Consider the following 72089-nt stretch of genomic DNA (forward strand, 5'->3'; position numbering starts at 1 on the left):
CTAGTTTATCCAACGACTAGTTTATTTAATGGTTCTTAACCAATCCTTATATATATATATAGGGATTGGTTAAATTATGTATATACATTTATCCACATTTCAAAATTACAATTTCTATACCAAACTTTTCAATGTATAAATATATATATATATTCTCACTATAATCTCCAAAATATGGCTGATTTTAGCTTTATTATAGACAAGTTTTTGTCACTTTGCAGAAACTATATGTCGGGAAATTAAGGTTACGTTAATCTCGAATCATTATTTTTTTATGGAAGTAAATTCCATGAAACATCCTACTTTAGATAACTTATCCTGAATCCTTTAATCATGATGGGTCGGTAGACCAACTTTGTTTTACCGCAAGTGCACGGTGTCAAAAATGCACACAATAGCAAGCACGGTTCACTCCCTCAAGGAGTACGAAAACTACTACTAATTAATATCAAGACCTAACTAACCAAACTTCAATATTTCAGAGATTGATGTACTAATAAAATAAGATAACAAGCAAATTTATAAAGATTGTAAATCAAGGATATGGAAGTATTAGGGCTACGGAACCCGGTGTAAGCTATGCTTTGCTTATGTTCTATCACAAAGGTCTCAAGTTTACTCGTGTGAAGTGAAAAACCTAACTACTCACACATGGAAGATATTTCGTTAAGGATTTACAGACAAGAGTTATCATAAAAGATTGTTTGTTCTCAACCTAAGGTAAAAACCCCTAGTACTAAGCATACTTGGCATACATAGTCTCGGGATGTTCATAAATCAATCAATAACAAAGAACTATACATGGCATGGATGTTCATAAATCAATAGTCTTGAGTATTCATATCAACCTAACAAAGAACTATACATGGCATAGAACATGGGAAGTTGAATAGAAAATAAAACACCAAGAGAAACTCAAACAATGACATTAAGCTTTAGTTGTCAAAACCCTTGTTTCAAAACACAAGTAAATCAAACCTACAGGTTCATCTTTCACCCTAATAAGTAGGTTAGTTAGACATGGTTATGTTCAAAGCCATTGAAAATGATAAAGAGAATATTAAACTAAGCATATGAATTAAAAGAAAAGTCAAATCGCTAAACCTAGTTCTTTCCCTGTATATGGTGTATCCCTCTTCTCCTTACTTCCAAGGTATAAGTATTCCTCCTTCTGCTCCCCTTGTGGTGGACTCCGAAAAATACCCAAAGCCCAATCGTGCTTCAGACCACTACCAAATTGTCTATGTTTTGAACTCCTACCCACCAACCGCATAGCCTGGCAACTACTAATCCCACCATCTCTGCTCCTCGTCCATTTAAACACCGGCCACAACACTTCTTACATTCTTCACCTTGGCTAATTCATCAACTGCTAACAATTGGTACAACCCATAACTACAACACCCAAGTTCTACAACACACTCATCTTATTCCCTTGCTTAACCAATAATACCTCTCTTCATCTTCTCTGCATCCATTCATTGTAAACACCAGACAGAATTCAATTGTTGTTAATCAGACATTCGTCGCTCAAACAGTCAGTACAAACCGTAGATCGAACACATAACACCAGTATCTCAGCACCACATGCCATGACAATTTCAGACCCACTAAACCGATGCATCCAACACCAGCATCTCCATCTTACAAATCACCATCATTAACTTGCAAGAATCTTCTTCGAAAACCCTTCATAATCTCTCTTACACAACCCCATCAGTCGCACCACTATCTTCATCTCCTTGTTTATAGTCATGACCATTGAAACAACACAATATTCCTTTCATGTTCATAACCAAAACCCCTAAATTCCATCTCCATTTACATATGCGGATTTGCATACAGCCACCGTGACCAACACACTAAAACCCCCAAAGACCACCAATCAATCTCGTGGAGAACAAATTCCCAAATCTATTGATGTTGTTGTTGTAGAAGTCCTCAAATCCATTGACTGCAATTGACATTAAAGCACCAGAAAATCCTACCACAAAACCCAATTTCATTATATACCAGAAACACCCAAATTCAATTGTTGTTGTTGAGGAGATTTGAAGCAACTGGCTTGATTCTCAATCCCACGACACCATAGATCCATTTTTGCTGTTGTGGAACATCACCTTAATTCCCATGATTCTCCATCTTGTTGATAGCACAACGTGAATAAGAAATAAAGTGTAGATCCCATTGTTGATGGTGGATTATCGACAAAGGCTAAAATCGTAAAATCATGATCCTGCATGTTTCTGGCACGGCTTCATAAATGTATGTGTAACTCATATTTTATGTTTCGTGAAAGCTCATTTCACAATCTCTGACTGAGCGAACATCCTCTCAGAGCTTTGTATGAATATGTTATTCATAAAGCCTCTCAGCTGAGCTTTTCGACACTTCGCATAATTCATCAGCACCTCTTCGTAGGATAGAAATGATTGGACGGCTCCTAGACATATTGAATGCTAGTATAGAGCGTTAACGTCTTCAGGATGCCATACTGTTCCTAGACTACGTAGAGCGATGTATAAAATCTCGATAATTGGACGGCTCCTAGACATATTGCATGCTAGTATAAAGCGCTAACGTCTTCAGGATTCCATATTGTTCCCTGACTATACATAACCAATATTCAGAACAAGTATGATGCTTTCATCATCTCATACCTCGATTCTTGAATAAACTCGCTCCTAGCCATATTCCATGCTACTATAGATTAATTCTAGCGCGTCATTCATCAATCGAATTCCTAGAAAATAATCTATTGTATGTCATTACTCTGTTTCATGCCTTATCCTCAGCTGGATTTCCATGGATTATTATTACATAATCATTTCATATTATTACCCCGTTTCATGAGTTATTCTCAGCTGAATTTCATGGATTAGTAAGAACTATCTGTTGATCGGGCATCTGGGCCACCACCGAGTAAGCCCCGAGAAAATGGTGTAAGCGTGCTTAGTAATAACGCACGAATGAGCATTCAAAAAATATGTACAAAGGAGGAAACCTATGCAAAATAGGGAAGAAAATAATATTAATAAAATAATAAAGAGGAGCCTAGGGGACCGGGCCCACCGTTCAGCAAGCCATGCCGTTGTGGCTGGTCCCACGCCTCTTTCTTTTATTTTTTATTATTTTTTTATTTTTTTCTAATCTCATGAAAACTCCTGCATTCGAGCAAACTTCCTCGTTTGAGCAAAACTCTTAGACCTTAGTGTCTCCATATTTCGCTCACACAATGAAAAATAATAAAAAATAGGAAAGGATGTCACTGGACCGGTCCTACTAGCCGTCCGGCCATGCCTTAGCCTGACCGGTCCCACACCCTATAATCCCTTATTTTTTATTATTATTATTTCCTTCATCTCATGAAACTCCTTCGTTTGAGCAAAAACCCTGGTTTTCCATATTTTCTCAAATATTGCTCAAACCGTCAAAAGCCAAATGGTCACATGACCGACTAGGTTTCTCACGGGAAATATTAAAATATTATCATAATATTGATCGCACGAGCAAAGTTCTACTTGCTCATTCGAGCAAAATCGAGAGTTTCAGTCAAGATCAGACTCTTTTGAAAATCCAAAATATTGCTAGAACGCGAGTCAGAAAATATCAAAATTCTCAGAATTGAGATACGGACAATATGGTGACACGGGCATGCCACCTTGACCGGCCAAGGTTGTCCCCTAAGCTTTCAGAATCCGGTCCCACATCATATTAATGATTTTGACCTAATTAATCTTCTACAATTCATATTGGGTTCAAACTTTTCCCAACCAACTGGAACTTGTTCAATCGACCACCAAGGGACGGTTTGATACCCCTTGGTCAGCCCATCATCCCATGTAGCCATTCCTTCTCTCACTCGGTGATTGATTTTGAGTAAATCATCAATTGATCAACAATCGATCAAAATTAGGGTTTCAAACCAAATGCTCTGCAAATCATAATTCTGAGCAAGTTCAAGCACTAATAATTTTATGTTGATCCATCAATCAACATTTTGATTAATCATATAATATTCGGTCTGGCTACCAATATTTTAATTATTATTTTATTTGATCTGGTTACCAATAATTCATGAATCAAACAATATTGCTCAAACGAGCAATATTTGCTCAAACGAGCAATATTTGCTCAAACGAGCAATATTCACTTAAACTATCAATATTTATTTTGCTTATCTATCAACTATCAACATTCGAGAATCATATTGATCTAGCAATCAATATTCTAATTTATATTTAATGTTTGGTCCTGCTACAAACATTTTTCCCGACTGAGCAACATGGTTCGAACGAACGACCATCCAGTATTCCTGATCCAATTTGTCATTCGATCATGATATACTAGATCAGGGATGAGCAATCCGTACAATTCAACAATATCTTTGATTTCCTGTCTAATACTCGACATATCAAGATAAGTCCTTCATCGAGCAAACTCATTGGACGCCCAATCCAAATCATCAAAATATCATTATTATCTCAACTAGTAAAATGATATATCACAATTTATCGAGACTCAACGTCTCTCCATCATTGTGTCTCAGCAGACACCTTATGCTCAATCCAGGAGTCCCAGAGCATACCACATTCGTCATTATGCTCGACTCATCAATGCTAAGACTCATCGTCTAGTCAAATCAACAAGTGACTAATTAAATACACGTTTGCCTTACAGATTCCACATTCATGATACATCAATTACGTCACATGGGAGGATATTCATTAGGGTTTTGGTCTGACGGAGTACGACACGTGTGTTCATCCATGATGAGAAATATGATTAAGTAGTGCAAACGGTTGAGGAAATTAGCAAAGTAGTGGGTGGACAATCAACCAAGTCTCTGCACGACCTGGAATTGGTTTAACCACGATTTCTCACTTTCCCACTATTCCACTCGAGCAACCGTCACAATTACTAGAGATCAATGTGTCTACATTATAGCGATATAAATAAGTCTCCGAACTCATGATTGGGGACAATCTCAGATAGACAGTTTTTATCACAAGAATTCTCATCTGAACAATTACTCTCAACTGAGCAGAATTCAAACTTATTTGAATCCAGCGGTTCATTTGCAGAAACCTACAACACATTCACGGTCCTTGATCACCATTAATCTCACACACTTCTTAGGTTCCCTCATACAGATCAACCCTTTTCCCTCTTTGTGACCGAATTGACTCTGAAACGACCATTGTCTTGGTTTAGGCCGGAGTCCTACAGATTGACCTCTCTAACTCAAAGCACTCCCGTGCAGTGCATCTATTTGATTTTAAGAAATTTGCTTGATCGAGGAGTCCCTATCCGCACGGTCGTCTCTTCACATTCCTAAAAAATCAGAAAATCGTTTTTCCCCATCAACACCCATGTTCATTGATAAAAGTAGCACTTGTTGATGTTGTTGCAGTTGGCGCCATCTTCTCATTGCTCTTCTTGATGATTTTGGCTGAATCCAATCCTAGACTTCAGTAAATCGAACCTCTACATATTTGTTGACTCGATCTCTCGCAATTGAAAATGATTGTAACAACACCTAGGAAAAACGAGAAATAAAATTTCATTTTTACACAGAACAATTGATGTTGTTTCGATGACCACAAAGAAATGTGGCATAGAACTAGCCACGTCACCCATTTACTCTCTTGTGCAGCTCACATGCTTGGCAAAGAGATGATTTCTTTGCTCAACCTCCTGGCCATCGCATGATTTAAGTGGTGCGGCCCTTGAGTTGTTGCCTTCCCAGCTCTGGCTCCTTTGGCACACAAGTTGCAAGCGCCAATTTAGCTTCTAAGCCATTTGTTCTCAGGGTGAGAGGATTTTACTTGTAATTCCTGTAAAAGCTCTAAAATATAATTATTAGCGAAATATCGAGGTCTAGCCAGTATAAATGTGGGTATAAAAGTGTCGCACTTACGTTCTTATCAAATCACATCTTTAGATTAGCATGATTGATAATACTAGTATGAATATGTAATCAATACGACAATACACAATCATGCATGACACAAATATTACGTGGTTCACCTACCTTTTGTAGGCTACATCCAAGGCCAAAACTACCCTGGAATCTTTAATAAACTAGTTATATAAACAGGTAGCGACAAACGACTTAGAAACAACAAGACATATTAGGAATAACTTACCTTTTCCTTTGTTCTTCTTCTTTCCTAAACCTTCATCACAATGGATGCTTCCACTTTAGACAAGAACATGAAGAACATCATGAATTTTAGCTTATAATATTTGAACCCTAAAACTCTAGATTTCTTCCATACCCGTTCTTTCTACTAGTCTCCCTTCTCACGTAGTTTTTGCCTCATCACCAACCATTATAGGACACAATAGTTGTGACCCTCGATCACTCTCGTTATCGAGAGAATTCTCAAGAAAATAATTCTCTTCACCATCTAAGCCCTCTTATATAGTTTTTATATACTTGCTCCTCGAATCTTAGAGAACTTCTAAGAATAATCTCATACCTTTATTAGGAAACTCTAAACTTGGAATCCACATAACTCAGGAAACACCCCGACTTACGCTCCGGAGAATTCTAGAACCACTTTTACGTAAAAAAATCCAAACAATATAATATATCATCCAAATAGGGTAGATTATTTAGTCAGAGTTATTGGGTTAAAATTCATGAAACCATTTGTACTAAACCAGGTAATCCTCATAACTGGGATCATGCAACATTGTTTTGTCGATTTGTAACCATAAGAAAACAAGAAGAATTTGTATCTTTAGTTCGGGTTGTTAATCAATATCTACTTAAATGTGAAACCAATGCTGAAGTTGTAATGCGATCCCAAGATAAATAGCAACCCTCATGAATCACATTTATCGAGGTTCATTGTTTCTTCGTAAAATTTCTGAAATATGTTATCTCAAAGGGTAAAATAAACATAATACTTATGTATCCATTTTTGCGTACTTTGTATTGGAATACGAATTTTGTTGCTACCTTGTGGAGGCTGGGAACCAGAAGTCATGTTGCAGAAAATTAAAAGAGTTTTGTTTGGGATTAGAAGAAATATGGGAGAGGTGCAGAGAAGGTTGAAATGATGAGGGTACCAAGTACACCACAATCTTTTCGATATCAACCTATATGAATGATACCTTGCATGATATAATATAGACATAATTGTCAAGAAGATAGCAACCACAAGGTATACACTTACTATATTGTAAAAATCCATAACTGAACCTAACTATAACGATCAACCCAAGTATTTGGATTAACGTACAAGTGCAATTACTTTAATTATAATTAAACCTTAATTATAATATGGGAAGTAAAGTAAAATCAAACAACAAGATTTTGTTAACGAGGAAACCGCAAATGCAGAAAAACCCAGGGGCCGAGTCTAGTTTTGAATACTCTCGTAATTAAGTATATATACAAAGACCACTACCAACTTCGTATAGTTGCGACCAGGTAATTTTTCCATAGTTACCAAGTTTCCTCAGTATCCATGCGCCTACAACCAATCTGGCCAACGCACGGGAAGACTGAACCATTCTATTTTCTCATTATCTCACCATTCTATCTTATGATACTATGTCGTATGATTTATGGTAGGTTTATTGTAGAGAAGAAGTTTCAATTCAAGTTTGTCTTGTTAAACATCTCTAAATATGATTCAAGCATTGGATGTTCAAAGGTCCTCAACAATATTAGTTCAAAATAATTTATCGTTCAAGAATTAATTTGTCGATCAATTGAAAATTGCTCAAGAAAATGATTTTATCATTTAGGAGTGTTTCAAACATCAAAAGAGATAAACTCAGAACTTCTGATATTTCGACTCATGGTAGGTTGTCGAAATAGTTCCCAAACCATGGATATATGAGTTTTTGAAATATAGGGAAGGTTGGCGAACCAATTCGCAAACTGTAAGTTCAGTTGGGGACGGTTCATGAACCGCAGTGATCTGAAATTTTCTAGTTGGTATAAAAAGGCTAGCAGTTGGCAAACACGGTTCACGAACCGTGTCCATATGAGTTCACGAGCCGAGTAGGGTTGGAGAACCCAGTTCATGAACCTAACACCCAGTCTCGTGAACTATTTTCCTTACGATTCACAAACCATTTCACAAAGGTCCCAGTAAAATTTAGCAGATGATCAAAGACTTATTTTTGAAATATGTTTAGCATTGCTATGACTCTTGTAACACCTCTAAGACATCATTGATCACCAAAAAAATTGTGTATGTGTATCATGATTAAATTCTTAAGTGTTTAAATGAACATCAAATTTCTTATAGCTCATAAGGCATATTTGCCAAAGAATGGTCATTATACAAGTTTCCTTGATCGGACCATCGTGTATATTCTTTTGTGTGATTTCGAGACTAACTCTTACATGCTTACATGAAACCCAAGTTAGAGTTTCATATAAACATAAAAAGTGTTTTCTTGAATCTCAAGTTATCTGAGCTTGAATTCTAAACAACCCTTAGTATTAAAAAACTATAAATAAAGATGTTCTTTCAATTGGGAAATTCAATCCATGACTCTTTGTATCCTAGCTGATAGCTAGAGTCGTCCTCGATAAACCTTTTTAGGTTAACGACTAAAAATCTTCGCTTTGGGATTCGTGAAGCCAGGTCCAACTATTTTTATCCTAATAGTTCGTATATCCTAATTTTGTTGTTCTTTTATCGAGGTTCTCGTAATCTCTTTCAGGCAAGATAAATAGTAATAATAACGTTCTCTTTGTCTCAGACTTTGTGATTCTTCAAGATAGATATCTTAAAAGTATTCTTAATTAATAAATTAAAGATTATCCTTAAGAGGTGGTAAATAATCCAGGATTCTCATCTAAGTGAGTGTAAGTTTTCCAGATTTGTGAGGTATGCTAGTGTTGCAGCAAAAATGTTTTTGCAACAATCCTCGAGGTTCGTATACGAAGATAAGATTTAAGCCGTCAGATGACTCAGAAGTATTCTTCGTGATACACTTTTGGTAGATGAAGAAATTCAGCTACTTGTTGAATCAGCTCCTTATCTTCAATAATTTTTGGTAGATGGGGGGGGGGGGGGGGGGGGGGGGGGGGAGGGGCACCTGCAAAAGATACTACGATGTCTCAATGAGTAAGAGCTCTAAGCAGGTTTTTATGGAGAGATAAGGATTATAAATGTATACCTTTCTAGCAGAAATTCCTCATATATTTATAGGTTGTAGAGGGTATGCATCCAGTCAATTACTTGTCTGCATTTATTTTGATAATGTACCTAGACCAAATGCTCTCCAGGTTCATCTTTATTTGAAATCGGAATTATGTATCTAGACATTAAAAATGTACTTAGTCCAATAAATAATCTATATTCATCCCCTCTTTTTAGGATGACCAGATTAATTAATGTATTTGGACTAAATACACAATTAGATTAATTCTAACTTTCTGGTTTGAATTTCTGCCTGGTCTTACCATCAACAAATTCATCCACTTTTTAGGATACAATGAATTTAGTCATCTTTAATAAAGGCCGACTGATTAGGTTTTTAACCCTTAATGGATTTAGGCTTCAACCCATGATCTAATTAAATGTTTTTGTTTAAGGCTAATGTGATGAAGATCTTATTAAGCCCATTCCATATCAATGTGGTCCAAACATCGGCCCCTCTTAATTCCCAACTTGTTGGTGGATTAAGAAGAGTGTCATGGATCAGTTGCTTCATAGTTGTACTCTGGCGCCCCCAATCTACGTGTTGAAATGATATGGTAGTCTGCTTGGAACAAGGTTGCACTTGGTGATGCTAGACGAGAGTTTTCCATAGTCGAATATGAATGATGCTTGATGATTATATCACGAGTTTGAAGTTATGTGTTTTCTGCTGTAACAGGTCTTATTGCTTGCAGCACAACAACTTTTTTTTTCTTTCGTTGTGTCAGCTATTGCACTGACTGCTATAAATATTGGCATGTCTCTTGGATAATGTATCTCGTTTTTGAGACAAGAGTTCGTAGTTGCACTGTCGCAAAACTTGGTGAGAATTTTTGCTTGTGATGAGTGCAATACTTAAGTCTTCACTTATGATTTGAGGTCGTAGTACAACTTCACAGTTCGGAAAAAAACTGGTGTATTCCTTCTGCGAAGTATAGACCATTGTGCTTAGATATGTATGATGATGTATAAATATACTCCAATTGATGTTCCAATAATGATGATGATGCTGAATCGTGATCTATACCCTTTAGATGGTTGTAAAATATCACTACTACTCATGCATTGAGAGCTTGATAAGTGGTGTTCTTCGAGTGATGCTTCATTATATCTCATACCTAACCGGGGAGCATGAGGTAAAATATGAAACTCATTCCTTTGATATCTTCATATTATATAGATGCTTTTTTTTTCTCCTTCTGTTTTTTTTCACACCATCCGTCCTTGCTATTTTTTTTCCTTCTCCTCGCTCTTTTCCTCCATGTCCAACAAAGCCTCTTCATCCAAATATTTTTTATTTTATTTTTCCTCTTTTACTCTAGTTCCAAGTATACTTCTTCATGCAAATGACTTTTTACTTTTTTTTTCTCTCCTCGTTTTAGCTCCAAGAAAGCTTCTTCATGCATATAATAATTTTTACTCCATCAAAGATAGTTCGCAAATCAATTTTATTTTTTATATCCTTTCGATCCCGCTCCAGTAAAGCTTCTTTTTGCAAACATATATATACATATATATATTCCATTTTCGCTCCCGTTCCAACAAAGTTTCTTCATGCATTTTTTATTTAACTCCATCTAAGTTTCTTCGTTAATTGTTTTTTTTCTCTCGCTTTAACTCCTTCTCCAACAAAGCTTCCTCGTGTAATTTTTTATAATTTTCTCGGAAAAAGCTTCTTCGCAAAATAACTTTTGTTCATTCCAGCTCCGTTAAAGTTTATATATGCGATTTTATAATCTTTATTATTTTTTTCTTTAACTTTAGCTCCAGATCGACCAACAAAAATTTATATTTCTTTTCCCTATATAATGAACTCTCATTGCCCTGAGAATGGAGCTTCATTGCCCATGGAACAAGGTCCTTCCTATTCTTGAGCCTACGCTAACCGGTTTAGGTTTAACTTGCTCGCAAATTTGCGCAAGTATTGGCTAAGACCGTACAAGGAATTTTTTTTTTAAATATTTCCTCTAATTAAAGCCAAGTTGGTTTGGTTCTCACTGTCCTGAGATGGGGATCCATTTCCCATGGAACAAGGTCCTTGCTATTCTTGAGCCTGCGCTAAACCGGTTTAGCTTGTTCGAAAATTTGCGCAAGTATTGACTAAGACCGTGCAAGGAATATTTTTTGAAACATTCCTATAATCAAAGCCAAGTTATGATCGGTGCTAGCTAAGCGAGAGTTATTGTTTAACTGTTCTGGCTAGTATGCCCGAAGTTTGTGTCCGATATTAGCTATGCGAGTGTTATTGCTAAATGACTTTGGCTAGTATCAAAGTGTGTGGATCATGCATTTGTTTATGAGTTGTGCATTTGTATGTGAATCGTGCATTTTTTGTATGACTAGAAAATGCGAACAACGTAAGCAAATTGAGCAATCGTTTAGGCTTACCTTATGAGGCGCGAATGGGTCCAACATCAGAAATATGCATTTCGAAGTCAATTGTCACTATTTAATCAAGTTGTTGGAGTTCCAAGTTTTTGGATTCATTTTGCTGTTGCTCGCTTAATATAACTTCCCTCCTGCTAGCTTATCTATCAGGCATAATGCCTCCCCAGGCGCCCATAGTTGTTCGACTATTGTGAGTAAAATTTGCAATGGTTTGTAAGTCAAACTGTTTTAAACTCGTACAAGTTTGAACTTGGAACGATGCAAAAGAACAGATCGTTGATTCGATTGTGAGCTGGATCACTAGTTGGATCAACAAGGAATGCTGGTTCCATGGGTTGCATCGTTGGGGAAGTCTTGAGTTTGATTGATTGACCAAGGGCGTGTCTATAAAAGCTCGGTTATGGGGCGACCAAGTAACTAGAAAATTGGCCTAGTGATATGTTAGTGTTGCTTTTCGCTTATTTTGTACGAGTATACAACTTGAGAGATGAATGTTTGCGATGCTAAGTTAAGAGAGCATGAATATGTTGATTGTATTGCAACTTACGCCAATAGTTGATGTTCATGTCGCTAAGCAAAAATTGTTGACAATCATCCTCACACGTGTATTCTGCATGCGTGTCTTTTTTTATATGTAACAACAAGATTGCACATGGTGGAATACATCGAAGATTATTCCCATGTAAGCCATCTGAGGTGATTGGATCCTATTTGCAGGCGACACGGAGGAATAACAATCTTTGTTTTGTGTTTCTTTTGCTTTCTATAGTTTGCACTTGTTTGAGCGTTGGTTTTCGACGTAATACTCCTTTCGCTTTCGTTCGTCGAGGTATCCACTTTGCTTCTTCTCGCCGAGGTATTCCTACTGCTCGCGCCTGTTTTTTATCCATTGGGTAGGTCCCGACCGTCGTTCTGATTCCTCGGCGATGCGATGGCTTTCGTAGTGGTCATTCGGTTGTTGATATTCCCTTGTGATATTATCTGCTTCAATTTCTTACCTCTCATATGATCTGTGTCTCCTATCGTTACCACTCCGTACATATTGTGCCCGCCAACCCTCATGTGAAAGTCGTGCATGCCGACGTGGAACGACACTTTCAGAGTATTGGGTATTAGCCATTTGCAATCTCTTATCCACTAAGGTCTCCATCAGTCTATTTGACTATTTTCCTTTTCTAACTGTTGTAATATTTCGAGTATACCCGAATCTCTGGGTGTTACTCTGGTCCTCTCTACTTGCACAATACGCGAGGCTATATAAAAGCCTCTATTGTCAAGGGAATTTGGACGCGATTTTAACATGTTCTTTTGATGCTGATCTAAATCTATTTCTTTCAGATTAGCACCTTCACTTAAAAGAGGGGTTTCAATACGTACTCGCGATTTCTATTACTTATCCCGTGGGTATAAGTTCTTGAAGAAAGACGTCATAATATCGTCATTGCTGGTGATGTTTCAACTTCTTCTTGGAGTGGGTGATCAACAGTGTTCCGAATTCTTCCTACTCTTGCATCTGCATAAATGTTTCATCACTCTGAATTGCTTGTGATGTAGCTCTATCTTGATTATTTTTTTTTATGATTCCTTCTCTGCCCCACGGTGGGCGCCAAAAGATGTTGTAGCAAAAATATTTTTGCAACAATCCTCGCGATTCGTATATGAAGATCAAATTTAAGTTGTTAGATGACTCAACAGTATTCTTCGTGATACACTCCTGGTGGATGAAGAAATTCAGCTACTTGTTGAATCAACTCCTTATCTTCAATAATTGTTAGTAGATGAAATTCTGTGTGTGGGGGGTAGGGGGTACCTGAAAAAGTGGGGGTCTAACAACCACACCCAATATTTCGCTTAGCAATCTGTATGGACAAACTCCAATATACTTTTAAGAGAATCAACTAGACAGTCAGACTCAATCTTAATAAAAATATATCAAAAAGTTATATCTCACTTTCTCGATTCAATACTTACTCAAGAGAATAGAAATCTGCGAGTCTAATTGAATACAAGAGAAACTACTTGAACGGTACCAAAGACCAATGTTCGATGATAAATCAATTTCAATCAACAACCAAAGGTTGGATTTACCAATTGATCGATTCAATGCACAACCAGTGATATTTCAATTATAGAACAAAATATAATGCGGAAAAGAAATAACACAGACACCAGAAGTTTTGTTAACGAGGAAACCGCAAATACAAAAAAAACCCGGGACCTAGTCCAGATTAAACACCACACTGTATTAAGCCGCTACAGATACTAGCCTACTACAAACTAACTTCGGTTTGGACTGTAGTTGAAACCTAATCAATCTAACATTAATTCAAGGTATGGTTGTGTTCCTTACGTCTCTGATCCCAGCAGGATACAACGCACTTGATTCCCTTAGTTGATCCCACCCACAACTAAGAGTTGCTACGACCCAAAGTCGAAGACTTGATAAACAAATCTGTCTCACACAGAAAAGTCTATAGGAATAGATAAATCTGTCTCTCACAAAAATACCTACGGGTTTTGTTCCGTTTTTTTGATAAATCAAGGTGAACATGAACCAATTGATATACAAAACTTATATTCCCGAAGAAAAACCTAGAAATATCAATCACCTCACAATAATCTTAATCGACTAGCGAAACAAGATATTATGGAATCACAAACGATGAGTTGAAGGTGTTTGTGACTACTTTTCTATCTTGCATATCGGAGATATAAGTCTTAAGCCAATCTTACGATTGTACTCAATCACGATAGAAACAACAAGATCAGATCACGCAACTACAGAGAAAATAATTGGGTCTGGCTTCACAATCCCAATGAAGTCTTTAAGTCGTTAACCCACTGGGTTTCGTGAAAAACCTAAGGTTAAAGGAGAATCGACTCTTATACAACTAGTATAACACATGAGGTGCGGGGATTAGGTTTCCCATTTGTTAGAGTTCTCCTTTATATAGTCTCCAAATCAGGGTTAGCAATCTAAGTTACCTTGGTAACAAACCATTAAATATTCACCGTTAGATGAAAACCTGATTAGATTCAAGCTAATATCTTTCAATCGTTAGATCGAACTTAACTTGTTATACACAAATGAAATGTAACTTCATTTAGGTTTGACGAACCGTACTTAAACGTGTACACTTAGTTGGTTCAACAGTAGTTAACCAATGGTTAGTCATATGAGAACTTTCATATCAACCTTATTCATCTTCACCATAACTAGTTCAAATGACTCAAATGAAATAGTTAGAGAGTTGTTCAATTGCTTAGATCTCATAGAAGTATACAAGACACAATCAAACCAAAATCGGTTTTGATTCACTCGAATCGATTCATGAACATTATAGCCACGGTTTGGAAAGATTGCATTTCTTATTATATAAATGTTTTAGTTCATGAATAAACCGATTTTAGAAAGTAACCTACCTAAGTATGCGAACAGGTATGCGTACTTAAGTAATCGGATTGAGTTTGTTTTTACTTTGAAACTCCCGCACAAATTCACGGACGTGAACTTTCCGCCAGTATACTTACCCGGATTTCCAACAACCGCCAGTACGCGTACGAGCACGCATACTTTGGGTTCCCAGTTTTGGACTTTTACAAAAAATGTGAGAACACAATATGTTTATATTCAAAGATGGTTACATGTTCTAAACTCTCATTTCAATCATTGAAACTTTCTTAAAGGATGTTATATAGTTGTTATTCATAAACTATTTTTCATCAAAGTGATTTTCAATTTATTGAAATAATCAACATGACTTTCGTCACGAGTAAAAATGAACTTGGCTAAAGCGAAAGCTTACCAACACGTATTTCTAGAAATAGATAAACGAGATAAACTCGGCTCGAAATAACAAATGTGTATAATCGAAGTATATATAGCGATACGACTTTTGTCTCAATATAGGAGATGGAATAGATAGACTTTTGAGTGATAGATAAGTTCAAGTCTACACATACCTTTTTGTTGACAAAGTTCCACAAGTTCCTTGAGGAGTTCTTCGTCTTCGCATGATGAACGCCGTGGAGTCTAGAGCTCAACTACACTTACTATCCTAGTCCGAGACTTAGCTATAAGTAGACTAGAAATCAAGACTTATAGTTTTTACAACTAAACTTGACAAACAAGTTTGAGATAGCAACGCTTGCGAGTTCGACTGAGCAGTGCTGTAACATCAGCTCCTTATCTTCAATAATTGTTGGTAGATGAAAGCGGGGGGTACCTGCAAAAGACACTCCGATGCCTCGATGAGTAAGAGCTCTAAGCAGGTTTTTATGGAGACGGAAGGATTAGAAATGTGTACCTTTCTAGTAGAAATTCCTCCTGTATTTATAGGTTGTAGAGGGTATACATCCAGTCAATTACCTGTCTGCATTCATTTTGATAATGTACCCAGACCGAATACTCTCTATGTTCATCTTTATTTGAAATCATAATTATGTTTCTAGACATTAAAAAGGTACTTAGTCCAATAAATAATCTATATTCATCCCCTCCTTTCAGGATGACCAGATTAATTAAAGTATTTGGACTAAATACACAACTATATTACTTCCAACTTCCTGGTTTGAATTTCTGCCTGGTCTTACCATCAACAAATTCATCCACTTTTTAGGATACAATGAATTTAGTCACCTTTAATAAAGGCCAACTGATTAGTTTTTTAACCCTTAATGGATTTAGGCTTCAACCCATGATCCAATTAAATGTTTTCGTTTAAGGCTAATGGGCTGGAGATCTTATTAAGCGCATTCCATATTATATGGTCCAAACAACTAGCTTTGTCTATTGAAAATACATTTCTAAGCCTTGGTCTGTGATCAGAAAGGAAATCAAATAAGCTTATCTGTTAGAGGAAGATTGGTATAAAAAATCTTCACTTAGGTTGAAGCAACTCTTAGGATGTAAAGAATGTCAACTAAGGGAATCAACTGTGTAGAGCCTTGTGGGGCTCAAGAGACGTAAGGAGCGCGAGTGTAACTGAATCGCTTGAAGGGTGGATTCGGTATTAAATACATTTCAGTACGAAGTATGATAGTAGGCTAGGGTTTGTAGAGGCTTAATACAATTTGGTATTCAAATATGGACGAGGTCCCTGGGTTTTTATGCAATTGCGATTTCCGCGTTAGCAAAACTTCTGGTGTCTTGTGTTTTTACCTTTCTGTATTATATTGTTTATCTTTAAAATGAGATTTACACAAGTAGTGCATATTCAACTTTAAGGGTGGATTCGGTCTCAAATACATTTCAGTCCGAAGTCTGATAGCAGACTAGGGTTTGTAGCAGCTTAATACAATTTGATGTTCAAATATGGACGAGGTCCCTGGGTTTTTATGCAATTGCGGTTTCCGCGTTAGCAAAACTTCTGGTGTCTTGTGTTTTTACCTTTCCGTATTATATTGTTTATCTTTAGAATAGGATTTACACAAGTAGTGCGTATTCGATTTTAGTAGATATGTCCATATAACTACGATCGACTACGAGACGTTTTTCTTGTAGAATTCGTATTTTGAAAGATATATAATAAGCTTAATACTTGGCAGAATTCCGATTGTATTATTTGGATACGACTAGATCGATCTTGGATATATATTTTTGAGATCGTCCAAGTACTCTTCTTAACAATCAGGTTCACAAACTTCATAGTCTATACATTTCGATTGAGAAGAGATAGAGATATAAACTCTACATCCACATTGTCAAGGATCATTAAATAGATTTACTTGCAATTGTGTTAGGTTTTGTCCATATAGGTGGCCGAACGAAAAAGTTGGTGGTGTACTTGATACTCTCTCCTTTTCAAGTTGGATCCCGACCGATCAAGTGTGTGCACGAAGTAAATCACAAACATCATAAAACAATAAGAAATCTTCTTGTCTTCAAGTCTTTGATATCAAAGTACCTAAACAAGCAAACCTGATTCCCTTGTGATCGGTCAAGCACGGAATGGAGTCCTTTAACAATGAATGATCACAAGCCTATCGTCAGATCTAAAAACATATATGAACTCCGTTAATTCTTGATCTAGTTTGAGTGACCTTATATCAGAAGAGAATGTTCTCAAAATAAACTAACTAGGTGCAATCAAGATTTATAACAACCGTTAGTCAATCAAATCAATAATTTTTGACCGAGTACTATTTTGGTTTTTACACTATTTTCTTCTCATTATTTACATACTATAAAAAATTTCACATAAAATTTAGATACATTTTCTTTTCCATTTTCTTTTTTTCACTCTTTATTCATTTTCTTCTCCTCTGAGTTTTTGACCGATTTTAATATTGAAATTATATAAATTATCTATATTGTTAAATGAAAATGAAAATTATATTTTGGCTCAGCGATGGAGTAATTTAGAACCATGGAGGACATCTGCCATTGTCATACGTTCATTATACGCAGATTTGGATGCCGATGGCAAAACTAAAATCCGCTATGTTTTGGATTGGATGCAGTCATGCGGAAGGGGGTAAAACTGGAATCATTTTTTGGGCACTACTCAAAAATGCAAGGGACTACTCTTCATTTTTTTTAGTGGATATTAGAAGTAATTTTGGGTCACCCCTTATCTAAGTTTTTTTAATACCAAATTTGCCCTTGGTAATAAATTTAGTTAGTGTAGTGATTAGTGAGTTAATTAATGTTTAGTGAGATAAAATCAATAAGTTGATTTTTTTCAAAAGAAGAATTATTGAGTGGGAGAAGAAGAAGATGATAATGAAGATGAGGGTTTTGGAAGGAAAAAAGTTAGATATTTTTCTTTAAGAGCCACAACAAGAGTACGATGTTTTGGGTACTCATGGATACTTCAAATTTAGTTAATGGTGCTTGAATTGGCCAAAACATTTCTGAAATGAACAATTTACAAATTGATTTCGATTTGGTTAAAAAAGTTCGGCTACGACATTTGAAGAACAGGTAACCGAACTCAGCTTTGATGGAGTTTTTTCTTTCAGAGAAAAGTTCGGTTGGGAGATTTTTTTTTTGCGACATAACCGAACTTTTTGCGACGAAACTGTTTTTTTTTGCGACGTAACCGAACTTTTTGCGACGTAGCCGAAATTTTCTCTGAAAAAAGAAAAAACCTCCATTAAAGTTGAGTTCGGCTAGTTCGACAAAGTTTTTCACATAATTCATAACCGAACTTCTCTCTGCAACTTCCATTTTCAACTCATTTTGATGATTAATTCTCATTTTTCAACCAAAAATGAATGAAAAATAATGGGTTTGTTATAATTTTGGCTTTGATTTTGTTTTGTTAATGATTCAAATTAAGCTATATATAGAGGTGGCGGTGGTGGTGGTTTGAGGTGGTCGGTGGTGGTGGTGAGCAGCGATGGTGGTGGTGATGGGAGGAGGTGGTTATATATACATATATGGTAAGGGTAGGTTAGTCATTTCCACACTTTGGGACACCCCTTATAACTATAGGGTAGATATTCTTATCACTTAGTAGTCCCCCACCATTTTAGAGTAGTCCCCAAAATATCGTTCTAAAATTGCACCAATTAGACCATGCTCCCCCGCTTAATACCCACATTATGTTGGGCCGTTCATTCGTGCGATCTCATCAAACTGAAACATTGACCCATTAGGGTTTGGGAAAGTGTTAACCTAAACCTATATAAAAAGAGGCGCCTCTCCTCTCTCAAACCATTGTGTTCTGGATCTGGATTGCTTTCCTACTTTTCCATGGTTAGGGTTTCCGATTCAGCATCTTCTTCATCACATCTCTTTGATTTTTGTTAAATATTTTTTGTTTTGTTTTTAGTTAGATATGTCTGAATTTAAGATCTGCACGTCGCACCCCGGGCTTCTCTGAAAATATTTCAATGACGAAGAAAGCCCCAATGCTCGTGCTAAAGCTGCGCCATTTAGTGTTGCAGGTTTGCTTTGATTCAACAGCTTATTTGTGTCAAAATAATGGCTAAATCTCATTGTTTTTGTTGTAACTTCTTGATTATTGTTGCCTCTCCACACCTTTGAGCTTACTAATCAAATAATCTACTTAGATTTGCTCAGTCATAGAGGCAAATATGAAAATCGGTCTGGTTACACGTGGGGGTTTACTTATTTCGATGGTTTTACCTCTAAAAACTCTGGCTACATCTATTGAATATGAATTTGTGTTAGATTTTGAGTAAATGTTTTATGTCTTAGTCTTCAATCATAAAATTGGCTATGATTACAAAATACCCGCGCTTCTGAGAGTGATCTATGAAGCTAAAAAGGTAAAATGGTTGAATTTCTTGATATGAGCCATTATTGATAGACTAAACGATTTAGGGTTAGATATTTTATTCGGTTATGTAATTGAATTCATTTGGAAATTCGGCAGTGATGATTATTACACGGCTTTATGCCAGTTCTGCTTCAGAAAATTCTTGATAGAGAAGCTGAAATATCTGAGCCTAGTTTTGTTTATCTTTTTATAGATTCTAGATGTGTGTATGAAATTTTTATAAAGATTAATGAGTTGAATCAGTGTGTTAATTGAAAAGCCTGTGATGATGTTATCCAATTAGTCGAGATGTAGTGGAACTGAGACCCTGTTTACAGGGAGAACCCCTTGGGGAAACTATATTCATATGACAGTAATGGATCTAACTGAGGCATTATGGCATTTTTTATACTGATTTGGCATGCATTATTATTATTATTATTATTTTTGTTGTTGTTGTTGCTACTTGTGGTAAATGTGCAGTTTTTGTGGTATCATATTTTGAGTGTGGACAGTAAGCCAACTTATGTCCTGTTAGCTGGTGTGTGCGGATATCTTGTGGAGACTGAAACAACTCATAGTGTGTGTTGTAAGACTTGTTTCTTCTCTCAATGTTTAATGAGATTGGAGCTTTTACAGCAGCACTACATTTTCTAAGTAAAAAATCCGACTTGAAAGTTGAAACTTTAATTCAATTTTGTCTTTTCACCAAGGATGTATCATTGTTGTTTGCACATCGGAGTTTTCTTGCTGCAAAATACTGAGTTTTAACTATTCTTCATGTACTGTTAACTGGTGGACATGAAGACTGAAAAAACTCATAGAGCGTGTGTTGTCTATCAGCTTCTTCTTTCGTAATCAACGAGATGGGAGTTAAATAACAGCACTACATTTTCTAAAGCAACAGCGTTACTTGAATTTTGGTGTTTCACTTGGGAATTTTGGTGTTTCACTAGTTTAGGTTGTTTAATAAGTATGCAGGTCAAAGGTCTTGGCTCTTGAGGCACCTCTGGAAGCGTCTGCTAGTAAAGAAATAACAATTACACAGGAGTTATGCCAATTGTATTTTTTGAGTTATTAGTTCCGTTTGAATCTATGAAATTGAAGTTCTTATTTTATTGTAACACGAGATCTATTTTACAACAGTCCATCACAGCAAAGTAGAGAGCCTCAAGGCAATGTCTAACTTTGGATTCTAGTGGACTCAGATTAGATTTCTCTTTTTACTAGTATATGCTTCACTATTCCATGGAAGATCTATTCAGTTAAAGGAGAGAATATAAAATATTGTTCTAGTATTTCATTTCTTGTAATATGACAAGTTATACTAAGCTGTTCTATTTTGCATAAATGTGAATCAATCCTTCAGAATTTAGATTATGAATCACCTAAAATATCAACTAGTCAAATCATCATAATTTTCATATGAATTAAGATTGAAATAACATAAATCATAAAATGTGAAATTACATTTGAAACCACATGAGGCAGCAGGAGCATCAGCATCCTCGAAAAGAATTGTTTCAAGCTCCTCCACAAAGTTAATAGGTCTTATGATCTCCTTAATCTCCTGCAGTCTTCATCTCTTTGAAAGCTGTTTTGCCTGCCTTAATCTCCTGCAGTCTTCATCTCTTTAAAATTTGTCCTTCCATCAAAAAAAAAAAAAAAAACTGTTTTGCTGGATGATATGCAGCTTGATTAACACCTGTGCTCTCATAATTAACAAAAATAAATAAATAACGAGATTTGGACATTATCTTAGTGCGCGTCTATTATTATCTCCTTGAGAAGGGGAAACAAAATCTCTAATCTCTTGCCATCGAGAGGGATGGCCCAACTCAAACACGTGTTGCAAGCACCACACTGCCAAGGAGCCGGTCGTATGTCTAGTCTTACTCAAACCATCATCAGCTTGCTGAAAAATATGGCAAAGGCAGCCAGCAAGTGTTCTGGAGTTGCACAGCAGTTCAAAATCATATTTCTTATGTTGCAAAGCAAGTGCAAGGCCGTCCTTGACCCCATCCAACATACGATAGAAATAAAATTTTCCATTTTGTTGCACGAAGCAGAGGCAACTACTGGCTTTCCACATGGATCACGCAAAATAACACCGTATCCCCCCACTCCTGTTTCCAGGTTCCGAAGACCAAGAAATGATCCAACTCCCCTTTCCTAGGGTGTCATTCTCTCAACCGGATGACTTGCTCGACCATGGTACATACCCATATAAATATAACAAATTAGACTTGGGTCGGAATGTAGAAGGCTCCTCAGCTTCACAGTCTTTATTACCCTCCTCCTGCAATCGTATTTGGTGATACAGAGACACAGTTAGAATGAGAAAAAAATAACAAACGTTTTCATGGGTTAGTACGAAAGAAATTGAAAGGAAATTATGATTCATTTGTACTACTCACTGAACGGGTATTTGTTTCACCCTTCATCCTCTTGTTTGGAAACAAGACTGACTGGGTTGTTGTTCTGTCAACGCCTTCTTCAATGTCTTCAGATTCAGAGTCACTATCTTCAGATTCAGTGGCAGCAATAGGATACTCCTCTCGGTGAGCATCAGATAAAGAGCTACCAGAGAAGTCATCTTCTTCTTCTTCTTCTTCAATTTGTTGTTCAGATTTGGGCGGACACATAGAGAAATTGGCAGTTGCAGCAGGGACATGGGTGTGGGAATCATGAATTTTCAAATCCTTGTTTGCTCTGGTTACACGACTGCAATGCATAACAACCCATAATTATAGTATCCAAGACACGCTGATATGTAAATCAATCTGTGAGATCGGACTTAGTCAGACGAGTCAGCACCAGCTAGGTGATTTTTTCTTTTCTTTTTAATAAATTACTGAGTAAGCACCAGCTAGCTGGCAAGTGGCAATGTATAGTGGCATCAAACAAAACTACCTTAAGTAAATCATACAACTACTAAAGGGTTTCAATCACAAAATCAAAAATGGTGATGATGAATTTTACCGTGTTGACATGGCTACAGTTGATCAGATCCAAGTCCCAAAAATTCTTATCCCACCCTTTGAAACTAAACGCAATATCTGAATGAAATCGAACAAAAAATCTGGAAAAAAAAGAGAACAACCTATCCCTTCCAAGAACACCGAGGGAGACGGTGGGTTTAAGAATTTATATAGGTGAGACCTAAATCCAACCTCTGAGAATTTACTCTGACGTGGATATTTACTTGCTTCTTTAACTTGGTAGTCGACTCCCAGATTTTATCCCAAGCCGTGGCCCTTTAAAAGATAGATTTCCGCCTATTTTCAAGGTGTGCAAGGGCAAACAAGCGTCAGTCGCTGGAATGGAAGATTGCAGTGTCAGATTAGGAGGGGATTGACTTCGGAAGAAACTTCATTGGGGTTTATCATGGAACGAGTTGGGGCCTATACATAGCTTGAATGTTGCAGATGATACTATAAACATCCTTGATGGTTTTTGAGTTTAGAAATGTTATGAGATGCAATTAACTGAAGAGGCGAAATAGGATTTTGATAAGTAAGTTTGAAAAAAAAAAAAACTATTTCAAAGGTCAGCTTATGCTTTGGGCGAACTTTCATAATTCTTTGCCACCTTGAGTATGTTGAAACGCAGGGGTGTGACGTGCAAGACGATAATTGTCTATTTTGTAAAAAGGAGGTAGAAACCGGGATCCCATTTTTGTACGAGTTGGAACAAGGTATTTGGTGAATATCTTCCACGATTTAATTGTGGAGATATGAAAGTTTATTTATACTTATCAAAGACTGCAATGCAGTTACAATAGTTGTTACAGATTCAAAAACAAGTTCAAAGACTTTGTTTTAATAGACCATACACATAACCATAGGAATAATCCTAGTTACTAGGTCTATTGACTAACTGAAGTGACTCTGTTGAGCTGTCTTGAATCTTATCCTTAACATCCCCTCAAGTTGTACCGTAGCTGGAGGATGTGCAACTTGGATCTTAAAATTTGAAATCTTGGCGCAGCTAGTCCCTTTGTAAATATGTCGGCCAATTGATCTCTTGAACTGATAAACCTCACACTCAGCTGTTTGTTAGCAACACGTTCTCTGACAAAGTGGTAGTCTATTTCGATGTGTTCCGTTCGAGCATGAAACACTGGATTTGCTGTGAGATAAGTAGCCCATAGATTGTCACACCAGAGAATAGGAATTGTAGACGTAACACCAAGCTCCATTAACAATGATTGAATCCAAACTAGTTCAGAAGTTGCAATTGCAACACCACGGTATTCTGCCTCTATACTATACTTGGACACTGTCTTTTGTTTTCGAGCACTCCAGGAAATCAAGTTGCCACCAAAGTATATACAATATCCACTAGTGGATCTTCGATCATCTAAGCTGCCTGCCCAATCCGCATTAGAGTATGCATGAAGAGAAAAATCTTTCTTGGAATTCAGATGCAAACCATAATCCACGGTACTCTTCAGGTATCTGAGTATTCGTTTAACAAGCTCCCAATGTTCAATAAACGGATCATGCACATATTGGCACACTTTGTTTACAGCTACAGAAATATCTGGTCTCGTTAGATGCAAATATTGCAGTGCACCCACCACATTGCGATATAAAGTGGCATCCGTGAATCTTGCAGTGCCATCTTTTTGAATCTTCACATTTGAACCAAGTGGTGTACTTAATGTCTTCACTCCATCCATCTTAACACGCTTGAGAAGATCTGACACGTATTTTCGCCGAGTTAGAACCAACTCATTGTCTTGACGTAAAACTTATATACCCAAAAAGAAAGATAGATCACCCATATCCTTAAGTGCAAACTCAGAGCCAAGAGCTGCAATTAAATTACTGATTTGCGCCGTATCTGACCCAGTGACAATTATATCGTCGACGTACACAAGAACATAAGTGATCGACGTGGGTGTTTTACAGACAAAGAGAGAACTGTCTGCAATAGACCCCTTGAAACCAATCTTTACTAAGTAGGTACTCAGTCTTGAAAACCAAGCACGCGACGCTTGTTTAAGTCCATACAAGGACTTATGCAATTTGCAAACATGATTTGGATAATTAGGGTCTACATAACCTGCTGGCTGCTTCATGTATACGCCCTCTTCAAGTTGGCCATACAAGAAAGCATTTTCAACGTCCAGCTGCTTAAGTGGCCATTGATTCATTACCGCAATGGATAAAACTAATCGAATGGTACAAGGCTTGATTACCGGTCTGAAATTCTCAATGTAATCCACACATTCTTTCTGATTGAATCGCTTTGCAACAAGTCGAGCTTTGTGGCGATCAGTCGTACCATCTATATTTTGCTTCACACGAAAAACCCATTTCGAGCCGACAACGTTCATACCATCTTCATATTTAACCAATGAATAAGTCCTGTTTCGAATTAGAGAATTTATTTGTGTATCTATTGCTGATCTCCATTTTGGATTTTTGCTAGTTTCTGAATAACATGTAAGTTCCATGAAATCAGACTTAGGAAGTGGGAGCTTCGTAGCAGCCAAGCACAGCCTCTGAACAGGTTTACTAATTCCTGATTTTTCTCTAGTAACCATAGGGTGTGAAGCCGCATCACTCCGAGATGATTGTACTTCTGGATGATCTTGTGGTGCAATATCTGAAGTTGCCGATGCTGCAGAATTATCATGTGATGCTGACTGCGCTGGAATGGAAGGTTCAGGTAGAGAAGCAGAACTGGCAGGTGAAGCAACATCATCAGTCTGAGTAGAAATCTCAGGAGAAACTGGGGATTGTGGTTCAACACCATCCTGTGGAAATTTTAAACTTCTACTTCGAAAATGAGATGTTAGAAGTAAACTTGTATCAGATGGTGTAATACCTGGATTTGACACTGGAACGTGCTGCTGCATTGGCTTGAATTGGAAGGTCTGTTTTCAAATCTTACATGACGAGAGATGTATAATCAACCAGATTGTCTGTGAAGACATTGATAACCCTTACGTGCATTGTTGTAGCCTATAAACGCACATGGTACAGACCTTGGTTCTAGTTTTTTTGTGTTGTATGACCTAAGACATGGGTATGCAAGACAACCAAAAACTCTTAGGAAAGAATAGTCAGACCTTTTATGGAAGAGAAGTTCAAGTGGAGTTCATTGTTCAGTTGCAGATTTTGGAAGCCTGTTTATCAAATAATAGGCTGTAGTGAATGCATCAGACCAATATGACATTGGCATGTGTGCTTGAAACAGAAGAGCTAAGCCAGATTCTGTTACATGGCGAATTCTTCTTTCGGCGATTCCATTTTGAGGTGAGGTATGAGGACATGAAAATCTGTGTTGTATGCCAGAATTGTTAAGATAAGCAATGAACTTCTTGTACTCTTAAATGTAAAATGTGAATAAACATCCATAACAAGCATATAATATCGAAAACCAGTTCTGGACAATTTTGGCGACACCCATATGTCAGAAACTACCAAACTTAAAGGTGTGTCAATTATTGAAGTGCTAAGAGAAAATGGCAAATTTTTGCTTTTGCTAACATGACAAGAATGACAGTAATCAATCTTTTTATTGGAGACTGATAAGGAAAACTTATGGCAAATGCTTGAGACAGTGCGCATCATTGGGTGGCCCATACGTTGATGCCATATTGGGTAGGAAGAAGCAACATGAGCTTGAGGCTTGACTGGATCATCTAGCTTGTCAATGCCTTCAAAAATATAAAGACCATTCCTATTCAGCTTTCGCAGCAGTGTTATTACCGTGTGCATGTCCTTCACAAAGAAATGAGTAGTGTGAAACTCAAAATAAACTGCATTATCTTTACAAAATTGTGAAACAGATAGCAAATTGGTTTTAATCTGAGGAACATGGAAAATTTGGTTCAATTTGACTGTCTTGAGTTATAGGTAAAAAAAGCTTTACCAACATTAGCAATGTTCAAAGCATTGCCATTACCAAATTGAACTTGCTCAGTTCTATCATATTCATGAGGAATAGTCAAGTTCCTCAAATCTGCAGTTAAGTGATGGGTAGCTCCAATATCAGTCACCCACTGATTTGCATGTTTACCTCCAGGAAGAACAATGTAGGCTGCTGGTGGTTTGTTTTGATTGTTGTTTGATTTTTCGTACCTAAACCAACACCTATCACCTATCTGCCTGATGACTCTTCTTTTTACAGATCTGACATTTTTCTGCAAAGGGTGTTTGAGCAGGCTGATTTCGACGCTGATATTGATTGTTGAACATCTGATTTGGCCCTTGGTTTTGCTGGTTGAAATTTCTTGGAGCAGGTCTGCTAGAAGATGCTGAGTTTGAGGAAGCAACATTCGCAATGGGTTGTTGAATCAACGTCGGTTGTTGTTCAAGCCTCATATCAAATGTAAGCTGATGTGCATAGAACATATCCATCTCCATATCTTCAATGGTTCCCAATGCAGTTACAATGGGATCATAGGACTGATTCAGTCAGTTGCAGATTGCTTGCTTTTTTTCATCATCAGTTGTAGTATACCCTGATGCTGCAAGTTGATCAAACAGATTCTTAGCATCATTCAAGAATTTTTTTAATGATTTGTTACCTTTGCTGAGAGAGTGAAGCTGCTTCTTAAGATTTATCACATGAATCTTAGTTTCTGGAACAAAATAGCCTTCAAGTTTGTCCCAGACATGTTTGGCAGTAGTTAGTCCTCGTACATGGCAGAGAACTTCCGGTGTTAATGTAGATTTTAACCACCCTACAAGTAGTGAATCCTGTGATTCATAGTCTGTAAACTTTGGGTTTACTGCATCTGAATTTGGAAGAGTTCTTGATGGTATTTCTTCCGATCCATCAATGAAACCTTGTAGGCCATATCCTTTGAGAATAAGCTGAAATTGAGTTTTCCAAAGAGAGTAGTTGGTTTCTGTAAGTTTCAGAGTCACAAGATGATGAATCTGAATATTTCTTAGAGTATTGGTATTGCTGTTTGTTGTCATTGTTTTTGTTTTTGTGTTTTTGATGCTGAATAAACGTGGGTAGGATCGAATGGATGATACCAAGTTAGAACAAGGTATTTGGTGAATATGTTCCACAGTTTAATTGTGGAGATATGAAAGTTTATTTATACTTATCAAAGACTGCAATGCAGTTACAATAATTGTTACAGATTCAAAAAAAAGTTCAAAGACTTTGTTTTAACAGACCATACACATAGCCATATGAAAAGTCCTAGTTACTAGGTCTATTTACTAACTGAAGTGACTCTGTTGAGCTGTCTTGAATCCTATCCTTAACAGTATGTTGTCAATTTGCCTTTGAAGATTGGTATCACTTTCTTAATGTGTTTTGAGTTTGATGGGTAGCTCCTAATACAATGAAGAAGTTTCTTAAGACTTGGAAGCTTAATAATCTTACTGGCAGGTGCAAGAAGATTTGGTGGAAAGTTATGCATGCAGTTATGTTTGTGGAATGAACGAAATAGAAGAAGTTATTATGCTTATTAAGCAAACGATTTCTTTATGGTTCTTGGATAGGGATGTTTTTTCTGGTGTTTCTGTAAATCAGATTTTATTTCAGTGGGATACAGTGATACACATGGAATTTAGTGTTGAACTATTCCTAGGCTTGTAGATATTTTTCTTTTAATATAACCATCCTTATTAAAAAAATAAATAAATCTTGGACCTTTTATGTATATTTTGATTGCTGGTGTACATGTAATTGTTGGGTTAAAATATTTGTATGTGTGCAGTAACTGCAATTGCATCGCAATGTAAAGTTTCAATTTATGAAGTAATTTTTCGTGCATTCATATTGTTTACAACTTAACAAATTCATATGCGTGCAGTAACTGCAGTTGCGTTGCAATGTGGCATTTGAAGATTTGTATATGTGCAGTAATTGTTGTTCCGTTGCAATGTAAAGTTTCAATTTATGAAGGAATATCTTATGCATTCATATCGTTTACAACTTCAAAAATTTGTATGTGTCCATTAACTACAGTTGTGTTGCAATATGGCACATGAGTAAAATATTTTAGTACATATTTGTTGTACTGGTTTGATTTCACTGTCCTTCTTTTGTATATTAAAACGAAAAGTTGGAAGTCCTTTATGTTTCTTCGTATTTAATGGTACTTCACTGCCCAGTTCCAAAGATTCAGTAACTCTTAACTAGGTAACATGTTCCTGTTCTAATTTTTACTTTTAAATAGTTGCACTTCAATACGTGCTTTAAGTTCATTTCTATATTGCAACCTTTTTTAATTCGCTCATTTGAATTCAAAAGTTACAAACTTGATATAGGCATTTCTTTTTTCCCAAAAATAAAAATATACATGTATGCTGAATCTCTTGGTTCATAAAAATGCAAAAACAGAAAGTTTATAAAATCTGCACTCAAATTCATTGGTGTATAAAATCTGCACTCAAAATTTTAGAGTACATATCCATTGTACTTCTTACAAATTCGAGTACATATCCGCTACAATAGTTACATATTATAAAAAATTCATAATGGACATGGATGAGGTGTATGGAATGGAGAGTCTGGTGAATGATACATTGCATGAATGGTGATGAATGAGTTGAGATTTTGTTGATGTATATGTGAATGACGGTGGCTGAGTGTGTTCAAGTTGAGGTGTTGTTGAAGTTGTAGCTGCAGATGATGCTCAAAGGATAACTGGATTGATCTACAACTAAAGAAGATGATGTTGTTAGTGCAATATTTTTACTGAGATGATGGTAGAATCAAAGAATGGAACTGTAAGAAGGTGTTGATAGAATTTTCCACAAGAAAATGTTGGTTGAGATGTATATTGTGTGGGTAGTGTTGCAGCTTAGTGCTAAAACTACACCACATAAAAGCCTGTAATGCACCACAATGCTACCAGCCATCTTGGTGTTACACCATGATGGTGCGACAAAACTTGTAGTATGTGTAAATGACTCAGGTCATGAGCCATTCAACCCAGTAAGAAACTTGACTGATCTGACTAGCCTGACTCAGTTATCTGACTGAGTTGATTTGACTCAGTATATTAACTGTACCTGACCAGTTATATGATCGAGCTAGTGATATGGCATGATTTATGTGGCAAGGTGGGAGTTCTTATTGAAGGCTTGGGAACATTATGCCATATAGTGAAGGATATTCTAGCTTCAATGCCATCATCAGTTATTGCCTCAAACATGTGTAGCACTTCACGTGGTCAGGAATGTTGACCAGGTCATGTTGCTTCACCTCAATCAGGTTCAGTTGCTCACACAAGTTCACATAGTCATGTCATACCACCATCCGCTCGCCCAAGTTCACCCAGTCATTCCATATCACCAGCTCGATCAGCAGTAGAGGATATGCAACAATGTTCATTGATGAACATAGAGGGTGAAATAGTTGCAACTGGTAAAGTTTGTACTGGTGCATTTGCACTTATGGCTCACGGCTCACCTGTACCTGCTACTCATTTGAAGGTGTTGATCGACGACATTCTCATGCTAGATGAACCAACTGTAAAATATAACAGGCTCACACCGACCTTTAAATATGTTGGAATCAGAGGATACATGGTTCATCCAAAGAGGTCCATCGCATATGATTAAGATGACTTCACTACTTTTTTGGAGATATCTCAGTCATCTTTTGCATCCTTATATAAATGTCTAGCTAACACATGGCTTTAGTCTTTTTTTTTTTTTTTTTCTTTTGTGCACACTTGTTTGTATGTATGGTGACACTCTAATATGCATACTCTTGTGTTTTTTGTATATGTGCTGAATGCTCTAATATGCATACCCTTATGCATTTGTGCATACAAAAAAATCTTATCCTATTGTGCTTAAGGAAGACTATTATGCATTTGCGCATAAGAGTGTATAACTTTACCTAGAAACTGTTGGGGTTTTGTTCCGTGAAGATTCCGGAACTTACCGGAACGTAACTTGGGTGTTTCCCAAGTTACGCGGTTTCCTAGTTTAGGATTTCCTAATTAAGGTGTGAGTCTATTTTTAGGAGTTTTAAGACTTGGGGACCAAGGATTTTTCTACCATATAAGAGGGCTTATATTGTGAGTAAAAATCCATTCTCTTGGTTAATTCTCTAGTAGAATCCTCTCTCTTTATGAGAGTGATTGGGTCACAACCGTTGTATCATACGATGGTTGGTGATGGAGTAAAATCCACGTGAGAAGAGAGACTTGTAGTGAGAACGGGTATGGAGAAATCTAGGGTTTGTATGGGAGAAGCTAGAATTCATGATGTTCTTCATGTTCTTGTCTAAAGTCAAAGCAACCATGGCGGTGAAAGTTTATGGAAGAAGAAGAACAAAGGAAGAGGTAAACTATTCGTAATATGTCTTGTTGTTTCTAACGTTTAGCGCTAGTGGGTTACATAACTAGTTGATTATATAAGGTGTGTCGATGTAATAACTTGTTATGATAATGAAGATTCTCGGGGTGGTTTTGGCCGTGGATGTAGCCTACAAAGGTGAACCACGTAATATTTGTGTCGTGTGTGATTGTATATTATCGTGTTATCATATATTCGTGCTAGTATTATCCGGTCATGCTAATATAAAAATGTAAGTGGAGGATTCGAGCTAGTTATCTAAAGTAGGATGTTTCATGGAATTAACTTCTACGGAAGCATGCTGGTTCGAGATGAACGTAACCTCGGTTTTCCGACAAGTAGTGCGGTGAAGGTGGATAAAGATGGCAGTGATTCGGTAATTTGAACAAGAGGTTTCAAAGAAGAGAAAATCTTGGTTTGTAGCAGAATGATATAGATCAAGAAGATGATGAGTAAATCAAGACCGAACAAAGAATAGGACGACATCAAGGAAGACTCGACAACTTTGCTTGATGTGACTGTGATTCGTGTTGAAGGTGTTTTCTTTGCAAGAGAAGATCGTTCGTGGGTTCAACTGGTGTCTGCAAAATATTGTCAGGAGAATGTTTTGAATCATGGTGGTGCTAAGTGACAATCGTTCATACACAACATATGAAGATTGTAGCATATTTTTTATACATGGAGGATGACTCAAGATTGTTGGTTCTTGGAGTTGGTGAAATCCGTCTGGAATTGTTTGATGGCTCAGATCAAATAATGTCAAGTGTTAGACATGTGTCGAAGAAGAAGTATTCATCGAAGGTGGAATAATGAGTGATCATGGCGACGAAGTAGTTTGATATAAGTCATGCAGAAACTTGTATAAACTATATGAAGAAGTTGTTTGTGGTGATGTTAGAAGATCGAAAAATAGCGATTCCGATGGTGCAAGTGCAAAGGAGGAATTTGTATTAGGTGGTGGTTCAAGCTCAAAGTACAAGACAATTTTGGTTCGTGCTAGTGATGATGTCCGCGAGGATGGCCTTGGATAAGGTGGTAAACATTCATGCTTTGTTGAAGTGAAGACGAAGGTTTTGTTCACGTCACAAAAGGTGGTGATTGTTGGGGTTTTGTTCCGTGAAGATTCCGGAATTTACCGGAACGTAACTTGGGTGTTTCCCAAGTTATGCGGTTTCCTAGTTTAGAATTTCCTAATTAAGGTGTGAGTCTATTTTTAGGAGTTTTAAGACTTGGGGACCAAGGATTTGTATACTATATAAGAGGGATTATATTGTGAGTAGAAATACATTCTCTTGGTTAATTCTCTAGTATAATATTTTCTCTTTATGAGAGTGATTGGGTCACAACCATTGTATCCTGCGATGGTTGGTGATGGAGTAAAATCCACGTGAGAAGAGAGACTTGTAGTGAGAACGGGTATGGAGAAATCTAGGGTTTCTAGGGTTTGTATGGGAAAAGCTAGAATTCATGATGTTCTTCATGTCCTTGTCTAAAGTCAAAGCAACCATGGCGGTGGAAGTTTATGGAAGAAGAAAAACAAAGGAAGAGGTAAACTCTTCGTAATATGTCTTGTTGTTTCTAACGTTTAGCGCTAGTGGGTTACATAACTAGTTGATTATATAATGTGTGTCGATGTAATAACTTGTTATGATAATGAATATTCTCGGGGTGGTTTTGGCCGTGGATGTAGCCTACAAAGGTGAACCACGTAATATTTGTGTCGTGTGTGATTGTCTATTATCGTGTTATCATATATTCGTGCTAGTATTATCCGGTCATGCTAATCTAAAGATGTAAGTGGAGGATTCGAACTAGTTATCTAAAGTAGGATGTTTCATGGAATTAACTTCTATGTAAGTATGCTGGTTCGAGATGAACGTAACCTCGGTTTTCCGACAGAAACAACTGATCTTTTTGATATATGTATATGTGAAAAAAACAGTTTATGAATCTATATTTACTTTTTATTGCCTTGTTTATATTAATCATATATATGTATATGTGGATGGTCTTTCTGTTATATGTAATTGCGCAGGTGGCTTCATTTAAATCCAATTGAAGAAGTAGTAGCCACCCGGGGAAATATCAACCCCTGGTAAGTACTCCACTTGTTTGCACTTATATTATTAGGTTTATGTTTGTGGAATCTGACCTTGAGTTTATATTTACTTGTGAGGTTTTATACTTAATGTTCACTTTTGCTGAGTGAGAAGTGAACTGCAGTGGAATCACCATCAACTTGTGTTGGTATAATTCTTCTTTATACTGAGAAGTGAACTGCAGTGGAATCCTTTTAGGATTCTTTTAACAAAACTATCTCTACTGAAGAACTTATGTCTTTCTTTTTGATGTTTAAACCGTGGCCCAAGGTTCGATAATGAACAAGGAAAAAGTTCATGCTCACTGGTATGTCTTATGATTTTTTTTTTGGTTTCATCTTATTCCACTTGATACAACAGTTAGGGTTTCATTCCTTAGCATATATGACTTTCCTATATAACTTGAATAGTCTTTCTGTAAATGGAGATGTAAACTAATGCTTCGTATCTGTTAAACATGTGCCTTTCGGGTGCAACTCAATTCAGTGGAGTTTGAAATTTTTTCTTCATAATGCTAGATGTGTTATGGATTGTATCTCATGAATGGAGGTTCATTCTGCATGATGTAGAATAAAGCTGGATCTTCTGGATAAAGTTGATGATGTAGAATATGAGAAGAGCACTGTTATAGTTTCTCTGATGGTAAGTTTTCTCTAATCACTGTTGCATTGTTCAGTTTGTTATGTATTATACAAGACATAAGTTGGAGGTGAACATAGAAGTTGCATTGGTGATAGAGATTATAGTGTTGAGATTGCACCTGATATAAGTTGGAGTTATTGGTTGAATGCAGTGAGAGTTATAGTAGAAGTTAGATGAATTAGGAGAGGTATGGACTGTCGCAGGTGGAGTGGAATGAGGGTTAAGAAGGAGATGTTGCTTAGAATGAGAACTGGTATTTTAGGTGGTGAGAATGCTGATATGTTGAATGTTATGATTTTCTCGAGTTGAAAATGATATTGTTATTAAAGCTATATGTGTCATGGATTATGTCTCATGAATGGAGGTTCATTCTGCAGGATGTAGAATGAAGTTAGATCTTCTGGATAAAGTTGAGGATGTAGAATATGAGAAGAGCACTGTTATAGTTTCTCAGATGGTAAGTTTTCTCTAATCACTGTTGCATTGTTCAGTTTGTTATATCTTAGACAAAACCTTCAAGTATATCTTACCTTATCTGTTAAACCATCTTTGCATTTAACTTAGTTTGAAATCAAACTTTCTCATTTCTCATTTCCCATAAGAAATAAACATAGTACTTATATCTTTTTGTTGTTGTCTAGACAGAGTACTTCAACTGGACTATAACCAACTACTCCTTGCTCACTGGTATGCTTCTCTACTGAGATTTCATTCTTTGGTTGTTACTTGTCATTATTTGAGAACAAAACAACTTAGGAAATGACTCTATCTTTAGCTAGTTACATCCTTTCTCATTCATTGTGAACTTCTTATATATAAGAATTGAAAGATCTGTTTGTTCAAATACACAAATGGTGAGAGTGTTTTGCTGAAAAACTTGCAGGGAAATTATAATTTAGACAACATATACTAATGCATGAATCCTAATTTTAACCAAGTCAAAGTTACCCTGGAACTATTTTTTTCAGGTCACAAAAATTTCGCAACTGCTTAGAACTGTTGCGAATTTTATACCGGAACTGTTATAGCAGGATAGGACAATATTGTCCGTTCTTTTAAAAAACTGGGTAAAAATTTCGCAACTGTTTGAAACAGTTTCTACGTTTCATACAATTTAAAAATTTCGTAACTGTTTCAAAATGTTGCTATATTTTGAGGTCGCAACAGTTTCAAACTATTGCGAAAAAAAATCGCAACTGTAATGTAGCCATTGCGAAAAATTGCGACATCGACTTTCGCAACAGGGGAGAACTGTTGCAACACCAGTTTGCAACTGCAAGCTACCGTTGCTAATCCCTAAATTTGGTGTAGTGAATATCCTCCGTTAGATAAATCTTTGAAATGAGATTAACATACCAAGATATACACTATGGTTAGTGTTAGAGCATTGCTCGGTCGAACTCGCAAGCGTTGCTATCTCAAGATTGTTTGTCAAGTTTAGTTAATCAAAACTATATACTTGATTTCTAGTCTACTTATAACTATGTGTTAGATTAGAATAGAAGTGTGAAGTTGAGCTTTAGACTTCACGACGTTCACCAATTGAAGAAGAAAATCTACTGAAGAGCTTGAAGGAACTTCATCAACAAAAGGTATGTGGAGACTAAAATTTATCTATCTATCGATCAGAAGTCTATTCTATTTTATCTTCTAAAAGAGACTAAGTCGTATAGCTATACAGACTTTTATATTATACACAATTGAAATTTTGAGTCGAGTTTATGTCGTTTAAATATTTCTCGAAATACGTGTTGGAAGCTTTTAACTTTAACTAACTTCATCATCTACTTGACGAGTTTAGTTAGAGAAAATTTATTTGTTGGAAACTAAATATTAAGTCAAGATGACCATGTGAAAATTACCTTGAACATCTTACATGATTTGTCTCAGACATTCATTTGATGTTAACTTGGGAAGTTTCGTATTGATCGATTAATCACTTGGAACTAGTGGTATGTGTAAGATTACCATCGTTGTCTTCTAAGGATGTTTCAATAACTAAATGAGAGTTTAGAACGACTACCAATGCCTGGATATAACACAGTATGCACACTTTATATGTGCAGTGTGAAGTTCTAGTTCAGGTCCAGAACTCTTGTTTGCAAACGGGTTTACATGTGAAAAGGTCCGGAGCTGTTATTCGCGTACTCTTTTTGCGAATGGCTAGACAAGGCTAAGTGCGGAACTGTTGTTCGCCGTACTCTGCTTGCGAACGACATGACAAGGCCAAAGTCCGGAACAATGGTTTGCGTATTCTATTTGCGAACATAGTGGTAAGGTTCTAAAATCGGTAAGTATGAAATACATACTCATGAACTCAGGTTCGTTTGCAAACTCATTTTGCGAACTTAAGTCCCTGAAAATTTAATGAAATAAGGTATGTGAACTTGTTTTACAAACAGTGGCATTATGTTCATGAATTGGTTCTTGTATAAGTACTTTGTACAATTACAAACCAAACTGAATTTGTTTCAAATGGTTCATATATATTTCTATGACATGATGAACATTTGAACAACTCTCTTGAAACACATTTAGATTCATTTGATTATCTATCATGATTGATTGATCATCATATTTGATCTAGAAAAGTTAGATGAATGTGGCTAGACTATAAGTGTTCATATGGATAACTTCGGTTAACCGTTATTGAGCTAACAGGGTATACACGTTTGGGTATGGTTCATCCATATATAAATATGTGTATATTTCATTTGTGTGTATCAACCTAATACCATCTAACAGTGGAGATTGATTGCTTAGTTTCTAAGCATACTTAGCTTGAATCTTAAATCGTGAGTTCATCTAACGGTGGATATCAATTGCTTTGTTACTAAGCTATCTTAGCTTTAGTTGTAAGCAACCCTGATTTGAAATACTATATAAGGGATAACTCTAGCATTTGGGTAACCTAATCCCGAAACTCTCGTGTGTCCTAGTTTCGATTCTCCTTTAACCCAGGTTTTCCAAAACCATTATTAGGTTAACGACCTGAAGACTTCATTTGGGATTCGTGAAGTCAGATCCAACTATTTTCTCTATAGTTTCATATTCTGATTTTACTTTTTTTTTATCGTATTGAGTTTTATCTTCTCAAAGATTTACTTGAGATTTATCTCTGATAGATAAGATATAAAAAGTAATCATAACAGTTATTCGTCTCAGACTCTTGTGATTCTGCAATAACTACTTCTGTTAATCAGTTAGGTTATTGTGAGGTGACTAATATTTCTAGGCTGCTCTTCGGGAGTATAAGAACGGATTACTAGTTGAATTTCCTGTTCACCTTGATTTATCTATAGACAAAAACAAAACCAGAATATACTTATCTGTGGGAGAAATATTTGTTTATAAGTCTCCGACTTTGGGTCGTAGAAACTCTTAGTTGTGGGTGAGATCAACTAAGGGAATCACGTGCGCAGAGTCCTGATGGGATTCAAGAGGCTTAAGGAACGTGATTGTACCTTAATCGCTGTTAGACTTGGTTAGGGCTCAACTACATTCCAGTCGGAAGTTAACTTGTAGTAGGCTAAAGTATGTAGCGGCTTAATACAGTTTGATGTTAAAATCTGGACTAGGTCCCGGGGTTTTTATGCATTTGCGGTTTCCTCGTTAACAAAATTTCCGGTATTTGTGTTATTCCTTTTCCACATTATATTTTTTTATATAATTGAAATATCACAGGTTGTGCGTAGTTCAATCACAGTTGATAAATCTGACTTTGTTTGTTGGATAGAACTTGATTGATACTCGGACATTGGTCGTTGGTACCATTACTGTTAAGGACTTTAGGTACTCGTACGTAGGTGCGAGGAGAGGGATGAAGGCACTTACCCATTAGGATAGGCTTATTGATCCAGGTAGCGACAGGCTCCAATCGAAAGGAACAACGCATACGAGTTATTCTTATATCAATCAGTCTTACAAATTTCAATCCACTTGATTTACTGATTGTATTGAGAAAAAGATAAAGCTATCTGATATCTTTCTTGATTGAGTCTCACTTTTAAGTTGGTGCTCTCAGAATTCTATCGGAATTTAGTCCGCACATATTACCGAAAAAGATATTGGGTGTGGTTGTTATACCCCCGCGTTTTCAATTGGTATCAGAACAGGCAAACATGCTAAGACATCATAAGTCTGTCTTTGTAGCAATCTGACTCTATGGACAGTAATATCTCTGTTGACGCTTCACTAGTTTTAGATCTACCAAACTCTGAGTGTGTTCTAGAAACTATCGATGAGGTTGAGAGTTTTGATCTAGAGAAAATCATCAAAAAATCTTTTTCGAGAGAAACAACGATTGATGAGGAAAATTGATGGACTATATTTTGGAATCTACATCAAAGACTCTGATCTTCGTGAATGCTCTGAAGAGGTAGTTGATCTCCAGAAGAAGTTAGATGAAAAAATACAGATCAATACTGATCTTTTTGCAGACATTTCACAATGTAAGGATTTGAAATCTTTTAAAGAATCTTCAATGGATTTGAGAAACTCTTTTAATTCTTTCTCGAAGGATTGTCGAAAGTCAGGGGATATACGGGGTTTGGGCTCTGTAAAACCCGAGTGACTCAGAATATTTCCGATAAGTCTAAAGGAGTTGGTTCATGTATGTTCCGTGGTTCTTGTGATCATTATCAACATACATGCATATGCTTTTTAAGAAAAGTTTAAAGGTTGCTAGTTCTCTACACAAGAAAGCTGAACAACTGTTTACTTATCTAAAAAAGTGTGCAAAACTAAGAAGAAAACCTAAATGGGAAAGTAGTGTTAGTATGAGAGCTTTTGCTCTGAAATCAACATCACATTTTTAATGGTTCCTCGATAGTGGATGTAGCCAACATATGACAGGAGATCTTTCATGGTTTGTAAATACGAACGATTTTGAAGGAGGACGTGTAACACTCATAGATGGGAGTTGTTGCTACATCATCATAAAGGGGACGATCAAACTACCAGGTGTTCCAGAAATTCATGATGTCGTATGTGTTTGTTAATACCCAAAATCACTCATAGGCAAAACAATGTACTGTTGTAGTACTTTATTTAGATTCGGAAATCCAAAGCATACAAAACGAGCCTAAACCAAGATATTGGCCGTTCACGTTTCGCTTCGGTTACAAAGAGAAAAATGGGTTGATCTTAAGGGAGGGAAAGCGAAGAAAGTTTGAGGAAATCAGTGGTGATTAGAAAAGATTTGGGTGTAAGGTTATTGAGCTATGGAAGAAGAAAGGCTTGAGAATGATAAGCTTGTTCCGTCTTCTGAATAAACAAAGCTATCTATTTATAGCTGTAGGGAAGGCCCATTATTTCCTCGTAAATAATGGAGATTGTGGAAAGATGGAGAGATGGGAAGAGTGGAGATAATAGTACGGTTATGCCAGAAGTTTCTGGAAACCTGTAAACTACCACTCCATTACTTAGCCACTTCCTTAACTGCTTAGCGCTACTTGTAACTTCCTCATCATGGGATGTTACCACGCTGCACGTTACTGTAAACCACCAGACCAGTACCCATAAATAATTCCCCCATGTAACGTGTTTTGATTTCTCGTAGGAATTAGTGGAGTCATGGACTTGTTTCTAGTCTTGTCTAGACTGTCACGATACTTGACTGAGTAATAACCTAAGCTATCCAGGCTTTGTCGAAGTGGCATAGCTTGAACAGACAACTCGATTCCAAGGTTATGTGTGATTGATAATGAGTATGCCATAAGATGTCATTGCAATTAGCTAGCCGTAGCTAGCATAATACACCAAGCTAGTCAGGTCAGCGCGACCTAGTTGATAGCCAGCCGAATCGTCCTGGACATAGGTGCTAGGCTTGGAACAACGTAGTCGCGACCATATGGCTAGGCTAGGCAAAGCTAGAACTACTAGCAAGGAGACCGCCACTAGTTAGATGCTAGGCTAGACCAAACTAGGAGGCAAGGAGGCCGTAGCATGGCTATGCCAGCTAGCAGAAAAAGGGGCCGTAGCCATATGGATAGCTTATGGCTAGGCTGGGCTCGAAGACAAGGCGGCCTGACTAGCTAGTTAGCCAGCTAGGAAGCCAGGCTAGGCCGAACCAAAGGTGCCATTGCTGCGACTAAGCCAGGATATGCCGGCTGGCAAAGGGGTCGTGGCTGATTAGAAGTCAGGATAGGCCATGACTAAGAGGTAGGGTGGCCACGATCATGGCTAAGCCAAGGTGGCCGGCTAGGTAGCCGGTCAGGCAAGGTGGCCGTGGCCGCTTGACAGGCCAAGCCAAGAGATAGCGAGGCTGTGGCGTGACTAGATAGTTTGGCTAGCTAGGCTAGGCCAACCTGAAGACAAGGAGGCGTGGCCACTAGATAGGCCAAGACTGGAGATAGCGAGGCCGTGGCCTGACTAGAAAGTTGGCTAGTTAGGAAGCTAAGGATGCCGTAGCCATATGGCTAGCTAGGCGAGACATGCTAAGCCGGAAGACAAGGTAGCCCGGCTTGCCAAGAGAGAAGGATGCCATGGCTAAACACATGGCCAGTCTAAGGACCAAAGAGTCCATGGCCAAGACAAGGTGTCCATGTCCGGTTGGGCTAAACTAGGATGTCGTGGCTAGTTAGGGAACTTGTGGCTACGACCTTGTGATAAGCACATAGGTGCTACATTTTATACCCATATTTATATTAGTTAGGACTCGATATTTTGGCTAATGATACAATTTTAGTGCTTTTGTAGAAAGTGCTAGCGAATCCAATCAATGAAGGTAAAAACAGTTTAATCATAAGCTAATTGTCGTTTGCAATGAAAATGACAAAATGTAGCTGGCCTGGTATTTCTATATATCAACAACATGAAGTCATTCCACGACCATAGAATGAAACAAGGAACAGAGCTGCACGTGAGCCGCACAAGGGGGATATGAACGTGGTTGGTGGTTTGTCATCAGTATGTACTCCGTTCTCATCAAAGAAAATGTTATTTTCCATTCGTCATCTCGTAACAGAGAAAGAGGATTTGAGAGCATCATCTTCAAAGGAATGATTCATCATCATCCAAGCAGCTGCTGCCCTCTTCTTCATTGTATGCCATTCGCTCTGCCTATGGAGTTCATTTTCTCCTTCTCAAAGTAGCGTTGGGACTCAAGGGTGCTGTTGTATTCAAGCGAGAGAATTCAAGGAAGAAGAATGGGTTCTGGTGGTGATTTGAATTATTGAGCTTGTAGAAAATCTGATATCAAAGACTTAATGAAAAGAACACAAAACTTAACTCAAACAAACTCTCTTCAATTGATGTATTTCGTCTCATGGCTCAACAACCTATTTATATGACTCACAAACTTGACTCTCAAGTAAAAAGACTTTCCTAATCAAAAACAAACTCTAACAAGAAACTTCTAGAAAATTCTCACGTAAACAAATTCTTAAAACCAGTAATACTTGCAACCCAAGTAAACTTCTAAATACCGTACCATGGATCAACAACTCTTGTTGATCCATCCACTTCATGTCAATTGTCCCAGTTGATCCATACTATACTGGATCAACACACACTGTTGATCCATATCACTTTCTTCACACTGTATCAACACACATTGTTGATCCCTTCTATCTTTTTTCATAATATCTTGGTTTACTTCTCAACATCCTCCCTTAAACCGAGATACTCTTTGCTAATTATTCCCAACTTTCTACGCAAGTAAATGAAAGTGTTAGACTTCAAATACTTGGTGAAAATATCTGCTACTTGCTCTTCACTCTCAACAAACTCCACAACTATCTCCTTCTTACTGACAAGATCTCTAATGTAATGATACTTAATATCAATGTGCTTACTCCTTCCATGAAGCACTGGATTCTTAGTTAATGAAATTGTAGACTTGTTGTCACAAACTATTGTTGTTGGTGTCTTCTGTTCTTGAAACAATGACTTCAGCATCATTCTTAGCCATACAGCTTGTGTGGCACAGTTGCTAGCAGCTATATACTCAGCTTCTGTTGTAGATAATGCAACAACTTGTTGTTTCTTTGATGACCAAGAAAAAAACCCAGTTCCTAACTGAAATCCATAACCTGATGTGCTTCTTCTTCCTTCTGTATCACCAGCCCAATCACTATCAGTAAAACCAACTAGTTTTGGATCTTCTGTAACATTATAGAGAATTCCCATACTGGTTGTACCTCTGATATATCTCAGAATACGTTTTGCAGCTTGTAAATGTGATTGTCTGGGTTCTTCCATAAATCTGCTAACCAATCCAACTGCATACATAATGTCAGGTCTTGTAGCAGTCAGATATCTAAGACATCCAACAAGACCTTTAAAGTCTGTTGAATTCACAAGTTCTCCTGAGCCTTCTCTTGTCAACTTCAGTCTCTCTTGTACTGGTGTTAAGATTGGATTACAATTATCCATCTTGAAACGCTTTAGTATTCCTTCTGCATATCTTTGCTGATTGATGAAAATTCCTTTTTCAGTTTGTTGTACCTCTATGCCAAGAAAATATGACATTAAACCAAGATGTGTCATCTCAAACTCCTTCACCATATCCTCCATGAATTCATTAATCATCTCAGAACTATTTCCAGTAAATATAAGATCATCCACATATAGACACACTATGATGTGATTGCCAAGAGTATCAACTTTCAAATACAAAGTATGCTCATGTGGACATCTTGTAAATCCTTTCTTAATGAAATAGGAATCTATTCTTGTATACCAAGCTCTTGGTGCTTGTTTCAAACCATACAAAGCTTTGTTTAGCTTGTATACTTCATTCTCTTTCCCTCCATAATGTAACCAGCTGGTTGCTTAATATAAACTTCTTCTTCCAATACTCCATTAAAAAATGATGACTTCACATCCATCTGAAAAATCTTCCACTCCTTTTGTGCAGCTAATGCAATTATCATTCTCACTGTGTCTAATCTTGCAACTGGTGCAAATACTTCTGAGTAATCTAATCCTTGTCTTTGTCTATATCCCTTAGCAACTAACCTTGCTTTCTTTCTATCCACTTCACCATTTGACTTGTATTTTGTTTTATAAACCCACTTAACACCTATGGGTTTCTTCCCTGGTGGAAGTTCTGTTAGTTCCCATGTATCATTCTTCTCAATTGACTCAGTTCTTCATTCGTAGCTTGAATCCAACCTTGTTCTTTTGATGCTTCTTCATAAGTTACAGGATCACAATCTCCAAATAGTGCAAAATTCACTACTTCATCATTAGTATCTTCATCATCTCTTGATACAATATAATCATTCAACCTAGCAGGTATGATATATTTTCTTCTTGGTCTTGTAGTTTCTTGTTGTTGTACTGTTTCTGTTCTTGCTTCTTCATGTTGCTCTTCAACATTATCTTGAATCTGCACTTCTTCTTCAACTTCAACTGGAACTGTTCTGACAACAGCAGGTGGATCAACATTCCTTGTTGATCCAATATTATGTGGATCAACATCCCTTGTTGATACATTGTTATATGGATCAACATTAGTTGTTGATCCATTATTCCAGTTCCATTTTGAATCTTCATCAAAGATCACATCTCTACTTGTAAACACTTTTCCTGCTTCTGGGTTGTATAATTTATATCCTTTGGTTACTGAACTATAACCAACAAGGATACACTTCTTACTCTTGTCATCCAATTTATTTCTTAGTTATTTGGGTACATGTGCATATGCAATACACCCAAAAATTTTCAGATGTCTTACACTTGGTCTTACACCTCTCCAAGCTTCTTCTGGTGTTATGTTGTTCAAACTATTTGTAGGACATCTGTTGAGTAAATACACAGCTGTGTCAACTGCATAACCCCAAAAACATTTTGGTAAATCTTTTGTTCTTCTTATAGTTCTTGCCATCTCCATTATGGTTCTATTCTTCCTCTCTGCAACTCCATTTTGTTGTGGTGTATATCTTGCAGTTAGTTGATGCTGAATGCCATGCTCTTCCATAAACTTGTCAACAACAGTATATTCTTTACCTCTATCAGTTCTCAAGATCTTGATACTCTTACCAATTTGTCTCTCGACATAAGCTTTGAAACTTCTAAAAGCTTGAAATGCATCACTCTTTTGTTTAAGCAAATAAACCCATGTTTTTTTTTACTAAAATCATCAATGAAAGTTATAAAATAATTATTACCTCCATGTGAAGTTACTTCAATAGGACCACACAGATCACTATGAACAATCTCCAATTGTTGATCAGCTCTTCTAGCTTTGTTGACTGGGAATGGATCTTTGTGCTTCTTGCCAAAGATGCAATTTTCACATGTTGATTCTGGTACCTCAATAAAGGGTAATCCTGACACCATCTCCTTCTTTGCTAAAGTTTGCAAACTGTTAAAGTTTACATGTCCCATCCTTTTATGCCATAACCAAGAATCATCATGAACACTGCTACTATAACAACTTTCTTTTTGATACTGAATATTCAAAGGAAAAAATCTATTCTTAGTCATCTGCACTCTTGTAATAATTCTTCTAAAACGATCTCGAATTGTACAAACACCATTAAAGATGTTCATAGAATAACCTCTTTCAGACAATTGACCCATACTCAAAAGATTTTGATGCAAACCTGGTACATAAAACACATCCATAATATACGTTTTTGCACCATTTTTCAGAACAATTCCAATCCTACCTTTTCCCATAATTGGAATGGTAGAATTGTTTCCAAACTTCACAGTTGATCGCACTGATTCATCAAGATTATCAAACAAATATTTTCTTCCACTCATATGATTACTGCAACCTGTATCTAGATACCACTTATGTTGAGGTTGTTCTTCAGGTGTATGACAAGCCAATAACATATTTTCAGCTTTCTTTTCTTCTTCATCTTCTTCTTGACTTTCTGCAATATTAGCTTTGAAATTTGCTTTGTAGTTATTAGCAATTGTCTTTCTAGGTTTTGGACATTCAGTAGCAATGTGTCCAAAATATCCACAGTTATAACACTGTATTTTTGATCTATCAAATGGCTTCCTATAACTTCCATTATTTGATCTCCCTATATTATTGTATCCTCCTTGAAAACCTCCAGCATTAGGTTTTCCTTGATTATTTCTCCAGCTAACTTGACTTTGAAGAGCTTCTTCAACTTGTTTTGCAGCAACTGTCTTCTCCAACAACCTTGTCATAAGCTTGTTATGAACCCAACAACTCATTAAGAGTCATTGTTGCAACTGTGTTGCATTCTTCTATAGCAGTAACTTTTGACTCAAATTTTTCAGGCAAGCTTCTTAAAATCTTTTTTACAATTGTTGAATCTTCTACAGTATCACCATTGGCCTTCATCTCATTGACAAGATTCAGTGTTTTTGAGAAAAAATCTGATATTGTTTCAGTTGTCTCCATCTGCAGCAGTTCATATTTTCTTTTCAAAGTTTGTAACCTAACCTTCTTAACCTTGTCAGAACCTGTATAATAGCTAACCAAACCATCCCATGCTGCTTTAACTTGCTTGATATAGATAACTCTGTCCATGAGAGATTCATGAATGCCCTGATGAAGAATATATGTAGCTTTAGAATTCTTCTTTCTGTTTTCAGTTAACTGAGTTTGCGCAGCTCCTTCAAGTTCAACTCCTTCTGCTGGTTCTACATAACCATCCTTCACAATATCCCAAACCTCTTGGAATATGAATATATTCTCCATCTTCAACCTCCAGTGTTCAAAGTTTTTACCTTCAAACACCGACACCTTGATTGAACTTAAACTTGTCATCTTCTTCAACTTAACTTCTCATACCCACAGTCCTAGAACCTGATACCAGTGCTCTGATACCAGATGTAGAAAATTTGATATCGAAGACTTAATGAAAAGAACACAAAACTTAACTCAAACAAACTCTCTTCAATTGATATATTTCGTCCCATGGCTCAACAACCTATTTATATGACTCACAAACTTCACTCTCAAGTAAAAAGACTTTCCTAATCAAAAACAAACTCTAACAAGAAACTTCTAGACAACTCTCACGTAAAAAAATTCTTAAAACCAGTAATACTTGCAACCCAAGTAAACCTATAAATACCGTACCATGGATCAAAAACTCTTGTTGATCCATCCACTTCATGTCAACTGCCCCAGTTGATCCATACTATACTGGATCAACACACACTGTTGATCCATATCCGTTTCTTCACACTGTATCAACACACATTGTTGATCCCTTCTATCTTTTTCATAGTATCTTGGTTTACTTCTCAACAGAGCTGATGGGTTTTGTGTGTTGACTGGATTGGATTCAATTGAGAATTGACAGCGAACAAAGGGATTGGTGTTGATTGAATGTGTGGTGTATGAATCTCGCGTTTGCAGGGAAGAAAATTTCTCAGGAAGTGTTTGAAATTTTGTCTGGAAGAAGAATCATTATGGCTCAAGTAAAGTGGTGCTTAGCCGGTGGACAAAGAATTGAGTTGTTACTGCCGCTGAAATTCTCGCTGGTCAGGAACGGACAGAATGGGAATCTAATGAGATATAAATGGAGACTGGAATGAGCAATGAAGACGAACTACATATGCCGAAAGAAGAGCAACTGCAAACGGTTTTGTTGGCTCAGTTGATTAGATGGAGATCGTCAGTGCTTCCTCAGTTTTGGACAAGGAATTAAAGGGGTTTGAAATAGTTTTTGTGAAGCCATGACTGGGATGGGAAAAAATCTGTGTGGTTTATTGATGTTACTGAAATTGAGCTCGACACGAGAAATCACAACCTAATGACTATTTCAAGCTGGAAAACCAGCTGACTTGTTGATGTTGTTGCTGGCGTAAGTTGTGTAGAGAGGAAAGAAAGAGTTGTGCTGTTGAGTTTGGATGTAAACTGAAGATAGCATCGAAGAAGGAGCTGGTGATGCTGATTAAAGGTGTTGTGGCCGGAAGAATAATGGTTGTGGTCGTTGATGGAAGAAACTAAGAAGATGTTGTTGCATTAAGGTCAGTGGCATGAAAGAAGAACGGTTTTGTTGTTGATTCTATGGGTAACTGGCTGAGCTAATGGTGTACTAGAGTATGGGGATGAAATCGATCTTCGAATCTTATTGTTGATGGAATCAAATGGAAGATCAGAACAAGGATGCTGCTTCTATGGTGGGTTACGGCTAAAATGGTGTTGATGGTTTGAACTGGATACAATCATTTGCTGTGCAGTCGCTGGAGGAAGGTGTTGGATGGAATAAAAGTAGAGAATGGAGGTGCGGCCGCAGAGCTGTTTACAGAGAAGAGAAACAAAGGTTTGGTGTATTAGAATTTTCTTTTCTCATGGGTTGCTAAATTGATTGTAAGGGTCTAGGTAGAAACCAATTTAATTGTGTAAGCTCTACATTTATATGCTTAATAACGATTTGATTGATTAATAGTTTTCTTCATATAGCTTGGTATTTAATTGCTTATGTGATTTTCTTGATTATTTATGCTTTTCAATTGGTATTTCATGCTTTGGTTAAATCCCTTGACGTGTGTTTTGGGGTAAAAACTGATTCTGCTGTTTTTGGTAAATTTGGGTGTGTTGATGAGAAACGAATTCAAACCCTAAACAAATGCACTGCACGGGAGTACTTTTAGATTCGAGAGATCAATATGTAAGACTCTGTCCTAAACCAAGAAATGGCCGTTCCAGATTCAATTCGGTCACAAGGTGAAGAAGAAGGGTTGATCTTAGGGAGGGAAGCGAAGAAGGTCTCTGAGATCAGAATGTTGAATTATGAAGGTGTGGCTATTTTATGACTTGTATCAGAAAAATGGTTTCTGTCCACTTGCGTTGATAACACTTGTGTCCTGTCGAAATAGGTTGAATTTCTATTTATAAAAATCATGTTCGAGTACCCCTGATCTCGTAGGAAGTGGAGGTGATTAAGCAGTGAAGAAGTGGAGTTGTGTAAAAGGTGGTGATCACCACGTTTACGAGGAAAAATGGTCACACTTTCACCCACTACTCTCATTGTTGTTAACCGTTCGTTCTTCCCTGACACGTTATCATAATGGGTGCGTTGCACGCCGCACGCTGTAAACCGCCAGACCAATACCCCAGTGAGCATCCCCCAGTTTGTGACATGTTTGATGTCTCGAATAAATGGGTCAAGTCATGAGACTTTTCGTTAAAAGCAACACATGGTACTTTTAGGTCAAAATTATTTGTAGAAATAATATTTACAAAACATCGTTTACAATCGATGTATACAAAGCATCATTGTTTTCAAGCTCGTCTAAGTCAGTCGCGGAACTTAGCGTCTTAAAAGGAGCGTGACCGTTCTCTTTCAGGGAGTTGGTAGGAGCTACGCACACATCCCAAGGAGTGGCCGGTCAGGCCCTATAGGAGAGTGGCGACTGGTAGCTGTTGATGGTGGATTTTAGTTCAAGGCTAAAATTGTAAAATCAAATTTTGTATGCTGACATCCTGCAAAGGATAAAGCCACTGATAAGTGATGAATACTTCTTCACTTTATTAATTCACCTAGAATGGAGCATGTGGCAACCATCCCAGTATTCTGTGAATTAAATACACAAAATTCATCCAGGATGGAGCATGTAGCAACAATCCCATATACCCTGTGAATTTATAATATTATTAATTAATGCATGATTAGCCTTGTATTTCCTGTGCTGTTCCCACTGAACTCTCATTATTGGTGCGACATGACGACTGAGTGTTGCTCTCAGCAGAGTAACACGAATCTCCAAGTGTCAATAATGAGGCATGCACGAAATACCCGTACAAGCTACAACTTTCGGTGTGTTAAACTAGCACGATTGAGCATACATCTCTCGGTGTGTTATACTATCCCGATCGAGCATCTTGACTATCCATGTCAGTCTCAGAAATAATCACGACCACGCAAGTTGTCCGCATGATTTAACCAGCCTAGACGATCCTCAGCAGGAGCAGGCTACCACCTTAATGACCACCAGCGGGCCCGTTTATGCTCTGGTCGGTCGAACGCATGTCATGCCTCCAAAATAGTCACCAAACACCAGCCTGTAAAAGGATGGTCAAACTGGTGAAACCGTTTTGGAGAAGGTTCGCACGAACAAAGGCCGCCAATATCGGTCTCAAAATAGTCACGACCGTCCAACTTCACCGGCATGTTTGGACGGCGTGGATCATCCCATGACCGGTTGGACAAGCGTTGTCCTGCACACCGGCGGGCCCACTCTTTCCTTACCTGACCGACTTTCTCACGACCTAGCCAGGGAGGAGCGAACGCTTGCTCAAAGTTCGGTCGGCGTGATGCTTTAAAGGTCGCAGGAAATTCCACCAAGGGTATTAAATAGATCACGACCATCTAACTTCACCAGCATGTTTGGATGGCTTAGATCAGACCCATAGCCATCAGACAGGTATTGGCATGTTCACCACCGGCCCAATGTGGGCCCCACATGGTCGGCCACCCCAGACAAGGAGCATAGCTTGCAAATTCGTCCAACCAAAGTAGCGTGCACACGAAACCCTAATTAGGGTTTGCGGCATATCACGTGTCGAAAATTAGTCACGACCATCCATCTTCGCAGGCATAGATAGAGCGTGTAGATGTAGATTCAAAGGGTCCCAAGCATGTCAATACAATCACCGTGGGCCCGTCTACATGCATGACCAATCGTCCAAGGACGACCATGGCTAGACGCCTCCATTCGTGCGCCCAAACTAGGCATGGTCGCGCGGTTTCCAATTGCAAACCGATCTCGACCACTCAACTTTGCCGGAAAAATTGAGTGGCTTAGATCACATCTCCATGGGACAGTGAGGTACGGACGTGTACACCGGAAATCCGTCTACACGCATGCCCGGTCGGTCTTGCCAAAAAACATCTCCATGCATGGATTCGACCAAGCTGAAAGTAGGTGCTTGCGCACCTCCTAAACCCTAATATGAAGGTCGCAGATGTGGGTCGCAAGTCATCTCGTCCGTCCAACTTCGCCAGCTTGGACGAACAACCTAAGACAAGAGTTAGGCGACCAATGAAGCATCACCATGATCACCGTCTGCCACTCTTCCACATAGAGTGATCGGTCAAAGCGTAGCTTGCCCATGCAACCTCCAAATGATCACTCGAAGATGGCTGGACGTGATGCTATTTTTTGACGCTTAATCCGCGACTTACTCCGTTAAGCTTAAAACAACGATGCTTTGTACATGCTGAATATATTCGATGAATTACATGCATAGAATACACACGATATTTCATAAATATCGACTTCCTAAATAACTTAGTTATTTAATCTAGCATCACATGCTACTTTCTGTGGGTCCCACGATCCACACATTCGAGAATCAAGCATGTCACAAACTGGGGGATACATACCGGGGTATTGTTCTGGCAGTTTACAGCGTGCAGCGTGTAACGCGCCATCACAAGAACGTGTCAGGAAGACATAGACGGTTAGTGATGATGGGAGAAGTGGGAAAGACTGGTCGTGTGGCACTAACACACGACTCCACTACTCCATCACTCCACTTCCTCCACTTCCCATGAGAGATGAGGGTTAATCTCAATGACTTGTATAAATAGGTTCTCCTCCCTATTTCCAAGACAGAACAGATAAGACAGAAACCTAGTGTTGATACAATTGTATGCAAACACCAGAACTGATAGCTTAAACTCTGCAATTCAGTTCAGCTTTCTGATACGAGTCATACACAACCAACACCTTCACAATATCAACACCTTCTTCGCTTCCCTCCTTAAGATCAACCCCATCTCCTTCACTTTGTGACCGAAGCAAGTCTGGAACGGCCATTTCTTGGTTTAGGTCAGAGTTGTAAAGATTGATTTCTCGAATCACAAGCACTCCCGTGCAGTGCATTTGTTTAGGGTTTAGATTCATTTCTCATCCACACATCCCAAATTACCAAAACCGGCAGAAATAGTTTTCACCCATAAACAATTGGCGACCACAGTGGGAGATTAATCTCTCGGTTGTGAAGTCAATTCCTTCAAAATCTGATTCAATTTTGTCAATTTCGAAAAGGATAGATCTTAGGTCCAATTCAATCATCAATCCATTTCAAGATGGTAGAACTTAGGTCAGGATCAACAATCAATTCTGATGGAGCTAGTGCAGATAACACTCTCGGTATCGACGTCCCTGTCAGTGGAGCTACCGTGATCAATACATCTCGTGGAGCCATCCCTTCTACCGCCAACGCCATCGGAGCAGGAGATATTCCAGTAGGTGTAACACCTCCTATCACAAAGCCAGAGCAGCCGCGAATTCCAGCATCTCCTCAAGCATGACGCCATCGGTGGTCACCAGGGAAACAACTTCCACTCCTTCATCAGGACGAGGAGCTGGAGGAGCAATAGGAGGACCATCTCCCATTACCATCGCAGATTTGATGGAGAGGCATGAAGTTCTTGCTAATACTCAAACGGATATGGCAGCAACTCATAAAGAGGTACTCACTTTCCTCAAAACTTTAACTGAACGATTGCCACAAGATTTAAGGCAACCCTCGGAGCCAACAAGGGATGCCTTCAGTACACCCGGAGCAGGCGTTTCCACTCGGGCCCACATGAATGAAAAAACTCGTGTTGCTCCTGAACGCCCAAGGGAAAGGGACCAACTATTCAACTTCATCACGCGTGAAAACCTGGAACGACTCCTCCAAAACCGAGGCAAAGAAAATCTGATGGACGTGCACCAACATCAGCCGTCGTACCCTCAAGATGTGCAACGAATTCCTCTTCCAAGAGGATACACCTCTCCCCAGTTCTCCCTCTACGATGGTATTGGTAACGCTCGTGAACACATCTCTCGATTTTTGGAATCCTTGGGAGAGCATGAGTACAATCATGTTCTCCGCCTGAAAGAGTTCTTGAAGTCCCTTACGGGAAGGGAGTACACCTGGTACAACAACATCGCACCTAAAAACATATCCAATTGGGGCGAGATGGTCAGTGCTTCCTACAGAAAGTATTTTTTCGTATCCGAGCAAATCACCTTTTCAGATCTAGGGAGAGTCTCTCAGCGGAACAACGAGCATCCGAACGACTTCGTTAAGAGGTTCATAACTCAAGCACTAGATTGTCATGATCCGAACGTCACTGAATGTCAGTTGGTGGAGCTGTGCATCAACTGGATGATACCCATATACCGCGCTTTATTAGAGAATCTAGGTTTTCATACGTTCTCCGAACTCCATGAAGCTACCAAGCGTTCAGCTACAACCGCCCTAGCGTTGCTGGAAAGAACCAGGGTTGTTCGAAATGAAGATCCACGTGAGAGTCGAGGAAGCAGGCGTCTCACAAACAAGCAATACAACACTGGTCCTTCTGTAAGCGTGGTGGGCGAAGGAGGAAAAAGGAAAGCTTCAGCAACGGAACAACAACCCAAGCGTGCGGCTCCGGCACACACGACTTCATCTCGAAAGGGAGCGGGCAAGACTCCTTCACAAGACACCGAAGATGCAGGCTTCCCATTCCCCATGAATGAAGTAATGGAACTCTTGGAAGCATGGATTCAAGATGATGCTATTAAGCTAGCTGCCTCCTATCAGACGCCCGCCAACCGAGAAAGACATGGCGGACCCCAAGTACTGCCGCTACCATAGGTTTTTCCATCATCCGACTAAGGACTGCAACCGGCTAAAACAAATCTTCATAAAAAATATAGAGGTAGGAAAACTCCAGCTGGGGAACGAAGGCGTTCATAGAGATCCTCTTCCTATCAGGAACTGCATGATTTCCGGGGATTCTGTCCGAAAGACTGTACAATCTATGATGGAGCGTTTGTGCGAAATATTATATTTCTCCAAGGAGAAGCGTCAAGACATATTTGCGGCCCTCAACCGCATTGTATCAGGAAGGCGTTTGTACCCAGAAAAGGAAGCAGTCTCAAAACCTCAGTCTTTCCTGGAAGATGCGAGCAAGGGAAACTGGGGACTCTTAACCGTTACTCGTTTGAAGGATGTCGAGTTTGATGGCATGTTGATTGATACAGCTTCTTAATTTAATATCATCACTGTCAAAACCTTGAAGATGGAAGGATTTCGAAACAGGAAGCTACTCGCAGCCCAACCGTGATTAAAAATCCGGAAGGAGAACTTGGAGATGCCTATGGATACATCGATCTTGAAGTTAAATTGGGTGACGCCCTGACGCAAGCAAAGTTATACATAGTCAATGAACATCCCAATCACGACATGGTCCTAGGACGCTCTTGGATACATGACAACAAGGCAACACTGGGAGTTTGTCCTCTACCGGCTACGATACCCGAAAGGATCTCCAACAAGCCGTCTGGACCTGAAGACTGTCTGTTTCCGCATCTGCAGCTTGCCAATGTGACACAACTTCTTGGAGAGAGCCCATCATCGTACATTAAAAGGTTCCGAGCTAAAGTAAGTCTCATCACACAACCCTTTTTGCAACCAATCACTCGTCACTCTGATAAGTCATGGGAACTCGCTCCAACCAACAACCCAACCCCCGCTAGGAGATGTGAATGGGAGGCCGGTCCCTTCAAGCGTTTTATCAGGAGCTTAGAAGCTGTCTCGATCAAAGACGACAAGGCCAAGGACCAGGTATCTGTACAACACCCAAACCCATTTGGAATTGGAGATCTGGTGACGAAGACGACTGCATTTAAAGTCGGGAGCATGACAGTAAAAGTGACCACTCCACCTGACTCACCTACCGAAAGGGAGGGTAAACCATACCTAGTAGCAGATGTTATCCTAGGCGGTTACTACAAGCTCATCAACGCTGACAAACCGGAAGGTGTAACAGTTCACTCGCGATGGATCAAACCCTACTACTTAAGACGCTGTTCTACCCCGTTCCAGCGTCCTCCATACTTGAAACGCCTGTGCTATTTGTTCCAGCGTTCCCCTTAGCCTTTCTTCCAAAATTTCCTTTTCATGCCGCATTTGTAATTCCTCCAGAAAATGATTGCAATACTTGCATTCATAATTAGGGTTTCAATTTTCAATTTTCAAATTAATCGAAATATTTTCCATCTAGGAATTTCTTTACCCCTAAAGAAAGAAACGAAGTCCTGAGTCAGCCTAAATCATCATTACCCACTAGAGCAGGCCTGGAAGGAAACCCTAAACAAACATTTTTGTATTCCCTGAAAGAAATTGGGAAAGAGAATATGTGCGGAAGAAGGAAGATGTTTCGGGCCATTTACCCCAAGACCGGGGAGATCTCGAGTCAGGAGCATAAACAGGTCTGTGGTGTTTCATTATGGCATTCTATTTTACATTGCAAGAACAACATATGATCACATCCGATATATGGAAGATTTACATAAAAAAACAGTGTGAAACCCTTATTCAATCAAGCAAGCAAAAAGGACCTTAAACTCAGCCGCCACTGATTGCAAGGAAAATGTTCACAAATTACGAGAAAAAAAAGCTCAGAAAAGAAGAAAAGAGAAAGAACAGGAAGATTTAGTCGTCAAGAAGATTGGTTGTGTCTCCACCACAACTGGAGCCTGCCTCAACACCATCACCATCGTGAGCTGCTACTGCTTCTTCCTCTAGATCTGCCTCAACTTCCACTTCGGATATTTCTACAACAACGCTATCCGCCTCAACATCATCAGCAGAAACAACTTCCACATCTTCCTCAAAAGCCACGACAGCGTTGGGAATTGTGTTGATCACTTTCAGACGCTCAGGTTCGTCTGTGTCAGAATCGAGGATTATCACGCCATCATGGATTGGATAATCACACTTATCTTCACTAAAAGGCCTTTTGTGTTCAACCCTCCGCCTCTTTAACCGTGATGCAAACCTCTCAGCTCTTGCGTTCGCTGGTACTCGAAACGCTTCATCGCGCCTCCATTGCTCCTCCATGTTGATCGCAGCTGAAAGGGCACAGATACGTCCCCTGGCAATACGCAGGTGCAGAATGGACATCCCCTGTATAGCATGACCGACTTCGCGGAATGGGAGATCGATCTTAGCCATTACCTACTCATGTGCACCAGCCTCCTCAGGCTTGTTGACTTCAAAACTTTTTTATGGAGAAGTTACAGAGTGATCATCACCAACCGCTTCCATGATAAATTGCGGAGGAGAAGAAGTTATGGTTACAAAAAAAAATCATCATCATCAGTCAATCAAAAGATCGGATAAGCGCGGAGTAGTACCTGGAATATAGAAGAAAACGATTCTGCGATAGGAGGAGTCCTTAGAATTTTCTTTATATTTCACGAGCCAACAGAATCCCAGGGAGGAAAGGAGTCTTCACATGCCACCTATAAAGGCTGCTGATTCGGGATAGTAATCAACAATGCTTATCGGATATATTTGAGAGACGCCGCCATATAATGGAAGGGAGCGCACCCAATCCAAGAAACGGTCCAAGCTCTGTCCAGACATGTACGGAGGAAACCAAAGGGAACCAGAGCGGCTCCCCTGACCAAGTCCTGCTTCCTCCACAACCCTAATCAGGTTTGACCAGCTCCAGGACAACACCTGGAGATGTCTATCTATGCGGTAAATATGTATTTACTTTAGCTTGGTCATTTCAGTAAGTAATTTGTCACCGTCTCATGCCTACCCAACAATAGTGTAACCATTATGTGCTAGGCATGAGACTTAATGTTGATGGTGGATTTTAGTTCAGGGCTAAAATTGTAAAATCAAATTTATACGCTGACATCCTGCAAAGGATAAACCCACTGATAAGTGATGAATACTTCTTCACTTTACTAATTCACCTAGAATGGAGCAGCTGGCAACCATCCAAGTATTCTGTGAATTAAATACACAAAATTTATCCAAGATGGAGCATGTAGCAACAATCCCATATACCCTGTGAATTTATAGCATTATTAATTAATGCATGATTAGTCTTGTATTTCATGCGCTGTTCCCATGAGTGTTGCTCTCAGTAGAGTAACACGAATCTCCAAGGGTCAATAATGAGGCATGCACGAAATACCCGTACAGGCTACAACTCTCGGTGTTTTATACTAGCCCGATCGAGCATCTGGACTATCCATATCAGTCTCAGAAATAATCACGACCACGCAAGTTAGCCGCATGATTTAACCAGCCTAGACGATCCTCAGCAGGAGCAGGCTACCACCTTAATGACCACCAACGGGCCCGTTTATGCTCTGGTCGGTCGAACGCATGTCGTGCCTCCAAAACAGTCACTAAACACCATCTTGGAAAAGGATGGTCGAACTGGTGAAACCGTTTTGGAGAAGGTTCGCACGAACAAAGGCCGACAATATCGGTCTCAAAATAGTCACGACCGTCCAACTTCACCGACATGTTTGGACGGCGTGGATCTTCCATGACCAGTTGGACAAGCATTGTCCTGCACACCGGCGGGCCCACTCTTTCCTTACCTGACCGACTTTCTCACGACCTAGCCAGGGAGGAGCGAACGCTTGCTCAAAGTTCGGCCAGCGTGATGCTTTAAAGGTCGCAGGAAATTCCACTAAGGGTCTTAAATCGATCACGACCATCTAACTTCACCGGCATGTTTGGATGGCTTAGATCAGTCCCATAGCCATCAGACAGGTATTGGCATGTTCACCACCGGCCCAATGTGGGCCCCACATGGCCGGCCACCCCAGACAAGGAGCATAGCTTGCAAATTCGTCCATCCAAAGTAGCGTGCACACGAAACCCTAATTAGGGTTTGCAGCATATCACATGTGTCGCAAATCAGTCACGACCATCCATCTTCGCAGGCATAGATGGAGGGTGTAGATGTAGATTCAAAGGGTCCCAAGCATGTCAATACAATCACCGTGGGCCCGTTTATGTGCGTGACCAATCGACCAAGGCCAACCATGGCTAGACGCCTCGATTCGTGCGCCCAAACTAGGCATGGTCGCGCGGTTTCCAATTGCAAACCGATCTCAACCACTCAACTTTGTCGGACAAATTGAGTGGCTTAGACCACATCTCCATGGGACAGTGAGGTACAGACTGTACACCGGCAAGACGTCTACACGCATGCCCGGTCAGTCTTGCCAAAAAACATCTCCCATGTATGGATTCGACCAAGCTGAAAGTAGATGCTTGCGCACCTCCTAAACCCTAATCCGACGGTCGCAGATGTGGGTCGCAAGTCATCTCGTCCGTCCAACTTTGCCAGCTTGGACGGACAGCCTAAGACAGGATTTAGGCGACCAATGAAGCATCACCATGATCACCGTCCGCCACTCTTCCACATAGAGTGATCGGTCAAAGCGTAGCTTTCCCATGCAACCTCCAAACGATCACTCGAAGATGGCTGGAGGTGATGCTATTTTTAGACGCTTAATCCGCGACTTACTCCGTTAAGCTTAAAACAACGATGCTTTGTACATGCTGAATATATTTGATGCATTACATGCATAAAATACACACGATATTTCATAAATATCGACTTCCTAAATAACTTAGTTATTTAATCTAGCATCACATGCTACTTTCTGTGGATCCCACGATCCACACATTCGAGACATCAAGCATGTCACAAACTGGGGGATACATACTGGGGTATTGGTCTGGCGGTTTACAGCGTGCAACGCGCCATCACAAGAACGTGTTAGGAAGACATGGACGGTTAGTGATGATGGGAGAAGTGGGCAAGACTGGTCATGTGGCACTAACACACGACTCCACTACTCCATCACTCCAATTCCTACGAGAGACGAGGGTTAGGCTCAATGACTTGTATAAATAGGTTCTCCTCCCTATTTCCAAGATAGAACAGACAAGACAGAAACCTAGTGTTGATACAATCGTATTCAAATACCAGAACTGATAGATACACTCTGCAAGCCAGTTCAGCTTTCTGATACGAGTCATACACAGCCAACACCTTCACAATATCAACACCTTCTTCGCTTTCCTCCCTAAGATCAACCCCATCTCCTTCACTTTGTGACCGAAGCAAGTCTGGAACGACCATTTCTTGGTTTAGGCCAGAGTTGTACAGATTGATTTCTCGAATCACAAGCACTCCCGTGCAGTGCATTTGTTTAGGGTTTAGATTCATTTCTGATCCACACAACCTAAATTACCAAAACCGGCAGAAATAGTTTTCACCCATAAATAATAGCCATTCTAAAATCCTATCGGTCGATCCATTTTAGATCTGGACCGCTTAAATCGCCTAGCCAAGTTGAGTGGCTGAGATGATTTGCGGTAGTTAATGACTGCCGTTGAAGTAGCGCGAATGGACACTTTTGGGTGATCGCCCGGAGGCCACATGAGCAGCTGTGGCTTAGACGATCGCTCCTCACGGAAGAGGGGTGACCGATGATCACAGCGTCACCCTGTTGGCCATCTAGAATCCGATCTAAGTCTTTCGACTAAGATGGCAAAGATGGACGAACGCGATTGATTTGCGGCAGTTGCATAACGCCGTTTGTTCGATTTAGGGTTTAAAAGTTGTGCGACTGTTGATGGTGGTTTTTTACCGGGGTACCTTTTTTTACACGGGTCATGTTCCATGGCAAAACCCTTAATAATGACTAACATCATCCATGCCGAATCCTAATTCTCATGCTACCGCGCCAAGGCATCCCAACCATGCCACCCGCATCACTGTGCCAATGGAAAACCATGCCAGCCACATCTTCGCGCCAAGGTATGCCAACCATGCCAGCCGCACCATTGTGCCAATGGCAAACCATGCCATCTACATCTCCGCGCCAAGGCATGCCAGCCACATCTCCGCTCCAAGGCATGCCAGCCGCACCACTGTGCCAATGGCAAACCATGCGAGCCACATCTCCGCACCACTGTGCCAATGGAAAACCATGCCAGCCACATCTCCCCGCCAAGGCATGCCAACCATGCCAGCCGCACCACCGTGCCAATGGCAAACCATGCCAGCCACATCTCCGTGCCAAGGCATGCCAACCATGCCAGTCACACCATTGTGACAATGGAAAACCATGCCAGCCATGCTGGCCGCACCATGCGCTAATGGCATGCCAAATCCTTGGCCCTAGCCATGCTAGCCGCACCATGCGCCAATAGCATGCCAAACCCTTGTCCCTAGCCATGCTGGACGCACCATGCGCCAATGGCATGCCAAACCCTTGGCCCTACCATGCCAAGCAGTCCAAACCCTTGGCCCCACTATGCCAAGGCATCCGCACCATTCTGCCTTGGCCCCGCTATGCCAAGCCGTCCGCACCATTCTGCTTTGGCCCCACTATGCCAAGCCGTTCGCACCATTCTTCCTTGGCCCCACCATGCCAATCCGTTCAAACCCTTGGCCCCACTATGCCAAGCTGTTCGCGCCATTTGCCTTGGCCATACCATGCTGGCCTTCCCTATGGGGCTACCAAAACGAAGGCGTGCGACGATCAACGACCACCCTTCAATCTAGATGCAAATCCTAGTCGTCCAAGGTCGCCAGACAACGCATGGTAACCTTTGGCCCAAAACCCTAGTTTGAGCCACGCCAAACCGCGCCAAGGCATGCCATGCCACACGTGCCAATGGCATGCCAACCACCTTTCCGCGCCATACCATGCCGGCTTTCCCTATGCGGCTACCAAAACGAAGGCGTGCGACGATCAACGACCACCCTTCAATCCTAGATGCAAATCCTAGTCCTCCAAGGTCGCCATACAACGCATGGTAACCTTTGGCCCAAAACCCTAGTTTTGGCCACGCCAAACCGCGCCAAGGCATGCCATGCCACATGTGCCAATGGCATGCCAACCACCTTTCCGCGCCATACCACGCCGACCTTCCCTATGCGGCTACAAAAACGAAGGCGTGCGACGATCAACGACCACCCTTCAATCCTAGATGCAAATCCTAGCCGTCCAAGGTTACCAAACAACACACAGTAACCTTTGGCCCAAAACCCTAGTTTTGGCCACGCCAAACCGTGCCAAGGCATGCCAACCACCTTTCCGCGCCACGCCATACTGGCCTTCCCTATGCGGATGCCAAAACGAAGGCCTACAACGATCAACGACCACCTTTTCATCTAAGATGCAGATCTTAGCCGTCCAAGGTTACTAGCTAACGCATGACAACTTTTGGCCCTAGTTTGGTCGCGCCTAAACAAATCTTAAACCCTAACTTTTGGCCGTGCCTAAACCAGGCCATATTAAAGCCATACCGAGCATGCTTTCATGCCACTGGATACCAAACGAAGGGTTGCAATAATCAACGGCTACCTTTCCTCTTAGGATGCAAAATCTCGACCGTCGAAGGTCACCGAGCCGGCAAGTCTCCCAAGCTCGACTTTCCAGACGACAACTACATGCTACATGTTTTCCATGAAAACACTCGAGACATCAACGCATGTCACAAATTGGGGGATGCTCATTGGGTATTGGTTTGGCGGTTTACAACATACGGCGTACACTACGCCCGTTATAAGAAAGTATCATAAGGATGAGGCGGTTAGTAAATACAGGGAGTAATGGTGAAACGTTTTCTTATGGAACATCAATTCCAGGCGTTACCGGTTACCACCTTCTCCCATTTACTCACCCGTTTTCCATTTCTTAATGAGACCGGAATGCGTTTCACTTTGACTTGTATAAATAGGCATTACCTATTTCCACCGAACAACAAGTTCAGATCAGGAGCATACAACACTCAGAAAATATTTGCTAGCTTTCCATCTGTTAGCTTCCCACTTTCTGATACAAGTCGTAGAAAACAACTACTCTTCCAGAATCAACTATTCTGGTCTCAACACTTTCTTCGCTTCCCGCCCCAAAACTAACCCTTCTCCTTCACTTTGTGACCGAAGCAAGTATGAAACAACCATTTCTTGGTTTAGGCCGGATTTGTACAAATTGATCTCTCGAATCTAAAGTACTCCCTTGCAGTACATTGTTTAGGGTTTAAATTCGTTTCTCACCCACACACCCGAAATTACCAAAATCAGCAGAAATCGTTTTCACCCTCAAACAATTGGCGACCTCAGTGGGAGATCAATCTCTCGGTTGCAATATCGATTTACAAATTTCCGATTTCACCTTTCATTTCCAACTCCAACATGGTGGAATCAGATCCGGATCAGCTGCCGAGAACACCAAGGCAGAATCTGTCCCTGGTGTTAACACTACTTCCAACAACATCACTATGCCACCTACTAACCCTAGTAATACCGAAACCACTCCTTCAGGTGTAACACCACCGATCACTAGGGCTAGAGCCGCTGCCGCCTCTAATGTCCATGCGCAACTTGCTAATCCTGGCAGTATTGAAAGCACTCCTTCAGGCGTTACGCCACCAGTCACCAGGGCCAGAGCTTCCGCTACCGCTCCTAACGCTTCGTAAAGCATGGAACCTCCAACCGCCACTAAGACTCCAACTACCCCACCAACGAGACGAGAAACCGGAGGAACCAGAGGAAGCCGACCCTATATCACCATCGCTGATTTGATGGAACGACAGGAGGTTCTCGCTAGATCCTAGACGGATATGGTTTCGACACAGAAAGAAGTACTCGTCTTCCTCAAATCCCCCAGTCACGCCCTCCAGAGCCGATTAGAAACGCCTCCAACCCCCGACGCTAGCACCTCGGCGGAACGCGTCTCCGCGGACGAGGAGATTCGTGTCAGAACTCCACTGAAAAGAAGTCAACCGTCCAATTTTGTCACACGATAGGATCTGGAGCAACTTCTCCGGAATCGAATCAAGAATGATGAAATAGACATGCATCTGCATCAACCCCCTTACCCACCTGAAATACAAAGGATTCTCCTCTCCTCAATTCACCTTGTATGACGGCGCCGGAAATGCACGTGAACATGTCTCTCGCTTCTTGGAGTCCCTAGGCGAACATGAATACAATCACGTTCTTCGTCTGAGGGAGTTTTCGAAATCGCTTACCGGAAGAGCGTACACATGGTACAACAACATCGCGCCAAACAGCATCCCCAACTGGGATGGCATGGTTACCGCATTTTACAAGAAATACTTCTTTGTGTCTGAACAAGTTACCTTCTCGAACCTAGGAAGGATGTACCAACGGGACAACAAACATCCAAATGATTTCGTTAAGAGATTCAGGGTTCAAGCACTAAACTGTCATGACCCAAACGTGATCGAGCAACAACTGGTGAATTCATGCATCAACGGTATGACTCCCATTTACCGCGCCTTGCTAGAGAACCTGCGTTTCCAGACATTCTCTGAGCTCCATGAAGCTGCCAGGCGATCAACAACGACAACACCAGCATTATTAGAAAGAGCTAGACCAACCAGAGTCGAAGATGTACGCGAAACTCGCGGGAATAGACGTCTCATCAACAATCAGTACAACGCTGGTCCCTCCTCTGTGAGCGTAGTAAACGAGGGAGGAAAAAGGAAGGCTCCAGCTGCAGACCAGCAACCTAAACGCGAAGCACTAGCACGACGAGCAACTCCGCCACGGAAGGCCGTCGCTAAAGCTCCCATGCATCATCACGAAGCTGAAGGAAATACCCTGGATTTCCCGTTTCCCATTGAGGAGGTGATCGATCTCTTAGAAGCATGGATTTAAGATGATGTCATCAAACTACCATCTCCCAGACGCCCACCGACTGAGGCCGATATGGCAAACCCTAAATACTGCCAATACCACAGATTTGTTCACCACCCAACCAGTGATTGCAACAGACTGAAACATATCTTCAAAGAAAAGATAGAAGCAGGGGAACTTAAACTAGGAAACGAGGGAGTACATCGATACCCACTTCCGGTGAGGAATTGTGGAGTCTCTTTGGACTCCGTGCACGAGACTGTGCGATCCATGATGCAACAAGTATGCGAAATTCTCTACATTTCCAAGGTACAACGCCAAGATATCTTCACGGCTCTCAATCGTGTCGTGTCCGGAAAATGGCTTTTTCCCTCCAGGGAAGCCACACAAAGATCCCACGCTCTCTCAGTGAGCGGAATCGAAAAGGACAACTGGGGACTGCTGACCACGTCCTATTTAAGAGGCATTAAATTCGACAAAACGCTAATCGACACGGCCTCTGACTTCAACATTGTTACTTTCAAGACTCTGAAAGCCGCGAGATTTACGAAACAAGAGGCTACCCATTCCACATCCGTGATTAAGAACCCGGGAGGGGAAGCCTTGAACGCGTACGAATACATTAACCTCGAAATCAAGGTGGGAGACGCTATAACGCGTATCAAATTCCACATTGTCAAAGAACTGGGTTACGACATGATATTGGGGCACTTGTGGGTACTCGACAACAAGGCAAAATTAGGAACATCCCCTCTACCGATGTCAACGCCCGAAAGAATCTCCAATAAACCGTCCCACTTGCTGCCGCATCGAAGAATTATCGATGGAACCCGGACACCTGGAGATGACCTGTTGGCGCTAACTCATAGATTCCAAATGCAAGTAAGTCTGGCCGAACGATCTTCTTTACAACCAGTCATTTCTTCCCCTATTCTGTCATGAGGACTCAACACGATTACTGGCGCGGACGCTGTCAAGAGATGTGAGTGGGGCGCTGGGTCATTCAAACGTTTTGCAAAGAATTTGGAAGCTGCCATCGAAATTGACGAGACCAAGATTAAAACGGTTGCAAAACACCCGAACTCGTTTCAAATCGGAGATATGGTGGTCAAAGTGAACTCGTTTCAAGTCGGGAAGATGACGGTGAAGATAGCTGCTCGGACCGATTCACCCAAGGAAAAAAAAGACGAGCCATATCTGGTGGCAGACGTCCTTTTGGGAGGTTATTGCAAGCTCATCAACACAGACAACCTGGGAGGTGTGATAATTCACTCGTGATGGCTCAAGCTTTTCAATCCCTAAAATGATGTACTACCCTCTTCCAGCACTCTCCCTTTAGTATTTTCTTCAGCAATCTCTCATTCCGCTTGATATTTGTATTTCCCCAAGATGAATGCACAGTTTGTATTCTTCTTTAGGGTTTCGTTTTTATTCAAAAGGCATACATTTCTTTCCAAATGAGTTTTCCAAATCCCAGAAAAATATACCAAACAAATCCCAAATCATTGAGAAGCCATTAACCATCCAATCACAACCAGAAACACCAACTCATTCTAAGGGAAGGCTTGGGTCTTTCAAAAGTGAGAAGATTTTATTCAAAGACAGAAACCGCAACTAGTCGCCGCGAATACAAGGAAGGTAAAAAAAAAAAATTCTGCAAAACGTCAGGACAACTAAATGAAGAATAGAAACAATGAAGAAGAATAAGCTAGTCATAGAAATCTAATGTGTGAATTGCCAATGCCTCGGTCAGAGATTTTTCAAACACTTTCCCCAACAATCTTTCGGACAGCAAAGGTTCCATCCGGAAGCCACATCAACAATAGCAGCCTCAACATCCCACCCAGAAGTCGTCTCAGCAGCAACATCATCCGTCTGTTTACCAACATCTGCCTTGGCAACCAACCCAGCGTATGCCACCACGACTTCTCCAATGCCACCGACAACAGTTTCGCCGTCTTCTCCAAAAGTTGTTTCAGTTTCATCAACCGCGACATCATCATCTTCCTCGGAAGTCTTCTCAACAACCTTTCGAAGAGAATTTCCCGATTCATCAGAATCAAGGGTTATGACACCGTCCTGGACAGGGGAGCTACATTGATTTTCCCCTAAAATCTTCACAAGCTCGGTTTTCCGTCGTTTCAACTGAGAAGTGAACTGTCCCGCCCTAACAGTGGACCGTGAAGAGGTTTTGTTGCACCAAATCCTCCCAACGCACTGGGATGCTTCGCCGCCTTATCGTTCTTCCTCCAAAGGTACGTCCCGAATGATTTAGACGATTTCACAAAACAGAGATCCAATTCTATTCAATGCCTCCCCATGAGAAGAAGACTGGTTTTGGTCGGCTCCAAAGTTTCTCCCCGAAAAATTGGAGACATGTCTGTCATTGAAAGATCCCATTATGCGCTACAAAACCAGAGAAAGGATAGAGGATAGATACGATTTCAGAACGACCTGCAAATGAAGGATTCAAGATCATCTCTTATAACCAGCATAGCGATGAAATCCCAAAAAGGAAAGCCTCCTACTAGCCGCGGATTGAGGCATGATATCAGATTCTAATAAAACCGTTTTCTACTAGCGAGGTAAATTAGGGTTTGGTGAGAAAACGTGGAAGTACATGTTTAAGACACGCTTGCCCGCATTGTTACTCTCTGCCGCCAGCACCGAGACTTGGAAAAAACAAGACCGACAAGGTGACGCGAGGAGAAGGAATAAAGCCCCCTTTCTACGGGCATAACACTTGCGGGGTTTTGAATAAGGCAAGGACTTCCTATTTGAGTCAAGTAAGGAAAAGAGGCAACCGAGCCCACGAAGACAAATCACCATGCCAAGAGCGCCCACGCCATTTCCTTGGCCCCACACGCCAAACCGCGCATGCTTTGCCTCACCAAACCGTGTCATGCCTTGCACCACCGTCCGCGCATGCTTTGCCTCACCAAACCGTGTCATTCCTTGCACCACCGTCCGCGCATGCTTTGCCTCACCAAACCGTGTCCTTCCTTGCGCCATCGAGCCGCGCCATGACTTGCCGCACCAACACCAACAAATTCGCCAAGCCAGCATCACGATTTTCCCTAACCCAGCCAAGGTGATGCATGGCCAGACTAAGCCGGCAATTTTCATCTCACCACTCCACAGTCTGCACCATCGGTACAATTTATGCAAGGCCGCCAACACGGGAAGTACAAACTCTCTTTACCTCTCGAAAAAGCTTAGTCGGACATTCCTGACCATCTTATCACGACTTGTTGTTTTGATTTTTTGTCCTAGCCTGTCACCATCTTATGCTTACCTCGCAACAATGCTCCTGTTCCTAGATAAGCAAGGGACTTAATGTTGATGGTGGTTTTTAGCTTAGGGTTAAAATCATAAAATTGTACATCCGACATGACGTCACTATGACCATTAACACATTTATTGAATCAATCAGCATGCCAACGTAAGAATTACCGGGGTACCTTTTTTTACATGGGTCATGTTCCACGGAAAAACCCTTAATATTGACTAACATCATCCATGCCAAACCCTAATTCTCAAGCTACCGCGCCAAGGCATACCAACCATGCTAGCCGCACCATTATGCCAATGGAAAACCATGCCATCCATATCTTCGCGCCAAGGCATGCCAACCATGCCAGCCGCACCACTGTGCCAATGGCAAACCACGCCAGCCACATCTTCACGCCAAGGCATGCCAACCATGACAACCGCACCACTGTGCCAATGGAAAACCATGCCAGCCACATCTCCGCGCCAAGGCATGCCAACCATGCCAGCCGCACCACTGTGCCAATGGAAAACCATGCCAGCCACATCTCCGCGCCAAGGCATGCCAACCATGCCAGCCGCACCACTGTGCCAATGGCAAACCATGCCGACCACATCTTCGCGCCAAGGCATGCCAACCATGCCAGCCGCACCACTGTGCCAATGGCAAACTATGCCTGCCACATCTCCGCACCAAGGCATGCCAACCATGCCAGCCGCACCACTGTGCCAATGGAAAACCATGCCAGCCACATCTCCGCACCAAGGCATGCAAACCATGCCAGCCGCACCACTGCGCCAATGGCAAACCCTTGGACCTAGCCATGCTGGCCGCACCATGCGCCAATGGCATGCCAAACCCTTGGCCCTACCTTGCCAAGCCGTCCAAACCCTTGGCCCCACTATGCCAAGCCATACGCACCATTCTGCCTTGGCCCCACTATGCCAAGCCGTCTGCACCATTCTGCCTTGGCCCCACTATGCCAAGCCGTCCGCACCATTCTTCCTTGGCCCGACCATGCCAAGCCGTCCGCGCCATTTACCTTGACCCTACCATTTCGGCCTTCCTATGCGGCTACCAAAACGAAGGCGTGCGACGATCAACGGCCACCCTTCAATCCTAGATGCAAATCCTAGTCGTCCAAGGTCGCCAGACAATGCATGGTAACCTTTGGCCCAAAACCCTAGTTTTGGCCACGCCAAACCGCGCCAAGGCATGCCATGCCACATGTGCCAATGGCATGCCAACCACCTTGCCGCGCCATACCATGCCGTCCTTCCCTATGCGGCTACCAAAACGAAGGCGTGCGACGATCGACGACCACCATTCAATCCTAGATACAAGTCCTAGCTGTCCAAGGTCGCCAGGCAACGCATGGTAACCTTTGGCCCAAAACCCTAGTTTTGGCCACGCCAAATCGCGCCAAGGCATGCCATGACACATGTGCCAATGGCATGGCAACCACCTTGCCGCGTCATACCACGCCGGCCTTCCCTATGCGGCTACCAAAACGATGGCGTGCGACGATCAACGACCACCCTTCAATCCTAGATGCAAATCCTAGCCGTCCAAGGTTTCCAAACAACGCACGGTAACCTTTGGCCCCAAACCCTAGTTTTGGCCACGCCAAACCGTGCCAAGGCATGCCATGCCACATGTGCCAATGGCATGCCAACCACCTTTCCACGCCACGCCATACCGGCCTTCCCTATGTGGATGCCAAAACGAAGGCCTGCAACGATCAACGACCATCTTTTCATCTAAGATACAGATCTTTGTCGTCCAAGGTTACCAGCTAACACATGGCAACTTTTGGCTCTAGTTTGGTCGCGCCTAAACAAAGCCAAAACCCTAAGTTTTTGCCGCGCCTAAACCATGACATATTAAAGCCATAACGAGCATGCTTTCATGCCACTGGCTACCAAACGAAGAGTTGCAATAATCAACGGCTACCTTTCCTCTTAGGATGCAAAATATCGACCGTCGAAGGTCACCGAGCCGGAAAGTCTCCCAAGCTCGACTTGCCAGACGACAAAAACATGCTACATGTTTTCCATGAAAACACTCGAGACATCAACGCATGTCACAAACTGGGGGATGCTCATTGGGTATTGGTTTGGCGGTTTACAGCGTGCGGCGTACACTACGCCTGTTATAAGAAAGTATCATAAGGATGAGGCGGTTAGTAAATACAGGGAGTAATGGTGAAACGCCTTCTTTTATGGAACATCAATTCCAGGCATTACCGGTTACCACCTCCTCCCATTTACTCACCCGTTTTCCATTTGCTAATGAGACCAGAGTACGTTTCACTTCGACTTGTATAAATAGGCATTACCTATTTCCACCGAACAACAAGTTCAGGTCAATAGCATACAACACTCAACATTTGCTAGCTTTCCATCTGTTAGCTTCCTACTTTCTGATATAAGTCGTAGAAAACAACTAATCTTCCAGAATTAACTATTCTGGTCTCAACACTTTCTTCTCTTCTCTCCCCAAAACCAACCCTTCTCCTTCACTTTGTGACCGAAGCAAGTATGGAACGACCATTTCTTGGTTTAGGCCAGATTTGTACAGATTGATCTCTCGAATCTAAAGTACTCCCTTGTAGTACATTGTTTAGGGTTTAAATTCGTTTCTCACCCACACACCCGAAATTACCAAAATCAGCAGAAACCGTTTTTACCCTCAAACAGCATCCAACCCTCTTTTTGCTAATCGAATCAAAGCGTTGAGCGCTGATTTGAACAGGCCGTTCGGCCATGTGCAAAGACGGGCCACTCGTGAGCACGCTGACATCTCCTGGGACATCTAAAATTAGATCTAAGCCACTCGATTCGGCTGGCGAAGATGGTGGTCATGATCGATTTGCGACAGTAGTGTGTTGTCGCAAAGCATTTTTAGGGTTCTCAAACAGCGCGTTCACCTTACTTTGGGCCGGCGATTTGATGCGCCCTGGTCTTGCTATGAGCAAGTCGATCGACCAAGTGTGGAGTTGGGTCGACCGTGAACACGTTAGCACTTCTTTAATCATTCGAAGGAAGATCTAAGCCGTCCAACTAGGCTAGCTAAGTTCGACGGTCGTGATGCTTCTGAGACCGTTTTGGTCGGTCTTAGATAGTTTGAGCTCTCTTCTTCAACAACGCGATCACCCATGTTTGGGGTTAGCGTACGATAACGTTAGAGTGTGTTAGGTGAAGTCCGACCAGTTGGGGTATTGGTGGGCCCGCCGGTGGTCATCCTGGTGATCGCCTAGTTCCGCTAAGAGTAGACTAGGCCTATTGAATTGTGTGGCCAAATCGTGAGGCCTTGATCGTTTTTTAAGACTGATATGGACAGTCTAGATTTCTCTTAAGGAATTTAAATGCGTTCGATCGCACTAACTTTCAATTAAAAGGTGTGTGAACACACCGATCTCTTTGTCAGAGGGTGATGTAGCCTATGTGAGTGTTTTCATGCAGGTCTCAATATTGTTACTTCGGGAACATTAATCGTCATGTCATGTCAATATTGAGAGTTCAGCTGAGAACATAGCATAGTAAAACACTAGGCAGGCTCCGGCATTAGTGAGTAATGCAATTAGGAGCTTAAATACTCATTAGGCTCTATACTAGTGAACAATTCATCTAGGAGCTTGAGTTTTAATATAATGTGAAGAGAGACATAGGCACTCATCAGATTCTGATATATTCTCCAAATTCCTTGCGAAATATAGAAATATCAAGGTTTACTACTTCTAATGCCGGGTCAGGTAGACAAACTTTTACAGTTTTCTCCCTAAGCTAAAAACCACCATCAACAACGTGATATGCTTTAGGATTGATAGGTAATGCTTTAGAATCACTACCCATGAAGCGAAGGAAACTATAGCGGATTAACAATATTTGAAAATGCATGGAATATATTTTTAAAGAGTAGTAGAATTTGCATAATTAATTGGTGGAAACCGAAAACCCTAGTAACCCACTCTCATTTTGTTTGTCGTTAAAATTTATTTATTATTTCATTTTGTTCCGAATTTCTAAAAACTGTTAAAACATCATCTTGTTGATTACTTAGTTTTTGGTATTAGTTGGTAGAGTATTTCACACTCCCTGTGGGAACGACCTGTACTTGCCATTGCCTACTAGTTAGACACTGTACGCTTGCAATATTTTATTGTAGGTTTTCCACCCTACCAAGTTTTTGGCGCCGCTGCCGGGGAGTGGTTGCAAAATATTCTCTGATTGATATCTTTTTGTACATAATTTGATTTTCGTTTTTCTTTTAGATTTTATTTGGTTCTTTTTTACGCAATTTGTTTGAATTTTTTGTAGGCACCTTAGTATGAAGTGAAGCAATTGATACCACTAGCGGGTGAAAACAAAGTACGCATTAAGGTTTTTCTAAGAATCACTTGGAGGATCCATTAAAGGTTTGCTTAGCTCATTTTGGGTATGATTTTGATGATGATAGTGTTATATGTGAATTCAATGCTTTGTTAGATTCCACACCGCTGCTAGACACTAATAAATGGAAGCCCAAAATAGAACCTCTAATTCTGCTAGAGTCTCGACTAGTTCCATCAATCGAGAATGCCCCGACTTTGACCCATAAGCCAATGTCTGACCCATTGGGGTCTGATTGTTTTCATCTGGATGATATTAATAATGAAACAATTGTAGATGATAGTGGGCCAACGAGTCATGATATTATTGCTCTTTGGGTACTAATTATTCTTGTTGCAGGATCATCTTTTTAGCTGACTGGATTAGTTAGGTTGATCCCCAACTTTGCAGACTCTATATGTATGATTGGAAGCTTACTTTGGGGCACCAACCTCACCTTGTTTGAGAACGTGCTACTGGAAAACAGGGAAACAAATACCTTTAGCTTCATGGGAGTCAACCCATCATATTTGTTCCCTTTACTCTATCTTTCGTTTGTTTATTATTTCATTTTAGAATTTCCCACCTTGATTTCTACGTTGGATGACTCAATTACATTGAGAACAATGTAATGTTTAAGTGTGGGGGAGTGGCACTTCCGCTAGGATTTTTTTTTTAAATAAAATAAAAAATTAAATGATATGATCAGCTGTTGAGCGGGTCTAATTTTTTTTTTTTTGCATTTTCATATTATGACCAGCTGTTGAGTGGGTTTTTATAATAAAAAACATATTAAAAATAATAATAATTCATGATATGATCAGCTGTTGAGCGGGTCTATTGTTGGATATTTTCTTGCATGATCAGTTGTTGGGCGGGTCTATTTTTTGTTTTGCTCGAGGACTAGCAAAATATAAGTTTGGGGATGTTTGATAAGCACGTAGGTGCTACATTTCATACCCATATTATATTAGTGAGGACTCGATATTTCGGCTAATGATACTGTTTGTGGGTAAAAATTGTTTCTGCTGGTTTTGGTAAATTTGGGTGTGTGGATGAGAAACAAATCTAAACCTAAAACAAATGCACTGCACGGGAGTACTTTAGATTCGAGAGATCAATCTGTATAATCCTGACCTAAACCAAGAAATGGTTGTTCCAGTCTTGCTTTGATCACAAAGTGAAGGAGAAGGGCTGGTCTTAGGCAGGGAAGCGAAGAAGGTGTTGAGACCAGAATGGTTAATTCTGAAGGTGTGTCTATTTTATGACTTGTATCAAAATTTGGAACTGGCATGCGGAATGAAAGCTATCAGTTCTTTGGTATTTTTCTGGATACTGTGTTGTTTTTTTGTTGAAATATGTAAAACCTATTTATACAAGTCATAATTGAACGCACCCTGATCTTGTAGAAAATGGGAGTGATTGAGTGATGGAGAAGTGGGATCATGTGTAAATGCCAGAAACCACGTTCCCACTATGAAGGAAACTGGACAGTTTACACCCACTACTTCTTGCCGCCACTAACTTCCCTTCTTTCTGACACTTTCTTATAATAGGCGTGTTGCACGCCGCACGCTGTAAACCGCCAGACCAATATCCTTATGAGAATCCCCCAGTTTGTGACATATTTGATGTCTCGAGCATTTTTATGGAAAATGTGTAGCAGATTGTTGAACGAATCTTGTATGCAAGACTTAGCTATTCTGATTAACTGTATGCCAACTAAGTAGTAGATAGCCATGTGTGGCAAGTCAAAGTCAAGAGACTTGCATGTGATGCTATTATGATTGTCTTGGATAGGAGCCTAAAACTTGCCACATGCCTGTCAATTCTGTGGCGAATTTGGACGGCTGAGATTGTGGCCTATGAGAAAGGGTGGTCGTTGATTATGGACACATTCCATTTGGCATCTGATAATAGCAAAGTGGCGTTATTGGCATATGCCGATGGTATGATGGCATATTTAACGCATGCCAGTGGCATAGTGGTGCCTAGCGTAGCCGTCGAATAGTGGCACCTGACATAGTTGTGGCATAGTGGCGCCTGACGTAGCCGCGACAGCTATTTTGGCATATTGGTGTTAGACCAATATGGTTCCGAAAACATTGGCCATGTTGCTATCTCAAAATTAATACCTTAAGAGAATTACTTGACTTGGTTGGCGTGGCAACTTTAGCCAAATTAGGGTTTGGCATATCAAATCCCTAATTAGCGCGTGTGGCATGGCCGCGACACGGTG

General features: G+C 40.2%; 6 non-coding genes across 6 annotated transcripts; all 6 read left to right on the plus strand.

The window, feature by feature from the left end:
- Nucleotides 1-19365: 19365 nt before the first annotated feature.
- On the plus strand, nucleotides 19366-19506 carry LOC113319898. Its single transcript, XR_003345870.1, has one exon. It is a non-coding gene; the product is annotated as a small nucleolar RNA snoR134 (small nucleolar RNA).
- A 241-nt stretch (nucleotides 19507-19747) lies between these two features.
- On the plus strand, nucleotides 19748-19833 carry LOC113319887. Its single transcript, XR_003345863.1, has one exon. It is a non-coding gene; the product is annotated as a small nucleolar RNA U36a (small nucleolar RNA).
- A 67-nt stretch (nucleotides 19834-19900) lies between these two features.
- Nucleotides 19901-19987, plus strand: LOC113319814. Its single transcript, XR_003345799.1, has one exon. It is a non-coding gene; the product is annotated as a small nucleolar RNA Z223 (small nucleolar RNA).
- An 84-nt stretch (nucleotides 19988-20071) lies between these two features.
- Nucleotides 20072-20185, plus strand: LOC113319822. The gene has a single exon (XR_003345804.1). It is a non-coding gene; the product is annotated as a small nucleolar RNA Z278 (small nucleolar RNA).
- A 155-nt stretch (nucleotides 20186-20340) lies between these two features.
- Nucleotides 20341-20444, plus strand: LOC113319869. Its single transcript, XR_003345845.1, has one exon. It is a non-coding gene; the product is annotated as a small nucleolar RNA snoR97 (small nucleolar RNA).
- Nucleotides 20445-20579: 135 nt separating this feature from the next.
- Nucleotides 20580-20686, plus strand: LOC113319868. The gene has a single exon (XR_003345844.1). It is a non-coding gene; the product is annotated as a small nucleolar RNA snoR97 (small nucleolar RNA).
- The last annotated feature ends 51403 nt before the right edge of the window (nucleotides 20687-72089 follow it).

The sequence above is a fragment of the Papaver somniferum genome, chromosome 10 (assembly GCF_003573695.1).
Source record: "Papaver somniferum cultivar HN1 chromosome 10, ASM357369v1, whole genome shotgun sequence".
Taxonomy (NCBI): Eukaryota; Viridiplantae; Streptophyta; class Magnoliopsida; order Ranunculales; family Papaveraceae; genus Papaver; species Papaver somniferum.